The 72089-nt window shown below is 38.5% G+C and overlaps 3 non-coding genes across 3 annotated transcripts; all 3 read left to right on the plus strand.

Annotated features, from left to right (window-relative positions):
* Window positions 1–23438: 23438 nt before the first annotated feature.
* LOC148574446 (small nucleolar RNA R71) lies at window positions 23439–23546 on the plus strand. The gene has a single exon (XR_015905800.1). It is a non-coding gene; the product is annotated as a small nucleolar RNA R71 (small nucleolar RNA).
* Window positions 23547–39728: 16182 nt separating this feature from the next.
* LOC148574447 (small nucleolar RNA R71) lies at window positions 39729–39836 on the plus strand. Its single transcript, XR_015906582.1, has one exon. It is a non-coding gene; the product is annotated as a small nucleolar RNA R71 (small nucleolar RNA).
* Window positions 39837–48741: 8905 nt separating this feature from the next.
* LOC148574448 (small nucleolar RNA R71) lies at window positions 48742–48849 on the plus strand. Its single transcript, XR_015906583.1, has one exon. It is a non-coding gene; the product is annotated as a small nucleolar RNA R71 (small nucleolar RNA).
* The last annotated feature ends 23240 nt before the right edge of the window (window positions 48850–72089 follow it).

Raw genomic sequence — 72089 nt, forward strand, 5'->3', positions numbered from 1 at the left:
AGGAAGTGTGTGATGAATGATTTATTGATGGTAAAGAATTTCACAAATGAAATCTCGTTGCAAGTATAGTTTCTAAACCAACAATAATCCTTTCATACAAAAATTTAGTTGTCACAAGTAACAAACCCCTATAAAAATAACCGAAGTATTCAAACCTCAGGTTGTTTTCCCTAGGAATTGCAATAAAGTGTTCTTGTTATTGGTTATGAAGTATGTTTGGGGTTTTTAAGATAAGAAACAAGAAAAACAAGAATTGTAAATTGCAAAAGAAATAAACTAACAACTAGAAAAGCTCTTGGCAAGGTATAAGAACTAGAAGTCCTATCCTAGTTATCCTTATCAATTGTGATGAGAATTGTTCATTTTTCTCACTTAGTTAACCTCTAACTATGAAGGAAAGTCAAGTGGATGAACTAACTTGATTCCACAAATCCTAGCCTAATCATGATGAAAGACTAGCTTTAGTGGCATTCAAGTTAATTAGCAACTTCTAATTATGAATCAATAAAGGAGTTTGATAACTCAAGAGTCACCAATTACTCTACCTAGGCCAAGAGGAACAAAATCTAACTCATAACTAAAAGAGGCATTCCAACAAACACATAGAAGGCAATAAAAGTAAACAACATGAATTGCAAGAATTAAAGAGAGATCTAACTACAAAGGCAATAGATCCATAATAGAAAATCAAAGCAACATGAAAAGACATGGAAATCATAAATTGCATTGAAAGAGAAATAGAGATCTACATAAGAATTCATAAAGTAAAAGGAAAATTGAAGCAAGAGAAGAAGTAGATCTAGATCTAAGAAATTAACTTAAACCTAATCCTAATTCTAGAGAGAAGAGAGAGCTTCTCTCTCTAGAAACTAACTTTCCCTCCAAAACTAAACTAAAACTAGGCTAATTGGTCTAGATTGTTGATCCCTCTTCATTCCTTGGGTTAAATAGCTTCAGAAATGAGTTGGATCTGGGCTTGGGAAGCCCAGAAATCGCCCCTAGCAGATTCAGTTTAAGTGGGTCACGTGTGAGCACCGACACGTGCGCGTGGGTCACGCGTACGCGTTGCTTGACAAATTGCCATCCACGCGTACGTGTCATGTACGCGTACGTGTCGCCATGCGATGTCACTTTCCATGCGTGCGTGTCTGCTTCACGTGCATGTCGATCTCAGCATCCCAAATCCTTGTTTCTTCATGAGTTCTCCACTTGCATGCTTTTCCTCTCCACCCCCTTTGATCCATTCCTAGCCTTTCCAATCTAAATTCACTAACAAACATATCAAGGTATCTAATGGAATAAAAGGTGAATCAAAATTAGCAATTAAGGGCCTAAAAATTATGTTTTCACACTTAAGCACAAATTAGGAGACAATCATGAAACCATGCTATTTCATTAAATAAATGTGGGTAAAAGGTCATAAAATTACCTAAACTAAGCATAAGATAAACCCTAAAAATCGGATTTATCAACCTCCCCACACTTAAACAATAGCATGTCCTCATGCTAAATCAAGAAGGAAACAAAGTGTATCAACATTTATTCAATGCAAACTAACTAAATGCAACTATCTAAATGAATGCAACTACTTGGTCAAAAAAGATCAATTTCCAAGAGAACATATATAGGCACAAGGGCTAAGGCAATAGCAAATCTAATCCACAATTGAATTGAGTTATTAAATATTTTTATAAACTTGCAAGAAGAGATGATCATAGGTGGAGACATGTATTTGAGCAATCGAACGCTCACCGGAAGTGTTTGCACTCTAGTCACTCAAGTGTTTAGGGTCGATCCACTCAATTCTCTCCTAATCATGCTTTCCAAGATTTGTTTTTCATCTAACAATCAACAATTATTTCATGCATGCATACAATTATCATGTGGTCTTTTCTTAGGTTGTAATGGGGCTAGGGTCAAGGCAGGATGCATATTTGGTCAAGTGGACTTGAAATTTGAATCCTTGATAATCTTAGACTTCCCACCTAACCTATGACATCCTATACAATTTCAAAGCTAACCTAACTACCCATTTTTCACTTTTTTACATACTCATGCATTTTTTCCTTGATCACAACATATATGCATTGATTCTTATTGAACTTTACGTTGGGGCATTTTGTCCCATTTTTATTACTTTCTTTTTCTTTTATTTTTTCTTTCTATTTTTTTCTTTTCTTTCTATTTTTTTTTCTTTTCTTTTGTTTTCATACATATATATTTTCTTTTTCTTTATCATTCATTTTTTTCTCTTTTTTTTTTTCTTTTCAAATTAAAATATATACAAGAGCATCAATGCATATGGTTTTACATTTATTTAACACATGAGTATGTACCCAATTCCCAATATTTTCAATAGAAATACAACACACAACTTTTCTCTCAACCAATGTCCCAAGTTTTCCCACTTGAATGACACACACACACTAGCCTAAGCTAATCAAAGATCTAAATTAAGAACATTTATTGTTTTTTACTTCAAGGCTTGTAATGTGCTAAAATTAAGAACAAAGTGGGTTAATCGTAGGCTCAAATTGGCTAACAATGAATGATAAAAGGTAAGGCTATTTGGGTGAGTGAGCTAATGAATTGATGGCCTCAATAATATAAATGCATGTCTACATAAAATAATGGACATAAAGAATCAAACAAATCAAGGATTACAATCATAGAAAGAGAATAATACACACAAGAAAGGAAAATAAGTGGTTATAAGATGTAACCACGCAATTAAGGCTCAAAACTCACAAACTTGTGTTCTTAGCTCAAAAACATGATCCACAAGATATAAATCAAGCAAGTTCAATGAAAACTTTTTACTCAAATCAATTGGAATGTCAATGCCCTATAGATAATTTTCTCGAAAAATTTCATTATTTTGACTAAGCTTATTATACATATATATGCAAAGTAAGAAAATGCAACAAAAATCCTAAAAGACCTAAAAAAAATGAAATGCAAAAGTGTTGGGATTAGAAACTTGTCACCCAAAAATGCCAACTGGTCGGACGACCTCCCCACACTTAAAAGTTTGCACCGTCCTTGGTGCATCCAAGGATGAGCAAGGGGGTACGATGACTCTCCGGATTGCTACCTTTAGCTGGTAGTTCAACCGGTGTTGTGTGTTCTTTCTTCCACTTCTGTTTTAGCCTATAATGACTCATCCTGAGAATAGAAGACAGGATAGTAAGAAAAGTAAATGCAAAAGCAAGGAAGCATACATTGTTAGAATGAGGTGATAATCACTAGAAAGAAGTGAATGAATTAATGTGACATTGATGGAACAAGTGTGTAAGTTCCAAATTAGGCACCCTTTAGAGCACACACACTATCATGAAGAGCTATGTCACAGTTACACAAAAAACGAAACATGCACTTCACTCATCCTAATGTACTTGAGATGCTCTAAACTTGTGGGTTACAACAACCAAACAAGCAATAAAGAAGCATGAAAGCATTCAAGCCAAAAACATATGGATGCATATGATCATGAAGCACAATGCATTAAGGTAAATGCACAACATCCAATATCAAGAAATTGCTAATCAAAGAAAAGAATTCAAATCACATGGTGGCCAAATCATGCAATTCAAAAATATGAGAAAGCTTGGAGGCAATGTTACTCACTTGGTATTCACAAACATGAAGCATCAAAAACTCAAACCAAGTAACAATTCGTAACCTCAACAATGAAATCCAACAATGACAATTAACAACAATGATGTTAAACTAACATCGCATCAATAATGAGCAGCAAGAGATAGTAAACAAAATTAACAATCCAACACTTATTATGAAAACAAAAATTAAACAAAATGAAACTAACTAAATAACTAACTATCTAAAAAGAATGGTTATAAATGGTGTTTGGTAGTGTTGGATGATGGGTGAGAGAAGAGAAGAAGAGAGAAGAAGGAAAGAAATGGAAAGCAGAGGAGAAAAGAAATGTATGAGAGAAGGGAATCCACGCGTACATGTGCACGACGCGTGCGCGTGGATGGGATGAAATGGTAGAGACGCGTACGCGTGTGTCACGTGTGCGTGTTGATGGCTTATTTGGAGAGTGATGCGTACGCGTCGTGTACGCGTACGCGTGAGTAGCTTTGTGCCAAAGGCACAGTGTTCGCATGATGCAGGCACAACTCTCAGGAGAATGGCTTGGAGGTGGAAAATTGGGATCCACGCGTACGCGTGGGTGACGCGTGCGCGTGGATTGGCGAAAAAACTTGGGTAGGCACGCGTACGCATAGTTGGTGCTCTGTTTTTCAAAATTTTTCTATGTTTTTGCACCAAACCAAGCATTCCGAACCTCCAAACAGCTACCAAAACACCTTAAAACCTTATTTAACATACTAAACTACCAATCAAACTCAACAAACTAATCAAACATTAAACTAATTTTAACAATATGTACAAAAGAGAAAATGAAAAGATTTTACCATGGTGGGGTGTCTCCTACCTAGCATTTTTGTTTATTGTCCTTAAGTTGGATTTATGGAGAGCTCCTCATCAAGGTGGCTTATGCTTGAAGCTATCCTTGAACATCCACCAATGCTTGAGTCTCCAATAAGCTCCATTCTTCAAATTTAATATCTTCAAGCCTTGATGGAATTCCGCACAAGCTATGAGCTCCCAAAGGTGATCGCATGTATTCCCGGATCCCATATCTTGTTTCCACACCCATCCTTGAATTGATCATTGATAAACCACTATTTTATGGTTTATCTTGTGCTTAATTGAGTGAATTTTATCAACTCTTTACCCACTTATTCATATTATTTGCATGGTTTTACTTTTTCCTTCCTGATTTTGTGCTTTGATTGAAAACATGCTTCTTTGGCCTTTATATTGCTAATATTAATCCTCTCTTATCACCATTAGATGCCTTGATATGTGTGTTAAGTGATTTCAGAGTTTATAGGGCAGGAATGACATAGAGGATGGAAAGGAAGCATGCAAAAGTGGAAGGAATACAAGAAGTTGGAGAAATTACTAAGCTGTCCAGCCTGACCTCTTCGCACTCAAACGACTATAACTTTAGCTACAGAGGTCCAAACAACGCGGTTCCAGTTGCGTTGGAAAGCTAACATCCGAGACTTCGATTTGATATATAATATGCCATAGTTTCCTTGACGCTAGGCGATGCGAAAACGTGCTCCACGCGGCCGCGTCGCAGTGGCAAAAAACCAGCGTGGCAGATTTCTTCTCCAGCAATTTCTAGGTTGTTTTCGACCCAGTTTGCGGCCCAGAAAACACAGATTAGAGGCTATAAAGTAGGGGAATATATCCATACACAAAGAAGCACACAATTCACAATTTTAGGAGTAGATGTAGTTTTTTAGACAGAGAGGTTCTCTCCTCTCTTTTAGGATTAGGATTTAGGATTTCTCTTAGGAGTGACTCTCAATCCCAGGTTCAATGTTCTTTTTATTTATTTTCCTAATTTAATTTATGAACTCTTCCATGTTACATTTGATATCTTTATTAGTGCTAATTTAGGTATTTCAGAATTATGATTGCTTTCTTTTATTTATTATATAAATAATTTGAATTTTTCCCTTTTGGCTTTGGTTGAGTCATTGGAGACACTTGAGTTATCAAACTAATTGTTGACTGAAAATTGGAATTCTTCAAAAATTAATTCGAGTTCCAATAACTCTAGCCTTTCCCAAGGAAAGACTAGGACCTGAGGAATAAAGATTAATTCATCCACTTAACTTACCTTCATAGTTAGAGGTTAACAAAGTGGGAGAAAAAACCAATTCTCATCACAATTGATAAGGATAACCAGGATAGGACTTCTAGTTCTTCATACCTTGCCAAGAGATTTTATTGTTGTTAATTTATTTTACTTGTTATTTAAATATACCTGTGCCCATTGCCCAAACTCCAAAACCCCAATTTACAAACTCATAACCAATAATAAGAACATACCTCCCTGCAATTCCTTGAGAAGACGACCCGAGGTTTGAATACTTCGGTTATCAATTTACTTAGGGGTTTGTTACTTGTGACAACCAAAACGTTTGTACGAAGGGATTTCTGTTGGTTTAGAGACTATATCTACAACGCGACTGTTTTTATAAAATTCTTTACCAGCAAAAATCCTAACGTCAATCATTGATAAACCACTATTTTATGGTTTATCATGTGCTCAATTGAGTGGATTTTATCAACTCTTTACCCACTTATTCATACTATTTGCATGGTTTTATAACTCCTTCCTGATTTTGTGCTATGATTGAAAACATGCTTCTTTGATCTTATATTTGCTTATTATTAATCCTCTATTATTACCATTAGATGCCTTGATATGTGTGTTAAGTGCTTTCAGAGATTATAGGACAGGAATGGCTTGGAGGATGGAAAAGAAGCATGCAAAAGTGGAAGGAGTACAAGAAGTTGAAGAAACTGCAAAGCTGTCAGCCTGACCTCTTCGCATTCAAACAGTCATAACTTGAGCTACAGAGGTCCAAACGATGCGGTTCCAGTTGCGTTAGAAAGCTAACGTCCGGGGATTCGATTTGATATATAATATGCCATAGTTTCCCTGACGCTAGGCGACGCGACCGCGTGCTCCATGCGGCCGCATCGCAGTGACGAAAAACCAGCGTGGCAGATTTCTCCTCCAGCGATTTCTGGGTTGTTTCTGACCCAGTTCTCGACCCAGAAAACACAGATTAGAGGCTATAAAGTGGGGGAATGCATCTATTCAGAAGAAAGCTTTCACATTCACAATTTTAGGAGTAGATGTAGTGTTTAGAGAGAGAGGTTCTCTCCTCTCTCTTAGGATTAGGATTTAGGATTTCTCTTAGTTTTAGGAGTGGCTCTCAATCCCAGGTTCTTTATTTTTATTTATTTTCCCAATTTAATTTATGAACTCTTCCATGTTACATATAATTTTCTTAATTAATGTTATTTGAGGTATTTCAGATTTAAGATTGCTTTGCTCTGTTTAAGATTGCTTTCAATTTAATTTAGATATTTCTCTCCCTTTTGGCTTTGGTCAAGTGATTGGTAGTACTTGAGTTATCAAACTCAGCAAGTGATTGAAATTGGCAGATTCTGCTTTAGCTAGGATTGCTCTAACACTAGTCTCTCCACAGGAGTTGACTAGGACTTGAGAATCAAGCTAATCACTCCACTTAACCTTCCTTTGTTTAATAAAGGCTGACCAAGTGGGATTAAAACTCAATTCTCTTCACACTTGATAAGGATAACTAGGATAGGAATTCCAATTCTTATACCTTGCCAAGAGATTTTATTATTATTATTTTATTTTACTTATCATATAACATATTCCCTCCTTACTTCCAAAACCCCAATTTACAAACTCATAACCAATAATAAGAACATACCTCCCTGCAATTCCTTGAGAAGACGACCCGAGGTTTGAATACTCGGTTATCAATTTCAAAGGGGTTTGTTACTTGTGACAACCAAAACGTTTGTACCTCTCGTCAAAATGGCGCCGTTGCCGGGGAATTGCAAACGTGTGCCTTATTATTGGTTATTGTAAATATTTTTTTTTCTTGTTTATTTGTTTTTATTTTTGTTTTCAATTTTGCTTTTTCTTAAGTTAAGAGGTTATTGGTTTTTATTTTAAAATTTTTATTTTATCTTATCTTATTTCAAAATTCAAATTTCAAAATTCAAATTTAAAAATTTTCAAATTTCAAATTTCAAAAATTCAAAATTCAAAAATTTAAAATTCAAAATTTCAAAATTTAATTTTCAAATTCAAAATTTAAATAACCTTTTAATTTAAATTTATTTTTATTTTTTTTAATTTTTATTTACTATTATGAGTTCTCACCCCTCTCGCTTTGAGTTTGGTTCTAAATCTGTTGAAAGGAGTGGAAGCTATAACAGGAATATGCATCAAGGTCTAAGCAATCAAAGATGGATGGAGCCAAGAGTATCTGATCAACCCTTTAGGCAACAACACCCTCCAAGATATCATGGGCAAGGACCACTCTACAATGCATACCAAGCTGATAGATATGGTGGACCCCCTTGTAATTACCAACAAGCCCCACCTTGTGCTTATGAACTACCTCCCCAACATACCTTTAAACCACGAAACTCACAAGCCCCTTTCCACCATTCACCTCCATATGACCTTAACCCACATCCACCATACCAACCACCTTATGAGCCAAATAAACCATACACAGAACCACCACCTTTCCAACACAACTACTCTCATGAACCACTACCTCAATATTCACCATCTCCATATCATTATCAAGATGAACCACCTTCCTATTATGAACCCTCTCTCCCAACCAATGAATCCTCATATCCACCCCAACCTCCAATGGATGACAGACTTCGTGTTATTCTTCAAAGGCAAGAAAGGATGAATGAGAGTGTGCAAAATTTTGCGGCTGCCTTCGGCGAGTTAGTGAATAAAATAGCTTCCCAATATCTGAACACTCAAGGAACTCCCATGGCTACATGTGGAGAATCAAAAGAAGAGCAAAGCATGAAGGAGACACTAGAAACTTCGGTAGACAATGAGGAACATGGCTTTGTATTGGAACAAGTGGAGGAAGCCATAATAGTTGCAGAGGAAGAAGTGGTTGAAGACTTAGGAGATGCTGAACCTCGATGGGAAAGTCAAGACATAGAACCTCCTTCCAAGACGGTTGCATTTGATGTTAAGGAGGGTGTACAACCTCCAGGGCATATCATAGTTGAAGACTTGGAAGAGGTTGGTCAAGAGATGGAGAGTAAAGAAGAAAAAGCACAGCCTCCCATGCCCTTGGTAAGTAATGAAGAAGAGATTGAATTGGAAGAAAGATACCAAGAGGAAGAGGTTGAAATTAAAGAAGCTTACAAAGAGGTGGTAATTATCAGAGAAGAGCACAGGGGAGTGGAGCTTGCAATTTCATTAAAAACACCTCCCCCTAAGTTGCCATCATCCTTCACAACATTCAAGTGGGTAAAATTCATATCCCTTAGCTTTCTAATTCCACTTGAGTATGGGCTACTGGAGATGGATGGTCAACTTAGAACTCTTTGTGGCATTAAGAGTAAGAGGAAAATGGTCAGTGGTAAGAATTGTCCTGCAAGGTTCATTATGGTTGGAAGCTTTAAGTTTAAACGCAACGGTTGGTGTAGAGCTCAATTGAATGGGTCTAGAAAGCTATTTGGTAGCTGCAGTGAGAATTCAAATTACTTATCACCCAGCTGGAAAAATACAGATCCCGACAAAAATGGGTGTAAAAGCAAAGTTTGGGATCCTGGAATCTGTTCTGACATCTGTCACCCCGGGAACCTAAGAATCTGTTTGAAGCTTCTTAAAGGCTTTACATGCCTAGTTTGGGACCCCGGAGGTTACTGGAATCACAAACATTGGTGGAGATTCCTGGATGAGTTCAAACACAAGCCACCATAACAGGAAGCTCATCAAATGTCCAACTTAAGGACTTTAACTAAAAGTGCTAGGTGGGAGACAATCCACCATGGTATGATCGTTTCTTTTTCAATTTTATTTCATGCTTTTTGTTTTTATTTTATTTTAATTTTCATTGAACCTGGAAGTTTTCATAGCATTCACATTAAGCATTGCATTTTGCATATTGCATTAAAAAAAAAAGCACGCACGCGACACGGCAGCGTCGTTGATGCGTCCGCGTCAACAGTACAATGGGAAGAAAAGAAAACGAACAGAAAGTCACGCGAGAGCGTGGCTGGAGGCGTGCCAATGGCACAAATCATCCCACGCGACCGCATCGCTGATGCGACCGTGTCATATGGGAATAATGGCCTCCCACGCGACCGCGTGCCCCACGCGGCCGCGTGACCAAGATTTCGACGTCAAAGTGGTGCACACCCAAAAGTTGTGCGAGAGTGGTGCTGGATTGGTGCTGAACGCATAATCCTTCCCACGCGGCCGCGTGACCCACGCGACCGCGTCATATTCCTTTAAAGCCCACTCACGCGATCGCATTTCCCATGCGATCGCGTCACTTAAAATTTGGCACTAATATAATTTTGAACAGAGAGTTGTGCGAGCACGAGGCTGCCCTAGCGCCAGTAGTATAAACTGTGTCACGCGACCGCGTGACCGACGCGACCGCGTCAATCCTTATAAGTGCAAGTCACGCGACTGCGTGCCCCACGCGTCCGCGTCGATTGCGCCTCATAGCTTATCCTAATTTGCCAAATATCTTATCTTTTCTTCCCCAATCCTAATTTCTTCCATCTTTTCTTCTTTCTTCTTTCTTTCTTACTTTATCTTTTTTTTTAACTTCTCATCTTTTTTCACTTCCATTCTATTTTACCTAATTCATTTACATACTTTCATTCATTGCATTTTAATTTTGTGCATATTTTTTCTTTTCTTTTCTAAAGTTATTATTTTACCATTGGTGTCACTTATTCATATTCAACTGTTGTGTCTTTTCTGGTATTATTTGGTGCTTAGTGACTTGTTTACACTGTCGGGTAATATTATTTAAATCAATGCTAATCTTTTATGATATTTGTATTCCTTTTTGCATTGACATGAGCTTATACTGTCTTTCATTACCCACACTCTCCTCCCCTATGTTTCAAATCTTGCACCACTGGCATGCCATGGCTTCTATTGTTTTCTCACTTGCATGTTGTAGCTACCATGTAATTGAGACCCTCATTATTTGGCATTAACCCACCCATACTTCTTTTATTTTCTTATCTTTACTTCTGGGTATTACTGATCTTCTTTTTCTCTTCTTTCAGGATGGCCACCAGGAAGAGAACCGGAAGACGTTTACATGGGGAGACAAGACAAGTCCATCTGCACAATCCTTGAAGCAGAGCACCAGTTGGAACAGCCCGTCCACCTGCACATCTTAGCATGCACCGAGGACAGTGCAATCTTTAACTGTGGGGAAGTCGATACCGATCTCCATGGGTTAGTACTTTCTTGTCTTAACACTAATGTTTAAAATTTTCTTTGTAGTTAGTTGTTGAATTTACATGTTTGCTTGCATGATTATTTGATTTTTTGCATATTTTACCACTTGGTTAAAGTAATATTTTCTTTTTCAAGAAACCTTTTAGAGCATTTCACTAATTTGAATAAAATTTAATGTTACACTTGTTTGAAGAAATATTATACTGGAACATGGTTTAGAGCTCGAACACACAAAACCTGTGAGATTTTTTAGCCTATTTGAATTGGTTGCATCTTACCAACCAATATTTTATTTTTGGTGTGTGTTTTTCTCTCTAAAATTGTGATCTTTGTCTTGCTTAATTCTATATTTCCATAATTTGATGTATGCATACACTTACATAATTGAGGCCCTTATTTCACTAAGCTTACATACCCATATGGCCTTACCTTTCATTATCCTTTGCAAACCAATGTTGAGCCTTGGTGCACGAAATTGTGATGTCCAGGCTCAAACTATTCCTGGCACGTGAGCAACTTGGTACGCGTAATCGTGATTACACATTCATAATTTGTCACAACTTCGATACAACAAACCAGCAAGTGCACTGGGTCGTCCAAGTAATACCTTACGTGAGTAAGGGTCGAATCCCACGGAGATTGTTGGTATGAAGCAAGCTATGGTCACCTTGCAAATCTCAGTCAGGCGGATATAAAATAATCATGGAGTTTTTGAATAATAAATAATAGAATAGGGATAGAGATACTTATGTAAATCATTGGTAGGAAATTCAGATAAGCGAATGGAGATGCTTTTCGTTCCTCTGAACCTCTGCTTTCCCACTATCTTCATCCAATCAGTCTCACTCCTTTCCATGGCTGGCTTTATGTGATACATCACCACTGTCAATGGCTACTTTCGGTCATCTCTCGGGAAAATGATCCAATGCCCTGTCACGGCACGGCTAATCGTCTGGAGGCATCACCCTTGCCAATGGCTTCATCTTATCCTCTCAGTGAATAATATGCTCACACACCCTGTCACGGCACGGCTATTCATCTGTCGGTTCTCGATCATGCTGGAATAGGATTTACTATCCTTTTGCGTCTGTCACTAACGCCCTGCAATCGCGAGTTTGGAGCTCGTCACAGTCATTCGTTCATCAAATCCTACTCGGAATACCACAGACAAGGTTTAGACTTTCCGGATTCTCTTGAATGCCGCCATCATTCTAGCTTATGCCACGAAGATTCTGGTTAAGAGATCTAAGAGATATTCATTCTAGCTTATTTCATGTAGAACGGAAGTGTTTGTCAGGCACGTGTTCATAGGGGAGATGGTGATGAGCGTCACACATAATCATCACCTTCATCACGTTCTTGGGTGCGAATGGATATCTTAGAAGCGAAATAAGATGAATTGAATAGAAAACAGTAGTACTTGCATTAATCTTTGAGGAACAGCAGAGCTCCACACCTTAATCTATGGAGTGTAGAAACTCTACCGTTAAAAATACATAAGTAAAAGGTCCAGGCATGGCCGAGATGGCCAGCCCCCAAAACGTGATCAAAGGATCATAAGGTAATCCAAAGATGGTTTACACTGATCAAAAGATACCTAATACAATAGTAAAAGGTCCTATTTATAATAAACTAGCTACTAGGGTTTACATGAGTAAGTAATTGATGCATAAATCCACTTCCTGGGCCCACTTGGTGTGTGTTTGGGCTGAGCCTGAGTGTTGCACGTGTAGAGGTCCTTCTTGGAGTTGAACGCCAGCTTTTGTGCCAGTTTGGGCGTTCAACTCTGGTTTTGGCTCCTTTTCTGGCGCTGGACGCCAGATTTGGATAGAAAGCTGGCATTGAACGCCAGTTTATGTCGTCTATTCTTGGCCAAAGTATGGACTATTATATATTGCTAGAAAGCCCTGGATGTCTACTTTCCAACGCAATTAGAAGCGCGCCATTTCGAGTTCTGTAGCTCCAGAAAATCCACTTTGAGTGCAGGGAGGTCAGAATCCAACAGCATCAACAGTCCTTCTTCAACCTCTGAATCTGATTTTTGCTCAAGTCCCTCAATTTCAGCCAGAAAATACCTGAAATCACAGAAAAACACACAAACTCATAGTAAAGTCCAGAAATGTGAATTTAACATAAAAACTAATGAAAACATCCCTAAAAGTAACTAGATCCTACTAAAAACATACTAAAAACAATGCCAAAAAGCGTATAAATTATCCGCTCATCAAGCCTATTATACCCCATTGTTCTTTTTTTAGCACATCATTAACTCTAAGCGAAAGACAATAATGCCCTTAATTTGAATTCTTGGTTAGCTTAGACTAGTGAGAGTGCTCATGAATTAAGTGTGGGGAAATTGGGATTGAAAATATTTGGTTTGAGAATTGAGTATGTTAGAATTTTATGAAAATGTGAAAGAAATGTTTAGGACATGTCCATGCATTCAATAATTTAATCATATGCATTAAAAAAATAAAAGAAAAAAATATACTATAAAAAAAAAGAAGAAGAAAAAAAAGAAAAAGAAGAGAAAAAGAGCAAATAATAAAAAGGGGACAAAATGCCCCAAAGTAAGTGGTGAAAGCAATGCATATGTACTGTACTTGAAATTAGAATGCATGAATATGTGGCAAAACATGGTTAATGGATAGTTAAGTTTTTATTATGATTACATGAATTGTCTAAAGTTAGGTGGAAAGTTTAAGTTAATTAAGGATTCAGATTTTAGTCCACTTGGCCAAATACAATCCTACCTTGACACTAACCCCATTACAACCCTTAAAAGACCTCTTGATATGTGTATCTGTGCATTAAATTTATGTTGATTGTTAGATGAAGAGCAAGCCTTAGAAAGCAAGGTTAGTAGAGAATTGAGAGAATCGAACCTTAAATACTTGAGTGATTAGAGTGTATATACTACCAGTGAGGGTTCGATGCTCAATTCCTTGTTCCCTGCTTTCATGAGCTATTTTCTTCTTGCAAGTCTATTTGTACTTCATTTTCATGATTTGAATTAGTGAAATTTAGTTCATATTTCTTCTTGAAAGATTTGTTTACTTTTAACTAAGTAGGTAGAAACATTTTGCATGTAGTTGCATTCATATAGATAGGCTGCATTTCATACATTCTTACTTTCCCCTTCACCTTTATAGTTTCTCTTGAGCTTAGCATGAGGACATGCTATTGTTTAAGTGTGGGGAGGTTGATAAACCACTATTTTATGGTTTATCTTGTGCTCAATTGAGTGGATGTTATCAATTCTTTACCCACTTATTCATACTATTTGCATGGTTTTACAACTCCTTCCTGATTTTGTGCTATAATTGAAAATATGCTTCTTTGATCTTATATTTGCTTATTATTAATCCTCTCTTATTACCATTAGATGCCTTGATATGTGTGTTAAGTGCTTTCAGAGATTATAGGGCAGGAATGGCTTGGAGGATGGAAAAGAAGCATGCAAAAGTGGAAGGAGTACAAAAAGTTGAAGAAACTGCAAAACTGTCAGCTTGACCTCTTCGCATTCAAACAGTCATAACTTGAGCTACAGAGGTCCAAACGACGCGGTTCTAGTTGTGTTGGAAAGATAACGTCCGGGGCTTCGATTTGATATATAATCTGCCATAATTTCCCTAACGCTAGGCGACGCGACCGCGTGCTCCATGCGGCCGTGTCGTAGTGACAAAAAACCAGCATGGCAGATTTCTCCTCCAGCAATTTCTTGGCTGTTTCTGACCCAGTTCTCGGCCCAGAAAACACAGATTAGTGGCTATAAAGTGGGAGAATGCATCCATTCAGAAGAAAGCTTTCACATTCACAATTTTAGGAGTAGATGTAGTTTTTAGAGAGAGAGGTTCTCTCCTCTCTCTTAGGATTAGGATTTTGGATTTCTCTTAGTTTTAGGAGTGGCTCTCAATCCAGGTTCTTTATTTTTATTTATTTTCCCAATTTAATTTATGAACTCTTCCATGTTACATATAATTTTCTTAATTAATGTTATTTGAGGTATTTTAGATTTAAGATTGCTTTGCTCTGTTTAAGATTGCTTTCAATTTAATTTAGATATTTCTCTCCCTTTTGGCTTTGGTCAAGTGATTGGTAGTACTTGAGTTATCAAACTCAGCAAGTGATTGAAATTGGCAGATTCTGCTTTAGCTAGGATTGCTCTAACACTAGTCTCTCCATAGGAGTTGACTAGGACTTGAGAATCAAGCTAATCAGTCCACTTAACCTTCCTTTGTTTAATAAAGGCTGACCAAGTGGGATTAAAACACAATTCTCTTCACACTTGATAAGGATAACTAGGATAGGAATTCCAATTCTTATACCTTGCCAGGAGATTTTATTATTATTATTTTATTTTACTTATCATATAATATATTCCCTCCTTACTTCCAAAACCCTAATTTACAAACTCATAACCAATAATAAGAACATACCTCTCTGCAATTCCTTGAGAAGACGACCCGAGGTTTGAATACTCGGTTATCAATTTCAAAGGGGTTTGTTACTTGTGACAACCAAAACGTTTGTATGAAAGGACTTTTGAAGGTTTAGAAACTATACTTGCAACGAGGATTTATTCGCAAATTTCTAGACCACGCAAAAGTTCCTCTCATCAATCATCATTAGTCCATCCGGGTGGCAAGTAAGATAAATTCTCTATGAAGTGACCAAACATCCTTCTAGACCCACCTAATTGAGCACTAGTCCATCCTTTGTATTTAACCCTTGAAGTATCAACTGAAATGAGCCTTGATTTGCAATGCCAACCATGAAACATCTTTCTCTTACGCTTCATCCCGTAAAGTGTCCTAAGTTGACCATCCGTTTCAAGCAAGCCATATTCAAGTGGGATAATGAAGCTAATAGAAATGAATTTTACCCACTCAAATGAAGGAGTAGATGGTAACCTAGGCAAAGATGCTTCCAAGGGTCTTAACAAAGCGTATCCAACTTCCGTCCTACTCTTTCTAAGGACTTCTACCTCTTCACAAGTTTTCTCAAATGTAATCCTTTGTTCAACAATTTCATCGAAGCCTTTTCCCTTACTCGAACTATAAATAGGAGGGTGAGAAAAATTTACCTCCACAACGCTTTCAAATCCACCGGGGAAGGTTCTTTATGCTCAAAAGATTCTTCACCACTAAGACTTGATGCTTGATCTTCATCACGAAGGAAACTCAATTCTTGCTTTATCCCGTCCAATTCTTCATAAGGGATATGCCTTGGGGGTTGTGCACATTCCTCCTTAGCATCAAATTCAATCTTCTTGGAGGGGTTTTCTTCAACTCGATGTTCCCATGGAGGTTCCGCATCTCCTAAGTGTTCAATCACTTCTTCCTTTTCTTCAACAATCCTAGCTTCCTCCAATTGTTCCAACACAAAGCAATATTTCTCATCATCAAATCTCTCCTTCATGCTATGCTCTTCCTTGGATTCTTCACATGTAGCCATGGGAGTGTCCAAGCATTGGGATGCTAACCGGTTTACCACCTCGTCTAAGGCGGTCGTGAAATTTTGTACATCCCTTTTCATCTCCATTTGCCCTTGAAGAAGAACACCAAGGATGTCATCTATTGGAGGTTGGGGTGGATGAGAGGGCTCATTGTCTTGGGGGAAGGGTTCATAGTAGAAAAGTGATTCATCGTAATAAGGATGTGGTGGTTCTATGTTCTCCATTTGTTCTTCTTGTTGCTCAACACACTCCAATCCATTGTTCTCAAGTTGAGATTCTACAATCCCCTTCAAACTACCCTCTTCGGTTGCTCTCCCGCAATCATTCGTGGACATGTGGTATGAGTCCCATGCATCTAACTTTTGACGGACGGTTGCTTGAAGCCGATCCATGGTTTCTGGTGCACGAAATTGTGATCTCAATGGCGCCAACAACTTGGTACGCACAATCGTAATCTCAATTCTTTGTCACAACTTCGCACAACTAACCAGCAAGTGCACTGGGTCGTCCAAGTAATAAACCTTACGTGAGTAAGGGTCGATCCCACGGAGATTGTCGGCTTGAAGTAAGCTATGGTCACCTTGTAAATCTCAGTCAGGCGGATTCAAATGGTTATGGTGAATTGATAATAGAAATATAAGTAAAATATAGGATAGAGGTACTTATGTAATTCATTGGTGAGAATTTCAGATAAGCGTATGGAGATGTTTTATTCCTTCTGATTCTCTGCTTTCCTATTGTCTTCATCCAATCCTTCATACTCCTTTCCATGGCAAGCGTTATGTAGGGCATCACCGTTGTCAATGGCTACATCCCATCCTCTCAGTGAAAATGGTCCAAAATGCGCTGTCACAGCACGGCTATTCATCTGTCGGTTCTCGATCATATTGGAATAGGATTCAGTAATCCTTTTGCATCTGTCACTACGCCCAGCACTCGCGAGTTTGAAGCTCGTCACAACCATCCCTTCCCAGATCCTACTCGGAATACCATAGATAAGGTTTAGACTTTTCGGATCTCAAGAATGGCCGCTAAAAATTCTAGCCTATACCACGAAGACTCTGATCTCATGGAATGGAAGGCTCAGTTGTCAGGCAAGGCAACCATGTGTCATGAACCAGGAGGCTAAGAGATACGCACTCAAGCTATCGCAAGTAGAACGGAAGTGGTTGTCAGGCACGCATTCATAGGTGAGAATGATGATGAGTGTCACGGATCATCACCTTCCTCATGTTGAAGAACAAGTGTATATCTTAGATAAGAAATAGGCTTGAATTGAATAGAAAAACAATAGTACTTCGCATTAATTCATGAGGAACAGCAGAGCTCCACACCTTAATCTATGGGGTGTAGAAACTCTACCATTGAAAATACGTAAGTGATAATGGTCTAGGCATGGCCGAATGGCCAGCCCCCATAAAGGTCTAAGATAGCATAAAACTGATCAAAGATGTCTAATACAATAGTAAAAGATCCTATTTATATCAGACTAGTTACTAGGGTTTACAGAAATGAGTAAATGATGCAGAAATCCACTTCCGGGGCCCACTTGGTGTGTGCTTGGGCTGAGCATTGAGCTTTACACGTGTAGAGGCTTCTCTTGGAGTTGAACGCCAGTTTGTAACCTGTTTTTGGCGTTTAACTCCACTTTGCAACCTGTTTCTGGCGTTTAACTCCAGAATAGGGCAGGAAGATGGCGTTGAATGCCAGTTTGCGTCGTCTAAACTTGGGAAAGGTATAGACTATTATATATTGTTGGAAATCCCTGGATGTCTACTTTCCAACGCAATTGAGAGCGCGCCATTTGGAGTTCTGTAGCTCCAGAAAATCCACTTTGAGTGCAGGGAGGTCAGAATCCAACAGCATCTGCAGTCCTTCTTCAACCTCTGAATCTGATTTTTGCTCAAGTCCCTCAATTTCAGCCAGAAAATACATGAAATCATAGAAAAACACACAAACTCATAGTGAAGTCCAGAAATGTGATTTTTATTTAAAAAATAATAAAAATATATTAAAAACTAACTAAATTATACTAAAAACTATGTAAAAACAATGCCAAAAAGCATATACATTATCCGCTCATCACAACACCAAACTTAAATTGTTGCTTGTCCCCAAGCAACTGAAAATCAAATAGGATAAAAAGAAGAGAATATACTATAAATTCCAAAATATCAATGAAACTTAGCTCCAATCAGATGAGCGGGACTTGCAGCTTTTTGCCTCTTGAATAGTTTTGGCATCTCACTTTATCCATTGAAGTTCAGAATGATTGGCATCTATAGGAAGCTACAATTTAGATAGTGTTATTGATTCTCCTAGTTCAGTATGTTGATTCTTGAACACAGCTACTTTATGAGTCTTGGCCGTAGCCCTAAGCACTTTATTTTTCAGTATTACCACCGGATACATAAATGCCACAGACACATAACTGGGTGAACCTTTTCAGATTGTGACTCAGCTTTGCTAAAGTCCCCAATTAGAGGTGTCCAGGGTTCTTAAGCACACTCTTTTTTTACTTTGGACCTTGACTTTAACCGCTCAGTCTCAAGTTTTCACTTGACACCTTCACGCCACAAGCACATGGTTAGGGACAGCTTGGTTTAGCCGCTTAGACCAGGATTTTATTCCTTTAGGCCCTCCTATCCACTGATGCTCAAAGCCTTGGATCCTTTTTATTACCCTTGCCTTTTGGTTTTAAGGGCTATTGGCTTTTTGCTCTTGCCTTTTGGTTTTAAGAGTTTTTGGCTTTTTTTTTTCTGCTTGCTTTTTCTTTTTCTTTCTTTTTTTTTTTCGCCACTTTTTTTTCTCCTTTTTTTTTTCACAAGCTCTTCTCTATTCACTGCTTTTTCTTGCTTCAAGAATCAATTTTTATGATTTTTCAGATTATCAATAACATTTCTCCTTTTCATCATTCTTTCAAGAGCCAACATATTTAACATTCATAAACCACAATTTCAAAAGACATATGCACTGTTCAAGCATTCATTCAGAAAACAAAAAGTATTGTCACCACATCAAAATAATTAAACTAGTTTCAAGGATGAATTTGAAACCCTGTACTTCTTGTTCTTTTGTTTTTAGAACAGTTTTTAATTAAGAGAGGTGATGGATTCATAGGACATTCATAGCTTTAAGACATAGACACTTAGACACTAATGATCATATAGTAAAGACACAAACATAAATAAAACATAAAGCATAATAAACGAAAAACAGGAAATTAAGAACAAGGAGATTAAGGAACGGGTCCACCTTAGTGAGGGTGACGTCTTCCTCTTCTTGAAGAACCAATGGTGCTCTTGAGCTCCTCTATGTCTCTTCCTTGTCTTTGTTGCTCCTCCCTCATAGCTCTTTGATCTTCTCTAATCTCATGGAGGATGATGGAATGCTCTTGGTGTTCCATCCTTAGTTGTCCCATGTTGGAACTTAGTTCTCCTAGGGAGGTGTTGATTTGCTCCCAATAGTTTTGTAGAGGAAAGTGCATCCCTTGAGGTATCTCAGGGATTTCATGGTGAGGAATTTCCTCATGCTCTTGTTGAGGTCTATGATCTCTTGTTTGATCCATCCTTTTCTTAGTGATGGGCTTGTCCTCTTCAATGAGGATGTCTCCCTCTATGTCAATTCCAGCCGAATTGCAGAGGTGGCAAATAAGGTGAGGAAAGGATAACCTTGCCAAAGTAGAGGACTTGTCAGCCACCTTGTAGAGTTCTTGAGGTATAATCTCATGAACTTCCACTTCCTCCCCAATCATGATACTATGGATCATGATGGCCCGGTCTATAGTAACTTCAGACCGGTTGCTAGTGGAAATGATTGAGCGTTGAATAAACTCCAACCATCCTCTAGCTACAGGCTTAAGGTCCAGTCTTCTCAATTGAACCGGCTTGCCTCTTGAGTCAACTTTCCATTGAACTCCTTCCACACATATGTCCATGAGGACTTGGTCCAACCTTTGATCAAAGTTGACCCTTCTAGTGTAGGGGCGTGCATTTTCTTCCATCATTGGCAAGTTGAACGCCAGCCTTATATTTTTCGGACTAAAATCTAAGTATTTTCCCCGAACCATGGTAAGCCAGTGCTTTGGATTCGGGTTCACACTTTGATCATAGTTCCTAGTGATCCACGCGTTTGCATAGAACTCTTGAACCATTAAGATCCCAACTTGTTGAATGGGGTTGGTGAGAACTTTCCAACCTCTTCTTCGGATCTCATGTCGGATCTCCGGATACTCATTCTTTTTGAGCTTGAAAGGAACCTCAGGGATCACTTTCTTCTTGGCCACAACTTCATAGAAGTGGTCTTGATGGACATTTGAGATGAATCTCTCCATCTCCCATGACTCAGAGGTGGAAGCAATTGCCTTCCCTTTCCTCTTTCTTGAGGTTTCTCTGGCCTTAGGTGCCATTAATGGTTATGGAAAAACAAAAAGATATGCTTTTACCACACCAAACTTAAAATGTTTGCTCGTCCCCGAGCAAAAGAAGAAAGAAAGAAGGAGAAGAAGAAGAAAAATGGAGGAGAGGGAGAGAGGTGTGTGTTCGGCCAAGGGGAAGAAGAAAGGGTTGTGTTGTGTGAAAATGAAGAAGGAAAGAGGGGTTTATATAGGAGTGAGGGAAAGTTTAGGGTTCGGTCATTAGGGTTAGGTTTGGGAGGGAAAAGAATTTGAATTTTGGAGGTAGGTGGGGTTTTTGGGGAAGAGAGGATGGATGTGAATGGTGAAGAGGTGATGGGGAAGAGTGATTGAGGTGATTGGTGAGGGGTATTCGTGGAAGAGAGTTATGAAAAGGTGTGAAAAGGAGAGAAGAAAATGTGGGGATCCTGTGGGGTCCACAAATCCTGAGGGGATCCTGTGGGGTCCACAGATCCTGTGAGGTCAAAGACTTAACATCCCTGCTCCAAATAGGCGTGTAAAACACCCTTAGCATGCATGTCTGGCGTTAAACGCCAGCTTGCTACTTGTTTTTGGCATTAAACGCCCAAATGTAGCCTGTTTCTGGCGTTTAACGCCACTCCCATGCTCTGTTCTGACATTAAACACCAGTCTGGTGCTTGTTTCTGGCGTTTAACGTCAGGTAGATGCTTGTTTCTGGCGTTAAACGCCAACTTGGTGCTTGTTTCTGGCGTTAAACGCCAGAAAGATGCTTGTTTCTGGCGTTCAAACGCCAAAATGCTCCTCCTCCAGGGTGTGCTATTTTTTTATGCTATTTTTCATTTTATTTTTGATTTTTTTGTAGTTTTTGTGACTCCACATGATCATCAACCTAATAAAATACGAAATAGAAATAAAAAAAAATAGATATAATTAAATAACATTGGGTTGCCTCCCAACAAGCGCTTATTTAATGTCAATAGCTTGACAGTGAGCTCTTATGGAGCCTCACAGATGTTCAGAGCAATGTTGGGACCTCCCAACACCAAACTTAGAGTTTGAATGTGGGGGTTCAATACCAAACTTAGAGTTTGGTTGTGGCCTTCCAACACCAAACTTAGAGTTTGACTGTGGGGGCTTTAGTTGACTCTGCAGTGAGAGAAACTTTCCATGCTTCCTCTCCATGGTTACAGAAGGAGATCTTTGAGTTTTAAACACAAGGTTGTCCTCATTCAGTTGAAGGACCAATTCTCCTCTGTCCACATCAATCACAGCTCTTGCTGTAGCTAGAAAGGGTCTTCCAAGGATGATGGATTCATCCTCATCCTTCCCAGTGTCTAGGATTATAAAATCAGCAGGGATGTAAAGGCCTTCAACCTTTACTAGCATGTCCTCTACTTGTCCATAAGCCTGTTTTCTTGAGTTGTCTGCCATCTCTAATGAAATTTTGGCAGCTTGCACCTCAAAGATCCCAAGTTTCTCCATTACAGAGAGTGGCATTAAGTTTATTCCTGACCCAGGTCACACAGAGCCTTCTCAAAGGTCATGGTGCCTATGTTACAGGGAATTAGGAATTTACCAGGATCCTGTTTCTTTTGAGGTAATTTCTGCCTATCCAATGCATTTAGTTCATTGGTGAGCAAGGGAGGTTCATCTTCCCAAGTCTCATTACCAAATTATTTGGCATTCAGCTTCATGATTGCACCAAGGTACTTAGCAACTTGCTCTTCAGTAATGTCTTCATTCTCTTCAGAAGAAGAATACTCATCAGAGCTCATGAAGGGCAGAAGGAGGTTCAATGGAATCTCTATGGTCTCTAGATGAGTCTCAGATTCCTTTGGTTCCTCAAAGGAAAACTCCTTATTGGTCACTGAGCGTCCCAGGAGGTTTTTCTCACTAGGATTCACATCCTCCTCCTCCTCTTTGGGTTCGGCCACACCAAATAAGGTAATGGCCTTGCACTCTCTTTTTGGATTCTCTTCTGAATTGCTTGGGAGAGTACTAGGAGGAATTTCAGTGACTCTTTTACTCAGTTGGCCCACTTGTGCCTCCAAATTTCTAATGGAGGACCTTGTTTTATTCATGAAACTTAAAGTGGCCTTAGATAGATCAGAGACTATATTTGCTAAGCTAGATGGATTCTGCTTAGAATTCTCTGTCTGTTGCTGAGTGGATGATGGAAAAGGCTTGCTATTGCTAAACCTGTTTCTTCCATAATTATTAAAGCCTTGTTGAGGCTTTTGTTGATCCTTCCATGAGAAATTTGGGTAATTTCTCCATGAGGGATTATAGGTGTTTCCATAGGGTTCCCCCATGTAATTCACCTCTGCTATTGCAGGGTTCTCAGGATCATAAGCTTCTTCTTCAGAAGATGCCTCTTGAGTACTGTTGGATGCAGCTTGCATTCCATTCAGACTCTGAGAAATCATATTGACTTGCTGAGTCAATATTTTGTTCTGAGCCAATATTGCATTCAGAGCATCAATTTCAAGAACTCCCTTCCTCTGAGGCGTCCCATTACTCACAGGATTCCTTTCAGAAGTGTACATGAACTGGTTATTAGCAACCATGTCAATGAGTTCCTGAGCTTCTGCAGGCGTTTTCTTTAGGTGAATAGATCCACCTGCAGAATGGTCCAATGACATCTTTGATAACTCAGACAGACCATCATAGAGTATATCTAGGATAGTCCATTCTGAAAGCATGTCAGAAGGACACTTTTTGGTCAGTTGCTTATATCTCTCCCAAGCTTCATAGAGGGATTCACCGTCCTTCTGTCTAAAGGTTTGAACATCCACTCTAAGCTTACTAAGCTTTTGAGGAGGAAAGAACTTGGCTAAGAAAGCCGTGACTAGCTTATCCCAAGAGTTTAGGCTATCTTTAGGTTGAGAGTGCAACCATATTCTAGCTCTGTCTCTTACAGCAAACGGGAAAATCATGAGCCTGTAGACTTCAGAGTCAACCCCATTGGTCTTAATAGTATCACAGATCTGCAAGAATTCAGTTAAGAACTGAAAAGGATCTTCTGATGGAAGTCCAGAAAACTTGCAATTCTGTTCCATCAGAGAAACTCATTGAGGTTTAAGCTCAAAATTGTTTGCTCCAATGGCAGGGATTGAGATGCTTCTTCCATGTAAGTTGGAATTTGGTGCAGTAAAGTCACCAAGCATCTTCCTTGCATTGTTATTATTTTCGGCCATGTCTCTTTCTTTTTCGAAAATTTCAGTAAAGTCCTCTTCAGAGTGTTGTGTTTTATCTTCTCTTAGCTTCCTCTTCAGAGTCCTTTCAGGTTCCGGATTAGCTTCAACAAGAATGTTCTTATCCTTGCTCCTGCTCATGTGAAAAAGAAGAGAACACAAAAGAAAATATGGAATCCTCTATGTCACAGTATAGAGATTCCTTATGTAAGTATAAGAAGAGAAGAGTAGCAAAAAGAAAAAGATAAGAATCCAAACACAGGGGAGAGGAATGGGTTCAAATTCTTGAGTGAAAGAGGGGTGTTAGTAGATGAATAAATAAACAGAAGGGGATGAGAGATGAGAGAATTCGAAAATTAAACAAAATAAAAATAAAAATAAAAATTTTTGTTTTTAATTTAAAAATTAAAGTTAAAATTTGAAAATTTTAAAATAAAATAAAATTAAATTAAAATTTAAAACAATTAGTTAATTAAAAAGGAATTTTGAAAAAAATGGAGGTGATTTTCGAAAATTAGAGAGAGAATTAGTTAGGTAGTTTTGAAAAAGATATGATTGAAATAGTAAATTTTTAAAATCAAACAAAAGTTAAGTAGTTGATTGAAAAAGATTTGAAAATCAATTTTTGAAAAGATAAGGAGTTAGAAAAGAAGTTAGAAAAGATTTTGAAATTGATTTTGAAAAAGAAATTTAAAAAGATTTGATTTTGAAAATTAAAGTTGATTACTTGACTAACAAGAAACTAAAAAGATATGATTTAAAATTTAAAGAATGAACCTTTCTTAATAGGCAAGTAACAAACTTGAAATTTTTGAATCAATCACATTAATTGTTAGCATTAATTTCAAAAATATGAAATAGAAATAAGAAAAAGATTTTGAAAATTTCGAAATTATGAAAGAAAAAATGAAAAAGATTTGATTTTTGAAAAAGATTTGAAAAAGATTTGAAAAAGATAGATCATATGGTGGAGGTTGTTGCCATGAAGATTGATCATATGCATGTGGCTCCTCCCACCTTTGATTGTTCCATCCTTGATACACATCCTCATTGTAGCCCTCATTTCCTACAACATAATTAGACCCAAACTCATAGTCAAAGTGAGAATTCATAACGAAAAGAGAAAATAGAAACAAAAGCTAGTAAGAATTAATGAAACAAAGTCCTAAAGCTAGCAAAAACTAACAAGCAATCCAAGAATAAAGCTATTCACAATAGTCACATATATACAATAACCAATAACATAACACCATTGCAACTCCCCGGCAACGGCGCCATTTTGATGAATGATTTATTGATGGTAAAGAATTTCATAAATGAAATCTCGTTGCAAGTATAGTTTCTAAACCAACAATAATCCTTTCATACAAAAATTTGGTTGTCACAAGTAACAAACCCCTATAAAAATAACCGAAGTATTCAAACCTCGGGTCGTACTCCCTAGGAATTGCAATAAAGTATTCTTGTTATTGGTTATGAAGTATGTTTGGGGTTTTTAAGATGAGAAACAAGAAAAACAAGAATTGTAAGTTGCAAAAGAAATAATCTAACAACTAGAAAAGCTCTTGGCAAGGTATGAGAACTAGAAGTCCTATCCTAGCTATCCTTATCAATTGTGATGAAAATTATTCATTGCTCCCACTTAGTTAACCTCTAACTATGAAGGAAAGTCAAGTGGATAAATTAACTTGATCCCACAAGTCCTAGCCTAATCATGATGAAAGACTAGCTTTAGTGGCATTCAAGTTAATTAGCAACTTCTAATTATCAATCAACAAAGGAGTTTGATAATTCAAGAGTCACCAATTACTCTACCTAGGCCAAGAGGAACAAAATCTAACTCATAACTAAAAGAGGCATTCCAACAAACACATAGAAAGCAATAAAAGTAAACAACATGAATTGCAAGAATTAAAGAGAGATCTAACTACAAAGGCAATAGATCCATAATAGAAAATCAAAGCAACATGAAAAGACATGGAAATCATAAATTGCATTGAAAGAGAAATAGAGATCTACATAAGAATTAATAAAGCAAAAGGAAAATTGAAGCAAGAGAAGAAGTAGATCTAAATCTAAGAAATTAACCTAAACCTAATCCTAATTCTAGACAGAAGAGAGAGCTTCTCTCTCTAGAAACTAACTTTTCCTCCAAAACTAAACTAAAACTAAACTAATTGGTCTAGATTGTTGAATAGCATCAGAAATGAGTTGGATCTGGGCCTGGGAATCCCAGAAATCGCCCCCAGCAGATTCAGTATAAGTGGGTCACGTGCGAGCACCGACGCGTGCGCGTGGGTCACGCGTACGCGTCGCCATGAAACGTCACTTTCCATGCGTGCGCTGATAAAGCCCGTCTTTAGGGTTTATCATGTATAGAATGTAAGGATTTTATCAATGATCTTCCACACTTATTTATATAAAACTGCATGATCTTGTGTTCCCTTCCCAACTTTGCTTCATAGATGAAAATATGCTTCTTTGCATCAAAATTGATATATTGTAATCCTCCTCTATTACCATTCGATGCCTTGATCCGTTCGTTAAGTGGTTTCAGAAGTTATAGGACAAAAATGGCTGAGAGGAGTGAAGGAAGCATGCATGAATGGAAGGAGCATGGAATAAAGCAAGTTTTGGAACTTGGGCATGTGCGCGCACGTGAACCATACGCGTACGCACGGATGTGTACCCCCAGAGCCGGCTGGGTGGAGCCGAGATGAGAAGCCGGCGCACTTATATGGCTGGGCTATATTTCCTATGATGCTCGCGCACATTATGCGCCTGCGCGCGGATCACAGAAGACCCCAGGTGCGCGTACGCACCGATGTGCGCACGTGATTTTTTAAAAGGAAAACGTGTCCAGCGATTTCAGGGAGTCCCAGGACTAGTTTTGGAGCAGAATTTTGGAGGGAAAAGCTTAAGAAGACCAAGGATTAGGAGTGTTAGGACAATTAGTCATAATTCTAGATATTTTAAGGAGTTAGTTATATTTTGTTTTTAGAGAGAGAAACTCCAAATTCTCTCTAGGATTTCACTTCCTCCATTACAAGTTTTCTTTGATTTCTTGGTGAGATCTATTGCTAATTCACTTTTGTTTTGATACAAGTTGTAGATCCACTCTTCTTCTACTCTTAGTTGATGTTCTTTTGATTCAATCTCTTAGATCTAGATTGGTTTAACTTTGTTAATTTGAATTTGGATTAATGAATTGTGAAATTTCATTCAATTGCTTGATTGTTGATGATTATTTGGATTAGATAGCTTTAATTCAATTTTCTTCTCTCAATTACATCATGTCTTCTATGATTTCCTACCAATTGTTTGTGATAATGACAACCCTAGCTATGGAGTAGATTTCTCTTACTTGGCTTAGGGGTTGAGTTATTGGAGACACTTGAATAGTGGATATCAATTATAGATTATGAATTGAGAATTGCTAATTGACTTGGAGTGCACTAAAGCTAGACTTTCCTAGGGTGAGACTAGGACTTGTGACTCAAGTTAGTTACTCTCAATTGACTTTTCTCTATTGTTAGGGGGTTAACTAAGTGAAGCAACAATCAATTCTTATCATAATTGAAGGAAGCTATAATGATGAAACTTCCAATACTTACCCTTGGCCAAGGCCTTTATTTCAATTAATTGTTGTTTGCTCTTGTTAGCTTGAATTCTTGCACCAACTCTCAAAACCACAAAAGATTTCCTAATCAATGATGTGCATTCTAAGGCAATTCCTAGGGAGAACGACCCGGGATCAACACTCTCGGTCATAGATTTTAGAATTGTTTGATGCGATATTTGCGTGTTGGTTAGACTATACTCACGCTTGAATTCATTATTAATTTCTAACTGGCATAAGAATATTTCGGTTCATCAAAATGGCGCTGTTGTCGGGAAATTACTTTGGTGTGCCATTCTATTGGTTAGTGTGAATATGTTAATATGTGGATACTTGCATTTCTCTCTTGATTATTTGTTTGTTTGATTGTTAGTTAGAATTAGTCTTTGCTTAGATACCAATTGATGTCATGAGCTTCTTATCTCCTTCATTGTATGACGCGTTCACTACCAAATCCGAGCTTAGCATCATTTGATTCGGAAATTGAAAGAACTTTGCTTCATATTAGGCAAGCTCAGAGGCGGTTAGCCTTTGAGGAAGGTGAAAAGGTTCTTACCAATTCACCAACCATATTACCGTCATCCAACGAAGGCACTAATTACTCTTTCATTGATACTACTAATAGTTCTTCATAAATTGAGTTTAGAGCTTGATTATGTATCTATCTTTGGAAATTCTACTTATATACTTGTCTCTTTGGTTTGGTTTTTTGTATAAGCCTTCTATCTAATCGCTTTTCGAGTGTGACGGGTGTTCGACCTTGTTTTGTTCATCTTTCCTTCTAAGGCTCCTAGTTAAACTATTCTTCAAATATATATATATATATATATATATATATATATATATATATATATATATATATATATATATATATATATATTTGTTTTAGAGGTCGTAGCGCCTCACCACTTTTGATTTACGTCCTAGGCATAAATTAAAGCTCTATGTGGTAGGGTGTTACACTGGGGACTACCATCCTTACTGTTGCCTACAAAAACTGTACCACTGGGAAAAATCTGTTTAACTACTGAGGGCTGACCAGAAGTTGTGGCGGAAGTCCCAATAGGTTCTATGGTGAAAGGATCAGAGGAAAGAGTAGAAAAAGACTCTATCGACATATCCAAACCTATTGGAGGAGACTCAGGGATGTAGTCATCGACGATAGGGGTAGGCTCAGGCACTGCCTGACCATCCTGCTATGTTGGAATAGGACCTCCATGCATGTGATCAAAAGGATGATGGACAGAATCGGGATATAACCAAGATAGCGGAAAAACATACGATGCATCAGGATCAAAGAAAGGTAGAGCTAGCAGGTGCTAAAAGGGATGATCTCTAACTACGTACTTACAGACTCAAGGCTCCGCATCCACCATATAGAAGCTGTGAAGGATAGGATTGTCATACACATAAGGCTGCTCGAGCTCATAGAAGATGATACCTGTCTCCATCTGAATCGGGTAGGAAGATAGTAAGTAAGAACTAGGAAGTTCTTAGTAGGGTCAAGGTGAAACAAGTTAATTTACTTTTTATATAACGACTGTATGTCCCAGATCAATTAGCCCATAACAAAAGAACAAAATCAAACAGTAACATAACATACAACTACAAGAACCAAATTAACACACACAAGTGATATGCGCAACTAAGTATGATATATGTCTAGCCCTAGTGTAGGTAATGAGCTCTGATACGTGAAAATTAAATTTCACACGTATGAACTAACCGACAAGTATACCGGGTCGCATCAAGTAATATAACTCACTGAGAGTGAGGTCGATCCTACGAGGATTGATGGATCAGGCAACTTTAGTGAGGTGATTAGTCTAGTTAAGAGAATATTGATGAATTAAGTGAAATTTGATTGACAGAATGTAAATTGCAAGAAATCTAAAGTGCTGAATGTAAATTGCTTGAAGCTTAGATGGCAAGAAATTTAAATGACTGAAACTTAAAGAGCAAGAGAGTAAAAGAGCTGAATCTTAAATTGCAAGAAATGTAAATGGCTGGAATCTTGGAATGCAAGAAAGTAAAAGTGTAGAATCTAAATTGCAATGAAACTTAAATTGCATGAATTGTAAAGGGAGTTAGGTACTGGGAATTAAGAGCAGTGAACAATTGCAAATTAAATTGAAATCAGAGAGATCTAAACTGGAGAAATTCAAGGAAAATAATTCATCATGGATTGGAGATACTGTAATCCATCATGAATCAAATGGGTCTCAACTCCTTTCTCAATCATATGAGTAGATCTATTGCGGATTGAAATTAATTGAATCCCAATTCCTTGGCAATCCAATCTCTCTAATCACAATCAATCTTGCCAATTCCTTAATCTAATTGTCATGAGAAGAGTTAGAGCATATTCTCTCATCCATAAGCCTCACAAACTCTCAAAACCTCAATTCCTCCCGAATGGTGTTAGTTAAAAGAATTGTGAAGGATAGAGCTCCAATTCTAATGCAAGTGATTCCCCTTCCGAGGCTCACACAAGCATTCAGTAGAATTAAACCCCCTTCCTGAGTGAATAATCCACAATCAAAACAGAAATTACTCTATAGCTACCCAAATGAATTGAGAAGAAGAAGAATTTTCATTAATTTATTATGATCACAATAGAGCTCCTCCCAATAATGAAAATGGGATTTAGTGACTCATAGCTCTAAGTCTCAACAGAAATCTCAAACTGGAAATTAAATTGAGCATTGAAAAGGAAGAGAAAATGGAATTGAAAAGCCAAAATGAAACTGGAAAATTAGAATTTAAAACTGGAAAATAAAACTGTCAACAGAAAGTAGAGTCTCAGCAGAAAGTAAAATTCAAAAGTGCAAAGTACAAAAGAGATATAAAAGAAAAAGAATCTCCCCAAAACTAGATCCCCCAAGCCCGCTAACGATCCAAAATACCCTATATTTATACTAGTGTACTTGCTTCTTCAGGTGTACTTGGAAACTCTTTAAAAATGGGCTTTTTTGTTGGTACTCGGATCCTGCTCCAAAAGAACGTAGCGCTTTCAGGAAAACGGAGCGCTCAGGCATCGACGCGTACGCGTCCCACATGCATGCCCGTCGTTCTTCATTTTGGAACTAGCGACGCGTACGCGTCACCTACGCGTGCGCGTCACCTACGCGTGCGCGTCACCTACGCGTGCGCGTCACCTACGCGTGCGCGTCACCTACGCGTTCGCGTCACCTACGCGTGCGCGTCACCTACGTGTGTGCGTCGTTTCTCTCTACAGACCTTGTCACACGTACGCATTCTCCTACGCATACGCGTCTCTTGTAGCGCTCTCCTTGAGAGCATAGCGCTCTTGCTAACAACGCTCACCCACACGTATGCGTGGCCTTCAAAAGTGCCATTTCTACGATGCCGCTCAGCCCACGCGTTTGCGTGGATCTTCACAAATATCACTTCCACATGCACGCGTCTCCCACGCGTACACGTGGATGGTGATTCTTCAATCCTCATTTTAAAAGTGTCGCAGGAACTGTTGGGTGGAGAGCATAGCGCTCGTGGCTGAAGAACGCTCCTCATATCCACGCGTACGCGTCACCCACGCGTATGCGTCGCTAGCAAAACTTCCTTGGTGAAGAACGCAGCGCTATTTGAAAGAGAACGTAGCGCCAAGGGTTATGTTGCAGGGGAGCATAGCGTTCTTCATCTTGAGTGAGCGTAGCGCTAAGGTATTGTGCTCTTCACTCATGTCAAAGCAAAATAATAATACATCAAAGCTCTGCCTTTCCCTTGCTTCTTTTCCACCAAATATCAATCAAACAATTGCATTAAAGTTTGCTATAATCATAAGGTTTTTTCCACCATTCATATCATCAAGTAAAATTTGCATAAAATCTTATGAAGAAGCACATAAACAACCATGTTTAATTGAATCAGGGGATGCATGGAATTCCAATCCAATTACTTACTTATTGCCTAAGAAATGCATGAAAACTAAGTAATAATAAATGAAAAAGGCTTGTGAAACTAGCCTAAGATGACTTGTCATCACAATACCAAACTTAAATCTTGCTTTTCCCCAATCAAGTACTAAAGCATAAGGAAAATGAATGAAATCAGAGAGAGGTATAATCCCTTTATTGGAAGACATTCAATACTGGTTAATGGGATTTTCATGCATGGTGTCTTAGTGATTTTTATTCTGTGGCTAAGGTATTAACATTCCTTTGGATCCTTACTTGTATTACACAAAAAATGAGACTTGGTGTTGCTTGGTCCTTAGTTATTCTTGCTCTCTTTCTTTTGATTGAGATTTATTGTTTAGCTGAGGCTTAATGCTATGTGTTAAGGCAGCTCTTTAGAGTAAGCTTTCAGCCAGCATTCCCGCCCTAGTTGGTTCAAGATGCTAGGTGTTGAGACACCCCTAAGGGCTTACTTGCTCGAGCCTCTCCTTAGCACACACACATCACAGACATCTAGCTTGTTTTGTTCTTTGGAAATTGATGCCCAGCACCTCTTTGGGTCACTAGATGCTTTGTCTCAAAGTAGCTCTTGATGATGGACTTTCGGTTGGCAATCTTGGGTTAGTTAATCCAAGTTTCCAGGTGATGAAGCACCCCTTAGAACCTAGTTATCCAAGCTTATCTTTGTACAAGATCATCACAGGCATATATCCAAATCTCAAGCTATTGGTGCCCAGCCTTGTTTATTTCTTTTTGTTTCTTTCTTTTGCACTTTTTTTCCTTTTAGTATGGACCTTTTTCATTTGTCAAATCTCATGGAATGTAACTCAAGTTCATATCTCAAAGTCATGCCAATCTTTATCCTTATTCATAAATCAGCTAATGAACCAGCACATACTACCACATAACCTTATTCTGTCTCCTATCAAAATAGACCTTTACTCTTTCTTTGTTTCATATCAATTTTTCTTTTATTCAAGCATGGGAAATAAAGCATACAACTTAAGCAAGATGGCATTATCTAAGCATTTTAAACTAGCAAGCCATACAGCATAAAAACAAACAAACATGCAGGCAACAAATGACTCATAACTATCAGGACACAAATCAACAGGTGTACAATTGTACTTCCAATCTAAAACATTTTAGACTAGAAACAGTTAAGCAACAATACAACTTCTTGGTGTCTTCTCGTTTTCTCCTTGTTACCATCATCTGCAGCTTTTGTATACTTCTTTGTCTCCTTGGATGATGATGCATCTTTCCCTCCAAGAGATTGATTGACTTTCCTGCAAAGTTATTGGAAGTTGCTTGTTCCCGAAGAACTTGCAAATTGGTTAGTATGCATGTATGTTTGTAGGCTTCTGAACTTAGATTGGTGTGTGAACACCAAACTTAGTTCATTGCCTTATGCAGCAAATTGTGTACATGCAGAAAGCCTCGTGTGATTTTATTAAGAAAACAAACTATAAACTAGAAAACATAATATGAACTAGAAAATAGACTATGACTAGAAAACAAACTATGAACTAGAAACTAAGTAATTGTTAAGTAGTTTCTCTGATTGTTTGGAGCTGACACTTAGTCATGCTGAGGGTGTAATGTGTTCTTAGTGAAATCTTTGGTGGAACATCAAACTTAGTATCCAACATTTACCCCTGAATTACTTTGGTGTGCAACACCAAACTTAGCTCCTTGCAATTGGTGCACGAAATTGTGATCTCTGGTAATAGCTCCAAAAATTTGGTCCTCTAATCTCAATTCATAATTTGTCACAACTTCGATACAACTAACCAGCAAGTGCACTGGGTCGTCCAAGTAATAAACCTTACGTGAGTAAGGGTCGATCCCACGGAGATTGTTGGTATGAAGCAAGCTATGGTCACCTTGTAAATCTCAGTCAGGCGGATATAAAATAGTTATGGAGTTTTCAAAAATAAATAATAAACTAAGGATAGAAACACTTATGTAATTCATTGGTGAGAATTTCAGATAAGCGTGTAGAGATGCTTTCGTTCCTCTGAATCTCTGCTTTTCCGCTGTCTTCATCCAATCAGTCTTACTCCTTTCCATGGCTGGCTTTATGCAAGGGTATCACCGTTGTCAATGGTTACATCCCCTCCTCTTGTGAAAATGGTCCAAATGCTCTGTCACAGCACGGCTAATCATCTGAGGTTCCCGATCATGCTGGAATATGATTCACCCTCCTTTTGCGTCTGTCACTACGCCCAGCAATCGCGAGTTTGAAGCTCGTCACAGTCATTCAATCCCAGAATCCTACTCAGAATACCACAGACAAGGTTTAGACTTTCCGGATTCTCATGAATGCCGCCATAAATCTGGCTTACACCACGAAGATTTTGATTAAGAGATCCAAGAGATAATCATTCAATCGAAGGTAGAACGGAAGTGGTTGTCAGGCACGCATTCATAGGGAATGATGATGATTGTCACATTCATCACATTCAGGTTGAAGTGCGAATGAATATCTTAGAAGCGGAATAAGTTGAATTGAATAGAAAAACAATAGTACTTTGCATTAATCTTTGAGGAACAGCAGAGCTCCACAACTTAATCTATGGAGTGTAGAAACTCTACCGTTGAAAATACATAAGTGATAATGGAGTTCATTGGTCTCGGCCCCAGAGGGGAACCGGAGTAACCAAGACTTGATCCGAAGATGAAAATACAATAGTAAAAAGTTCTATTTATACTAAACTAGTTACTAGGGTTTACAGAAATAAGTAATTGATGCATAAATCCACTTCCGGGGCCCACTTGGTGTGTGCTTGGACTGAGCTTGAATGTTACACGTGGAGAGGTCATTCTTGGAGTTGAACGCCAGCTTTTGTGCCATTTTGGGCGTTGAACTCTACTTTGCAACTTGTTGTTGGCGCTGGACGCCAGAATTGGGCAGAGAGCTGGCGTTGAACGCCAGTTTGTGTCGTATGAACTTGGGAAAAGTATGGACTATTATATATTTCTGGAAATCCTTGGATGTCTACTTTCCAACGCAATTGGAAGCACACCATTTTGAGTTCTGTAGCTCCAGGAAATCCATTTTGAGTGCAGGGAGGTCAGAATCCAACAGCATCAGCAGTCCTTCTTCAACCTCTGAATCTGATTTTTGCTCAAGTCCCTCAATTTCAGCCAGAAAATACCTGAAATCACAGAAAAACACACAAACTCATAGTAAAGTCCAGAAATGTGAATTTAACATAAAAACTAATGAAAACATCCCTAAAAGTAACTAGATTCTACTAAAAACATACTAAAAACAATGCCAAAAAGCGTATAAATTATCCGCTCATCACAACACCAAACTTAAATTGTTGCTTGTCCCCAAGCAACTGAAAATCAAATAGGATAAAAAGAATAGAATATACTATAAATTCCAAACTATCAATGAAACATAGCTCCAATCAGATGAGCGGGACTTGTAGCTTTTTGCCTCTTGAATAGTTTTGGCATCTCACTTCATCCATTGAAGTTCAGAATGATTGGCTTCTATAGGAACTCAGAGTTCAGATAGTGTTATTGATTCTCCTAGTTCAGTATGATGATTCTTGAACACAGCTATTTTATGAGTCTTGGCCGTGGCCCTAAGCACCTTGTTTTCCAGTATTACCACCGGATACATAAATGCCACAGACACATAATTGGGTGAATCTTTTCAGATTGTGACTCAGCTTTGCTAAAGTCCCCAATTAGAGGTGTCTAGGGTTCTTAAGCACACTCTTTTTTTTCTTGCTTTGGACCTTGACTTTAACCGCTCAGTCTCAAGTTTTCACTTGACACCTTCACGCCACAAGCACATGGTTAGGGACAGCTTGGTTTAGCCGCTTAGGCCAGGATTTTATTCCTTTAGGCCCTCCTATCCACTGATGCTCAAAGCCTTGGGATCCTTTTTATTTGCCCTTGCCTTTTGGTTTTAAGGGTTATTGGCTTTTTGCTCTTGCCTTTTGGTTTTAAGAGCTTTGGCTTTTTCTGCTTGCTTTTTCTTTTTTCTTTCTATTTTTTTCTACAAGCTTTGTTCTTTGCTGCTTTTTCTTGCTTCAAGAATCATTTTTATGATTTTTCAGATTATCAAATAACATGTCTCCTTGTCATCATTCTTTCAAGAGCCAACATATTTAACATTCTTAAACAACAACTGCAAAAGACATATGCACTGTTCAAGCATTCATTCAGAAAACAAGAAGCATTGTCACCACATCAATATAATTAAACTAAGTTCAAGGATAAATTCGAAACTCATGTACTTCTTGTTCTTTTGAATTAAAACAGTTTTCATTTAAGAGAGGTGATGGATTCATAGGACATTCATAACTTTAAGACAAAGTTACTAATTACTAATGATCATGTAATGAAGACACAAACATGGATAAGCACTTAACATAGAGAAAACGAAAAACAGAGAATGTAAGAACAAGGAATGAGTCCACTTTAGTGATGGTGGCGTTTCCTTCTTGAGGAACCTATGATGTCCTTGAGCTCTTCTATGTCTCTTCCTTGTCTTTGTTGCTCCTCCCTCATTGCTTTTTGATCTTCTCTTATTTCATGAAGGATGATGGAGTGCTCTTGATGTTCCACCCTTAGTTGTCCCATGTTGGAACTTAATTCTCCTAGGGAGGTGTTGATTTTCTCCCAATAATTTTGTGGAGGAAAATGCATTGGAGGCATCTCCGGGATCTCATGGTGATGAGCTTCATGCTCCTCTTGAGCTCCATGAATGGGCTCTCTTGCTTGCTCCATCCTTTTCTTAGTGATGGGCTTCTCTTCCTCAATGGGAATGTCTCCTTATATGGAAGCTCCAGCTGAGTAACAGAGATGGCAAATAAGATGAGGAAAAGCTAGCCTTTCCATGGGGAGGACTTTTCGGCTATTTTATAGAGTTCAAGGGAGATGACTTCATGAACTTCTACTTCCTCTCCAATCATGATGCTATGAATCATGATGGCCCGATCCACAGTAACTTTGGATCGGTTGCTGGTGGGGATGATGGAGCGTTGTATGAACTCTAACCATCCTCTAGCTACAGGCTTGAGGTCTAGTCTTCTTAGTTGAACCGGCTTGCCTTTGGAGTCAATCTTCCATTGAGCTCCTTCCACACATATGTCCCTGAGGACTTGGTCCAACCTTTGATTAAAGTTGACCTTTCTAGTGTAGGGGCGTGCATCTCCTTGCATCATAGGCAAGTTAAACGCCAACCTCACATTTTCCGGACTAAAATCTAAGTATTTCCCCCGAACCATTGTAATATAATTCTTTGGGTTTGGGTTCTTACTTTGATCATGGTTCCTAGTGATCCATGCATTGGCATAGAACTCTTGAACCATTAGGATGCCGACTTGTTGGATAGGGTTTGTTAGAACTTCCCAACCTCTTCTTTGGATTTCAAGTCGGATCTCCGGATACTCATACTTCTTGAGCTTGAAAGGGACTTCGGGGATCACCTTCTTCTTGGCCACAACATCATAGAAGTGGTCTTGATGAGCTTTGGAGATGAATCTTTCCTTCTTCTATGACTCGGAGGTGGAAGCTTTTGTCTTCCCTTTCCCTTTTCTAGAGGATTCTCCGGTCTTGGGTACCATCAATGGTAATGGAAAAACAAAAAGCTTATGCTTTTACCACACCAAACATAAAATATTGCTCGCCCTCGAGCAAGAGAAGAAAGAATAGATGAAGAAGAAGAAGAAAATATGGAGGAGAGGAGGGAGATGTGTTTCGGCTAAGAAGGGAAAAAGAGGGTTATTTTATGTGAAAATGAAGAAGAATGGAGGGCTTTATATAGAGAAGGGAGGGGGGGTAAGGTTTGGCCATATAGGGTGGGTTTAGGTGGGAAATTGATTTTGAATTTTGAAGGTAGGTGGGATTTATGAGGTAGGTTTATGGGGAAGAGTGGATGGATGTGAGTGGTGAAGTGGTGATAGGGAAGAGAGATTGAGGTGATTGGTGAAGAGTTTTGGGAAAGAGTGTTTATGGGATTATGTGAAAGAGGGGTGAGAAAAAGTGAGTGGAGGTAGGTGGGGATCCTATGGGGTCCACAGATCCTGAGGTGTTCAAGGATTTACAATCTTGCACCAAATTAGGCATGCAAAATGCCCTTGCACACAACTCTGGGCGTTCAGCGCCAGATTGGTGCTTGTTCTGGGCGTTGAACGCCCATTTGTGGCCCATTTCTGGCGTTGAACGCCAGAACCATGCTTGTTCTGCGCGTTCAGCGCCAGCTTTTCTCCAGGGTGCATTTCTGGCGTTCAAACGCCCAGATGCTGCCCATTTCTGGTGTTCAGCGCCAGAACCATGCTCTGTTCTGGCGTTGAACGCCCAAAAGATGCTTCTTACTGGCGTTTAAATGCCAGTAAGGTCTTCCTCCAAGGTGTGATTTTTCTTCTGCTATTTTTGATTCCATTTTCAATTTTTATATTTATTTTGTGACTCCACATGATCATGAACCTAATAAAACATGAAAGAACAATAAAATTAGATAAATAAAAATTGGGTTACCTCCCAACAAGCGCTTCTTTAATGTCAATAGCTTGACAGTGGGCTCTCATGGAGCCTCACAGATGTTCAGAGCATTGTTGAGATCTCCCAACACCAAACTTAGAGTTTGGATATGGAAGTTCAACACCAAACTTAGAGTTTGGTTGTGGCCTCCCAACACCAAACTTAGAGTTTGACTGTGGGGGCTCTGGTTGACTCTGTTTTGAGAAAAGCTTTTTATGCTTCCTCTCCATGTTTACAGAAAGATGACCTCGAGTTTTAAACACAAGGGAGTCCTCATTCAATTGAAGGACTAATTCTCCTCTGTCAACATCAATCACAGCTCTTACTGTGGCTAGGAAGGGTCTTCCAAGGATGATGGATTCATCCTCATCCTTCCCAGTATCTAGGACTATGAAATCAGCAGGGATGTAAAGGCCTTCAACCTTTACTAACACGTCCTCTACTTGTCCATAAGCCTGTTTTCTCGAATTGTCTGCCATCTCTAATGAGATTTTAGCAGCTTGCACCCCATAGATTCCGAGTTTCTCTATTACAGAGAGGGACATGAGGTTTATCCCTGAACCAAGGTCACACAGAGCCTTTTCAAAGATCATGTTGCCTATGGTACAAGGTATTACGAACTTTTCAGGATCCTGTTTCTTCTGAGGCAATCTCAGTTGATCCAGATCACTTAGTTTATTGGTGAACAAGGGAGGTTCATCTTTCCAAGTCTCAATACCAAATAATTTGGCATTCAGCTTCATGATTGCACTAAGAAACTTGGCAGCTTGCTCTTCAGTAACATCCTCATTCTCTTCAGAAGAGGAATACTCATCAGAGCTCATGAATGGCATAAGAAGGTTCAATGGAATCTCTATGGTCTCTAGATGAGTCTCAGATTCCTTTGGTTCCTCAGAGGGAAACTCCTTATTGATCACTGGACGTCCCAGGAGGTCTTCTTCCTTGGGATTCACGTCCTCTCCCTCCCTTACAGGTTCGGCCATGGTAATTAACTCAATGGCCTTGCACTCTCCTTTTGGATTCTCTTCTGTATTGCTTGGGAGAGTACTATGAGGGATTTCAGTGATCCTTTTACTCAGCTGGCCCACTTGTGCCTCCAAATTTCTAATGGAAGACCTTGTTTCATTCATGAAACTTACAGTGGCCTTGGACAGATCAGAGACTAAGTTTGCTAAATTAGAGGTATTTTGTTCAGAGTTCTCTGTCTGTTGCTGAGTGGATGATGGAAAAGGTTTACTATTGTTAAACCTATTTCTTCCACCATTATTAAAGCCTTGTTGAGGCTTTTGTTGATCCTTCCATGAGAGATTTGGGTGATTTCTCCATGACGGATTATATGTGTTTCCATATGGTTCACCCATATAATTTACCTCTGCTATTGCAGGGTTCTCAGGATCATAAGCTTCTTCTTCAGAAGATGCCTCTTGAGTACTGTTGGATGTAGCTTGCATTCCATTCAGACTCTGAGAAATCATATTGACTTGCTGAGTCAATATTTTATTCTGAGCCAATATGGCATTCAGAGTATCAATTTCAAGAACTCCCTTCTTCATAGGCGTCCCATTACTTACAGGATTCCTCTCAGAAGTGTACATGAACTGGTTATTAGCAACCATGTCAATGAGTTCTTGAGCTTCTGCAGGTGTTTTCTTTAGGTGAATGGATCCACCTGCAGAGGCCCTCCAATGATATTTTAGCTAATTCAGACAGACCATCATAGAATATGTCCAGGATGGTCCATTCTAAAAGCATGTCAGAAGGACACTTTTTGGTCAGTCCTTTGTATCTCTCCCAAGCTTCATAGAGGGATTCACCTTCTTTCTGTCTAAAGGTCTGAACATCCACTCTAAGCTTACTCAGCTTTTGAGGAGGAAAGAACTTGGCTAAGAAATCCTTGAGCAGCTTATCCCAAGAGTTCAGGCTATCCTTAGGTTGAGAGTCCAACCATACTCTAGCTCTGTCTCTTACAGCAAAAGGGAAAAGCATGAGCCTGTAGACTTCAGGATCTACTCCATTAGTCTTAACAGTATCATATATCTGCAAGAATTTAGTTAAGAACTGAAAAGGATCTTCAGATGGAAGTCCATGAAACTTGCAGTTCTGCTGCATCAGAAAAACTAATTGAGGTTTCAGCTCAAAATTGTTTGCTCTAATGGCATGAATGGAGATGCTTCTTCTATGTAAATTGGAATTAGGTACAGTAAAGTCACCAAGCATCCTCCTTGCATTATTATTATTTTCGGCTGCCATCTCCTCTTCTTGTTCGAAAATTTCTAAAAGGTGCTTGCTGGATTGTTGTAATTTAGCTTCTCTTAGTTTCTTCTTCAGAGTCCTTTCAGGTTCTGGATCTGCTTCAACAAGAATGTTCTTGTCCTTGCTCCTGCTCATATGAAAAAGAGGGACAGAAAAATAATAATATAGGGGTCCTTTTTACCACAGTATAGAGGTCCCTGTGTGAGTAGAAGAAAAGAAGAAGAAAAGAGAGAAAGAGAATTTTCAAAAATAATTTTTGAAAAAGAGTTAGTGATTTTCGAAAATAGTTTTTGAAAAAGGTTAATAATTTTTTCAAAAATTAAAATCAAAAATTAAAATAATTAGTTAATTAAAAAGAAATTTTGAAAAAGAGGGAAGATATTTTTGAAAATTAGAGAGAGAGAGTTAGTTAGGTAGTTTTGAAAAAGATAAGAAAAAAACAAAAAGTTAGTTAGTTAGTTGAAACAAATTTGAGAATCAATTTTGAAAAGATAAGAAGATAGGAAGTTAGAAAAGATATTTTAAAATCAAATTTTTGAAAAAGATAAGATTTTGAAAAAGATAAGATAGAAAGATATTTTTGAAAAGATATGATTGAAATTAGTTTTGAAAAAGATTTGATTTTTAAAATCACAATTAATGACTTGATTCACAAGAAATCACAAGATATGATTCTAGAACTCAAAGTTTGAATCTTTCTTAACAAGCAAGTAACAAACTTGAAATTTTTGAATCAAAACATTAATTGATGAGGATATTTTCGAAAATTATGAGATAAAAGTAAGAAAAAGATTTTTGAAAAATATTTTTATAATTTTCAAAAATAAAAAAAGAAAAATGAAAAAGATTTGATTTTTGAAAAAGATTTTGAAAAAGATTTTGAAAAAGATAAGATTTTTAAATTGAAAATTTGATTTGACTCATAAAAACAACTAGATTTTAAAAAGTTTTGAAAAAGTCAACTCAAATTTTCGAAATTTATGAGTGAAAAAGGGAAAGATATTTTTCTGATTTTTGAATTTTTTATGATGAGAGAGAAAACAACAAAATGATGCAATGCATGAAAATTTTTTAGATCAAAACAATGAATGCATGCAAGAATGCTATGAATGTCAAGATGAACACCAAGAACACTTTGAATGTCAAGATGAACACCAAGAACATATTTTTGAAAATTTTTATATGCAAAGAAAACATTCAAGACACCAAACTTAGAAATCTTTCATGTTTAGACTCTATGGATGCAAGAATGCATATGAAAAACAAGAAAAGATGCAAAACAAGAAAACATCAAGATCAAACAAGAAGACTTACCAAGAACAACTTAAAGATCATGAAGAACACCATGAATGCATGAATTTTTCGAAAAATGCAAGATGAACATGCAATTGACACCAAACTTTAAATCTGACTCAAGACTCAAACAAGAAATACAAAATATTTTTGATTTTTATGATTTTCTAATTTTTTTGGTATTTTTTGAAAATTAATTTGAAAAAGAAAAATAAGGATTCCAAAATTTTTAATATGAATTCCACGAATCTTGTACTCTTAGCCTAAAGCTCCAATCTGAGGGTTAGGCATGGCTTACTAGCCAGCCAAGCTTTAGAAGATGTTTATACTTTTCATATATAGAGCAACTAAGTGTGTGAGAATCAACAAGCTCTTGTGATGATAAGTTGAAACCTCAGTCCAAAAGATTAGATATGGCTTACAGCCAGCCAGGATTCAACAAATCATCATGAAACACTAGAATTCATTCTTAAAAATTCTGAAAAAAAATATATTTTTGAAAACATTGATTTTAAAAAAAAAAAATTTTTTAAAAAACAAAGGAGAAATTTTTGAAAGATTTTTGAAAAATTTTTTTGAAAATAAAACAAAAAGAAAATTACCCAATCTGAGCAACATGATGAACCGTCAGTTGTCCAAACTCGAACAATCCTCGGCAACGGTGCCAAAAACTTGGTGCACGAAATTGTGATCTCTGGTAATGGCTCCAAAAACTTGGTGCTCTAATCTCAATTCATAATTTGTCACAACTTCGATACAACTAATCAGCAAGTGCACTGGGTCGTCCAAGTAATAAACCTTACGTGAGTAAGGGTCGATCCCACGGAGATTGTTGGTATGAAGCAAGCTATGGTCACCTTGTAAATCTCAGTCATGCGGATATAAAATAGTTATGGAGTTTTCAAAAATAAATAATAAACTAAGGATAGAAACACTTATTAATTCATTGGTGAGAATTTCAGATAAGCGTGTAGAGATGATTTCGTTCCTCTGAATCTCTGCTTTCCCGCTGTCTTCATCCAATCAGTCTTACTCCTTTCCATGGCTGGCTTTATGCAAGGGCATCACCGTTGTCAATGGTTACATCCCCTCCTCTTGTGAAAATGGTCCAAATGCTCTGTCACAGCACGGCTAATCATCTGAGGTTCCCGATCATACTGGAATAGGATTCATCCTCCTTTTGCGTCTGTCACTTCGCCCAGCAATCGCGAGTTTGAAGCTCGTCACAGTCATTCAATCCCAGAATCCTACTCGGAATACCACAGACAAGGTTTAGACTTTCCAAATTCTCATGAATGCCGCCATCAATCTAGCTTACACCACGAAGATTCTGATTAAGAGATCCAAGAGATAATCATTCAATCGAAGGTAGAACGGAAGTGATTGTCAGGCACGCGTTCATAGGGAATGATGATGATTGTCACATTCATCACATTCAGGTTGAAGTGCGAATGAATATCTTAGAAGCGGAATAAGTTGAATTGAATAGAAAAACAGTAGTACTTTGCATTAATCTTTGAGGAACAGCAGAGCTCCACACCTTAATCTATGGAGTGTAGAAACTCTACTGTTGAAAATACATAAGTGATAATGGAGTTCATTGGTCTCGGCCCCAGAGGGGAACCGGAGTAACCAAGACTTGATCCGAAGATGAAAATACAATAGTAAAAAGTTCTATTTATACTAAACTAGTTACTAGGGTTTACAGAAATAAGTAATTGATGCATAAATCCACTTCCGGGGCCCACTTGGTGTGTGCTTGGACTGAGCTTGAATGTTACACGTGGAGAGGTCATTCTTGGAGTTGAACGCCAGCTTTTGTGCCATTTTGGGCGTTGAACTCTACTTTGCAACTTGTTTTTGGCGCTGGACGCCAGAATTGGGCAGAGAGCTGGCGTTGAACGCCAGTTTGTGTCGTATGAACTTGGGCAAAGTATGGACTATTATATATTTCTGGAAATCCCTGGATGTCTACTTTCCAATGCAATTGGAATCGTGCCATTTTGAGTTCTGTAGCTCCAGGAAATCCATTTTGAGTGCAGGGAGGTCAGAATCCAACAGCATCAGCAGTCCTTCTTCAACCTCTGAATTTGATTTTTGCTCAAGTCCCTCAATTTCAGCCAGAAAATACCTGAAATCACAGAAAAACACACAAACTCATAGTAAAGTCCAGAAATGTGAATTTAACATAAAAACTAATGAAAACATCCCTAAAAGTAACTAGATTCTACTAAAAACATACTAAAAACAATGCCAAAAAGCGTATAAATTATCCGCTCATCACAACACCAAACTTAAATTGTTGCTTGTCCCCAAGCAACTGAAAATCAAATAGGATAAAAAGAATAGAATATACTATAAATTCCAAACTATCAATGAAACATAGCTCCAATCAGATGAGCGGGACTTGTAGCTTTTTGCCTCTTGAATAGTTTTGGCTTCTCACTTCATCCATTGAAGTTCAAAATGATTGGCTTCTATAGGAACTCAGAGTTCAGATAGTGTTATTGATTCTCCTAGTTCAGTATGATGATTCTTGAACACAGCTACTTTATGAGTCTTGGCCGTGGCCCTAAGCACCTTGTTTTCCAGTATTACCACCAGATACATAAATGCCACAGACACATAATTGGGTGAACCTTTTCAGATTGTGACTCAGCTTTGCTAAAGTCCCCAATTAGAGGTGTCCAGGGTTCTTAAGCACACTCTTTTTTTTCTTGCTTTGGACCTTGACTTTAACCGCTCATTCTCAAGTTTTCACTTGACACCTTCACGCCACAAGCACATGGTTAGGGACAGCTTGGTTTAGCCGCTTAGGCCAGGATTTTATTCCTTTAGGCCCTCCTATCCACTGATGCTCAAAGCCTTGGGATCCTTTTTATTTGCCCTTGCCTTTTGGTTTTAAGGGTTATTGGCTTTTTGCTCTTGCCTTTTGGTTTTAAGAGCTTTGGCTTTTTCTGCTTGCTTTTTCTTTTTTCTTTCTATTTTTTTCTGCAAGCTTTGTTCTTTGCTACTTTTTCTTGCTTCAAGAATCATTTTTATGATTTTTCAGATTATCAAATAACATGTCTCCTTGTCATCATTCTTTCAAGAGCCAACATATTTAACATTCTTAAACAACAACTGCAAAAGACATATGCATTGTTCAAGCATTCATTCAGAAAACAAGAAGCATTGTCAACACATCAATATAATTAAACTAAGTTCAAGGATAAATTCGAAACTCATGTACTTCTTGTTCTTTTGAATTAAAACAGTTTTCATTTAAGAGAGGTGATGGATTCATAGGACATTCATAACTTTAAGACAAAGTTACTAATTACTAATGATCATGTAATGAAGACACAAACATGGATAAGCACTTAACATAGAGAAAACGAAAAACAGAGAATGTAAGAACAAGGAATGAGTCCACTTTAGTGATGGTGGCGTTTCCTTCTTGAGGAACCTATGATGTCCTTGAGCTCTTCTATGTCTCTTCCTTGTCTTTGTTGCTCCTCCCTCATTGCTTTTTGATCTTCTCTTATTTCATGAAGGATGATGAAGTGCTCTTGATGTTCCACCCTTAGTTGTCCCATGTTGGAACTTAATTCTCCTAGGGAGGTGTTGATTTGCTCCCAATAATTTTGTGGAGGAAAATGCATTGGAGGCATCTCCGGGATCTCATGGTGATGAGCTTCATACGCCTCTTGAGCTCCATGAATGGGCTCTCTTGCTTGCTCCATCCTTTTCTTAGTGATGGGCTTCTCTTCCTCAATGGGAATGTCTCCTTATATGGAAGCTCCAGCCGAGTAACAGAGATGGCAAATAAGATGAGGAAAAGCTAGCCTTGCCATGGGGGAGGACTTTTCGGCTATTTTATAGAGTTCAAAGGAGATGACTTCATGAACTTCTACTTCCTCTCCAATCATGATGCTATGAATCATGATGGCCCGATCCACAGTAACTTCGGATCAGTTGCTGGTGGGGATGATGGAGCGTTGTATGAACTCTAACCATCCTCTAGCTACAGGCTTGAGGTCCAGTCTTCTTAGTTGAACCGGCTTGCCTTTGGAGTCAATCTTCCGTTGAGCTCCTTCCACACATATGTCCCTGAGGACTTGGTCCAACCTTTGATTAAAGTTGACCTTTCTAGTGTAGGGGCATGCATCTCCTTGCATCATAGGCAAGTTAAACACCAACCTCACATTTTCTGGACTAAAATCTAAGTATTTCCCCTGAACCATTGTAATATAATTCTTTGGGTTTGGGTTCTTACTTTGATCATGGTTCCTAGTGATCCATGCATTGGCATAGAACTCTTGAACCATTAGGATGCCGACTTGTTGGATGGGGTTTGTTAGAACTTCCCAACCTCTCCTTTGGATTTCAAGTCGGATCTCCGGATACTCATTCTTCTTGAGGTTGAAAGGGACTTCGGGGATCACCTTCTTCTTGGCCATAACATCATAGAAGTGGTCTTGATGAGCTTTGGAGATGAATCTTTCCTTCTTCCATGACTCGGAGGTGGAAGCTTTTGTCTTCCCTTTCCCTTTTCTAGAGGATTCTCCGGTCTTGGGTACCATCAATGGTAATGGAAAAACAAAAAGCTTATGCTTTTACCACACCAAACTTAGAATATTGCTCGCCGTCGAGCAAGAGAAGAAAGAATAGATGAAGAAGAAGAAGAAAATATGGAGGAGAGGAGGGAGATGTGTTTCGGCTAAGAAGGGAAAAAGAGGGTTATTTTATGTGAAAATGAAGAAGAATGGAGGGCTTTATATAGAGAAGGGAGGGGGGTAAGGTTCGGCCATATAGGGTGGGTTTAGGTGGGAAATTGATTTTGAATTTTGAAGGTAGGTGGGATTTATGAGGTAGGTTTATGGGGAAGAGTGGATGGATGTGAGTGGTGAAGTGGTGATAGGGAAGAGAGATTGAGGTGATTGGTGAAGAGTTTTGGGGAAGAGTGTTTATGGGATTATGTGAAAGAGGGGTGAGAAGAAGTGAGTGGAGGTAGGTGGGGATCCTGTGGGGTCCACAGATCCTGAGATGATCCTGTGGGGTCCACAGATCCTGAGGTGTTCAAGGATTTACAATCTTGCACCAAATTAGGCATGCAAAATGCCCTTGCACACAACTCTGGGCATTCAGCGCCAGATTGGTGCTTGTTCTGGGCGTTGAACGCCCATTTGTGGCCCATTTCTGGCGTTGAACGCCAGAACCATGCTTGTTCTGGGCGTTCAGCGCCAGCTCTTCTCCATGGTGCATTTCTGGCGTTCAAACGCCCAGATGCTGCCCATTTCTGGCGTTCAGCGCCAGAACCATGCTCTGTTCTGGCGTTGAACGCCCAAAAGAAGCTTCTTACTGGCGTTTAAATGCCAGTAAGGTCTTCCTCCAAGGTGTGATTTTTCTTCTGCTATTTTTGATTCCATTTTCAATTTTTATATTTATTTTGTGACTCCACATGATCATGAACCTAATAAAACATGAAAGAACAATAAAATTAGAAAAATAAAAATTGGGTTGCCTCCCAACAAGCGCTTCTTTAATGTCAATAGCTTGACAGTGGGCTCTCATGGAGCCTCACAGATGTTCAGAGCATTGTTGAGATCTCCCAACACCAAACTTAGAGTTTGGATATGGGAGTTCAACACCAAACTTAGAGTTTTGTTGTGGCCTCCCAACACCAAACTTAGAGTTTGACTGTGGGGGCTCTGGTTGACTCTGTTTTGAGAAAAGCTTTTTATGCTTCCTCTCCATGTTTACAGAAGGATGACCTCGAGTTTTAAACACAAGGGAGTCCTCATTCAATTGAAGGACTAATTCTCCTCTGTCAACATCAATCACAGCTCTTGCTGTGGCTAGGAAGGGTCTTCCAAGGATGATGGATTCATCATCATCCTTCCCAGTATCTAGGACTATGAAATCAGCAGGGATGTAAAGGCCTTCAACCTTTACTAACACGTCCTCTACTTGTCCATAAGCCTGTTTTCTCGAATTGTCTGCCATCTCTAATGAGATTTTAGCAGCTTACACCCCATAGATTCCCAGTTTCTCTATTACAGAGAGGGGCATGAGGTTTATCCCTGAACCAAGGTCACACAGAGCCTTTTCAAAGATCATGTTGCCTATGGTACAAGGTATTACGAACTTTCTAGGATCCTGTTTCTTCTGAGGCAATCTCAGTTGATCCAGATCACTTAGTTTATTGGTGAACAAGGGAGGTTCATCTTCCCAAGTCTCAATACCAAATAATTTGGCATTCAGTAACATCCCCATACTCTTCAGAAGAGGAATACTCATCAGAGCTCATGAATGGCATAAGAAGGTTCAATGGAATCTCTATGGTCTCTAGATGAGTCTCAGATTCCTTTGGTTCCTCAGAGGGAAACTCCTTATTGATCACTGGACGTCCCAGGAGGTCTTCCTCCTTGGGATTCACATCCTCTCCCTCCCTTACAGGTTCGGCCATGGTAATTAATTCAATGGCCTTGCACTCTCCTTTTGGATTCTCTTCTGTATTGCTTGGGAGAGTACTCTGAGAGATTTCAGTGATCCTTTTACTCAGCTGGCCCACTTGTGCCTCCAAATTTCTAATGGAAGACCTTGTTTCATTCATGAAACTTACAGTGGCCTTGGACAGATCAGAGACTAAGTTTGCTAAATTAGAGGTATTTTGTTCAGAGTTCTCTGTCTGTTGCTGAGTGGATGATGGAAAAGGTTTACTATTGTTAAACCTATTTCTTCCACCATTATTAAAGCCTTATTGAGGCTTTTGTTGATCCTTCCATGAGAGATTTGGGTGATTTCTTCATGACGGATTATATGTGTTTCCATATGGTTCACCCATATAATTTACCTCTGCTATTGCAGGGTTCTCAGGATCATAAGCTTCTTCTTCAGAAGATGCCTCTTGAGTACTGTTGGATGCAGCTTGCATTCCATTCAGACTCTGAGAAATCATATTGACTTGCTAAGTCAATATTTTATTCTGAGCCAATATGGCATTCAGAGTATCAATTTCAAGAACTCCCTTCTTCATAGGCGTCCCATTACTTACAGGATTCCTCTTAGAAGTGTACATGAACTGGTTATTAACAACCATGTCAATGAGTTCTTGAGCTTCTGCAGGTGTTTTCTTTAGGTGAATGGATCCACCTGCAAAGGTATCCAATGATATTTTAGCTAATTCAGACAGACCATCATAGAATATGTCCAGGATGGTCCATTCTGAAAGCATGTCAGAAGGACACTTTTTGGTCAGTCCTTTGTATCTCTCCCAAGCTTCATAGAGGGATTCACCTTCTTTCTGTCTAAAGGTCTGAACATCCACTCTAAGCTTACTCAGCTTTTGAGGAGGAAAGAACTTGGCTAAGAAATCCTTGACCAGCTTATCCCAAGAGTTCAGGCTATCCTTAGGTTGAGAGTCCAACCATACTCTAGCTCTGTCTCTTACAGCAAAAGGGAAAAGCATGAGCCTGTAGACTTCAGGATCTACTCCATTAGTCTTAACAGTATCACATATCTGCAAGAATTCAGTTAAGAACTGAAAAGGATCTTCAGATGGAAGTCCATGAAACTTGCAGTTCTGCTGCATCAGAGAAACTAATTGAGGTTTCAGCTCAAAATTGTTTGCTCTAATGGCATGAATGGAGATGCTTCTTCTATGTAAATTGGAATTAGGTGCAGTAAAGTCACCAAGCATCCTCCTTCCATTATTATTATTTTCGGCTGCCATCTCCTCTTCCTGTTCAAAAATTTCTGAAAGGTGCCTGCTGGATTGTTGTAATTTAGCTTCTCTTAGTTTCTTCTTCAGAGTCCTTTCAGGTTCTGGATCTGCTTCAACAAGAATGTTCTTGTCCTTGCTCCTGCTCATATGAAAAAGAGGGACAGAAAAATAATAATAATAGGGGTCCTTTTTACCACAGTATAGAGGTCCCTGTGTGAGTAGAAAAACAGAAGAAGAAAAGAGAGAAAGAGAATTTTCAAAAATAATTTTTGAAAAAGAGTTAGTGATTTTCGAAAATAGTTTTTGAAAAAGGTTAATAATTTTTTCGAAAATTAAAATAAAAAATAAAAATAATTAGTTAATTAAAAAGAAATTTTGAAAAAGAGGGAAGATATTTTTGAAAATTAGAGAGAGAGAGTTAGTTAGGTAGTTTTGAAAAAGATAAGAAAAAAACAAAAAGTTAGTTAGTTAGTTGAAACAAATTTGAAAATTAATTTTGAAAAGATAAGAAGATAGGAAGTTAGAAAAGATATTTTAAAATCAAATTTTTGAAAAAGATAAGATTTTGAAAAAGATAAGATAGAAAGATATTTTTGAAAAGATATGATTGAAATTAGTTTTGAAAAAGATTTGATTTTTAAAATCACAATTAATGACTTGATTCACAAGAAATCACAAGATATGATTCTAGAACTCAAAGTTTGAATCTTTCTTAACAAGCAAGTAACAAACTTGAAATTTTTGAATCAAAACATTAATTGATGAGGATATTTTCGAAAATTATGAGATAAAAGTAAGAAAAAGATTTTTGAAAAATATTTTTATAATTTTCAAAAATAAAAAAAGAAAAATGAAAAAGATTTGATTTTTGAAAAAGATTTTGAAAAAGATAAGATTTTTAAATTGAAAATTTGATTTGACTCATAAAAACAACTAGATTTTAAAAAGTTTTGAAAAAGTCAACTCAAATTTTCGAAATTTATGAGTGAAAAAGGGAAAGATATTTTTTTGATTTTTGAATTTTTTATGATGAGAGAGAAAAACAACAAAATGATGCAACGCATGAAAATTTTTTAGATCAAAACAATGAATGCATGCAAGAATGCTATGAATGTCAAGATGAACACCAAGAACACTTTGAATGTCAAGATGAACACCAAGAACATATTTTTGAAAATTTTTATATGCAAAGAAAACATGCAAGACACCAAACTTAGAAATCTTTCATGTTTAGACTCTATGGATGCAAGAATGCATATGAAAAACAAGAAAAGATGCAAAACAAGAAAACATCAAGATCAAACAAGAAGACTTACCAAGAACAACTTGAAGATCATGAAGAACACCATGAATGCATGAATTTTTCGAAAAATGCAAGATGAACATGCAATCGACACCAAACTTTAAATCTGACTCAAGACTCAAACAAGAAATACAAAATATTTTTGATTTTTATGATTTTCTAATTTTTTTGGTATTTTTCGAAAATTAATTTGAAAAAGAAAAATAAGGATTCCAAAAATTTTAATATGAATTCCAGGAATCTTGTACTCTTAGTCTAAAGCTCCAATCTGAGGGTTAGGCATGGCTTACTAGCCAGCCAAGCTTTAGAAGATATTTATACTTTTCATATATAGAGCAACTAAGTGTGTGAGAATCAACAAGCTCTTGTGATGATAAGTTGAAACCCCAGTCCAAAAGATTAGATATGGCTTACAGCCAGCCAGGATTCAACAAATCATCATGAAACACTAGAATTCATTCTTAAAAATTCTGAAGAAAAATATATTTTTGAAAACATTGATTTAAAAAAAAATTTTTTTTTTTCGAAAACAAAGGAGAAATTTTTGAAAGATTTTTGAAAAATTTTTTTGAAAATAAAACAAAAAGAAAATTACCCAATCTGAGCAACATGATGAACCGTCAGTTGTCCAAACTCGAACAATCCTCGGCAACGGTGCCAAAAACTTGGTGCACGAAATTGTGATCTCTGGTAATGGCTCCAAAAACTTGGTGCTCTAATCTCAATTCATAATTTGTCACAACTTCGATACAACTAACCAGCAAGTGCACTGGGTCGTCCAAGTAATAAACCTTACGTGAGTAAGGGTCGATCCCACGGAGATTGTTGGTATGAAGCAAGCTATGGTCACCTTGTAAATCTCAGTCAGGCGGATATAAAATAGTTATGGAGTTTTCAAAAATAAATAATAAACTAAGGATAGAAACACTTATGTAATTCATTGGTGAGAATTTCAGATAAGCGTGTAGAGATGCTTTCGTTCCTCTGAATCTCTGCTTTCCCGCTGTCTTCATCCAATCAGTCTTACTCCTTTCCATGGTTGGCTTTATGCAAGGGCATCACCGTTGTCAATGGTTACATCCCCTCCTCTTGTGAAAATGGTCCAAATGCTCTGTCACAGCACGGCTAATCATCTGAGGTTCCCGATCATGCTGGAATAGGATTCATCCTCCTTTTGCGTCTGTCACTACGCCCAGCAATCGCGAGTTTGAAGCTCGTCACAGTCATTCAATCCCAGAATCCTACTCGGAATACCACAGACAAGGTTTAGACTTTCCAGATTCTCATGAATGCCGCCATCAATCTAGCTTACACCACGAAGATTCTGATTAAGAGATCCAAGAGATAATCATTCAATCGAAGGTAGAACGGAAGTGGTTGTCAGGCACGCGTTCATAGGGAATGATGATGATTGTCACATTCATCACATTCAGGTTGAAGTGCGAATGAATATCTTAGAAGCGGAATAAGTTGAATTGAATAGAAAAATAGTAGTACTTTGCATTAATCTTTGAGGAACAGCAGAGCTCCACACCTTAATCTATGGAATGTAGAAACTCTACTGTTGAAAATACATAAGTGATAATGGAGTTCATTGGTCTCGGCCCCAGAGGGGAACCGAAGTAACCAAGACTTGATCCGAAGATGAAAATACAATAGTAAAAAGTTCTATTTATACTAAACTAGTTACTAGGGTTTACAGAAATAAGTAATTGATGCATAAATCCACTTCCGGGGCCCACTTGGTGTGTGCTTGGACTGAGCTTGAATGTTACATGTGGAGAGGTCATTCTTGGAGTTGAACGCCAGCTTTTGTGCCATTTTGGGCGTTGAACTCTACTTTGCAACTTGTTTTTGGCGCTGGACGCTAGAATTAGGCAGAGAGCTGGCGTTGAATGCCAGTTTGTGTCGTCTGAACTTGGGCAAAGTATGAATTATTATATATTTCTGGAAAGCCCTGGATGTCTACTTTTCAACGCAATTGGAAGCGTGCCATTTTGAGTTCTGTAGCTCCAGGAAATCCATTTTGAGTGCAGGGAGGTCAGAATCCAACAGCATCAGCAGTCCTTCTTCAACCTCTGAATCTGATTTTTGCTCAAGTCCCTCAATTTCAGCCAGAAAATACCTGAAATCACAGAAAAACACACAAACTCATTGTAAAGTCCAGAAATGTGAATTTAACATAAAAACTAATGAAAACATCCCTAAAAGTAACTAGATTCTACTAAAAACATACTAAAAACAATGCCAAAAAGTGTATAAATTATCCACTCATCAGCAATACAGATAAATCTACTTGACTTTCTTATTGAAACAGTAAAGGAAAAGAGAGTTACCTCTGGTTGGGTTGCCTCCCAACAAGCACTCTTTTATCATCACTAGCTTGACAGTTGTCCCTCATTAGGGAGGATGATGAACATAATGCCTCAACCCTTCCCCTCTCACTGTAAGCTTTCCTCTAATATCATTCTTGATGATTTCCACATGTTCAAGTGAGAAGATCTTATTCACTGTGTAGTATCCAGAGAAATGTGGGGATGTTTCCATTGGTTGGTAAGCTAGCATCACTTTATCCCCTGGTGTGAAGCCTTCAGTGGGAATTTTTTTTGTTTCTCCACCTTCTTGGTACTTTCTTCTTGGGGTTATTTTCTTTTTCAGGAGGTGGTTCATGTTTTGGAGTCTCAATTTTTGGAAGGTTCTTGTTGAGGATCTCATATGGAGGCTTTGGTTGTAATTCCTTCTCAATTCCTTGAGCTTATTGCAGCACTTCTACCTCTTCCCTTCCTTCCCAGCATGAGCTTAAGTGCATTGGGAGTGACTCATCAGGTGCCTTTTTTAAGGTTGGATCCCTTAAGTCAACCTTCATACACTCTTCTTCTTAATTGGGATCTTGCAGACTCTTGAAAACATGAAACACTATAGGCTCTTCATGCACTCTCAGCATCAATTCTCCTTTTTCAACATCTATTAATGCTCTGCCCGTAGCTAGGAAAGGTCTCCCTAGAATGATGGGAGTGTTATGATCTTCCTCTATGTTTAGAATGACAAAGTCAGCTGGGAGGAAAAATTTCCCCACCTTTACCAATACATTCTCTACAACTCCAAGTGCTTGCTTGATGGATTTGTCTGCTATTTGGAGAGCTATTTGTGTGGGTTTTAATTCATGAATTTAAAGCTTCTTCATCAAGGATAAAGGCATCAGATTGATGCTTGCGCCAAGGTCACAAAATGCTCTCTCAATTATCATGTTGCCTATGGTGCAGGGAATATGAAAGCTCCTTGGGTCCTTCCTCTTCCTTGGCAATTCTCTCTGGATGATGGCACTACACTCCCTTGTCATCACAACTATTTGTCATTCTTTCAATGATCTTTTCTTTGTCAACAACTCCTTCATGAACTTAGCATATAGTGACATCTGTTCAAGTGCTTCTATGAAAGGGATGTTGATGTGTAGTGTCTTGAATATATCTAAGAATTTAGAGTATTGTTTCTCTTTATTTTCTCCCTTGAACCTTTGAGGATATAGCAGCATTGGTTGGTATGCTTTTACTGCCTCCTTTTTGGTTGACTTAGCATTCTGAGTAGAAGTTTCTTGCTCTTGTTTTTTCTCTTTCCCTTCTTCTTTTGAGCCTTCTTTGATATGTTTTTCTTGAGTGATGGCCTCTTTCTCCACCTTCTTTCCACTTCTCAAAGTGATTGCTTTGTACTCCTCCCATTTTATGGCTTTTCTTGTGTCTCTTGGATTGTTTTCAGTGTCACTAGGGAAGGCATTTGCTCTCTTTTCCCCTATTTCTGAAATTTGTGTAGCCATTTGTCCCATGTGTCTTTCAAGGTTTCTGATTGAGGCCTCTTAATTTTTGAATGCCAAGGCTTGATCTTTCCTTGCAGCTTCCTGATCTTGTCTTGCCATCTCTTGATTTTTCATAAGTTTCTCCATCATTATCTCTAGACTAGAGATTCTCTGAGAGTCTGGATTTGGTTGTGGTTGTGTGAAGTGAGATGGTTGTAGCTGGAAGTTGTTTGAATTATTTGCAGGGTATTTTGTGGGTAGAATGTGGGTGTAGAGAAGTTATTCTGGTGGTTTTGTGAGTTGTTGTAGGGTTGGTGATATGTGTTTTGTGGGTTCCTGAATTAGTTAGCATTATTGGATGAATGACTTTGGTTGTTTGTGTTGCGAGAGTTGTTGGAATTGTGCTTCCTCTGCCATAAATTTTGATTATCACACCACCTCAAGTTGGGATGGTTCCTCCAGGATGAATTGTAAGTGTCACCATGGAAGTCATTCTGAGAAGAGCCTGAGGAGTTATGCATGTACTGGACTTGCTCTGGTTGTTGCTCATAGTTGCATTCCTCAAAAACTTCTTCACCTTGGCCCCATCCACTTGAAGGTTGACTTGCTGTGTTTACTGTAGCCACTTGAAGTCCATCTATTCTCTTTGCCATCATCTCCATTTGTTGTTGGATTTATTGGTGCATCAATTTGTTTTGTGCCAATATGGTGTCTGCACCTTCAAGCTCTAATACACCTTTCTTTGGAACTGGTTGGCGTTGCCTTTGATGAGCATAAAAGTATTGATTGTTGGTCACAGTGTCTATGAGATTCTGAGCTTCTTCAGTTATCTTCATTAGCTGTACTGAACCCCTTGCAGAGTAATCCAAGGCCTCTTGAGCTTTTAGAGTCAACCCTCATAGAAATTCTGAAGTATGTCCCATTAACTAAACATTTCAGGTGGACATTTCTTAATCAAGGCTTTGTATCTCTCCCATGCCTCATAAAGTGATTCTCCATCCATTTGAGTGAAGTTCTGCACCTTTGTCTTCAACCTAATGATTCTCTGGGGTGGATAGAACTTAGCCAAGAATTTGCTCACTAAATCATCCCACGTATTGATGCTTTCTTTGGGAAATGTCTCCAGCCATTGAGATGCCTTATCCCTCAAAGAGAATGGAAATAACAGCAACTTATAGATATCTAGATGCACACCATTTTTCTTGACTGTTTTACATATCCTCAGGAAGACAGATAAGTGTTGATTTGGGTCTTCAAGAGGACCCCCTCCAAAAGAACAATTATTTTGCACCAAAGCGATAAGTTGAGGCTTCAACTCAAAGTTATTGGCATGAACATTTGGAGTGAGTATACTGCTCCCACAGTTTCTTGGGTTGGGGAAGGTGTAAGAGGCTAGAACTCTCTTTGGAGGTTGGCCATTATTGTTGGCCACCTCTTTTGGTGGATTAGGGAGATTATCCTCCATCTCTTGATCTCCTTCTTCTTCTGACTCTTCTTCTCCAATCACTCCCTTCCCTCTTGATTCTCTTCTCAATCTCGAGAGGGTTCTCTCTGGTTCAGAATCAAAAGAAGTGGATGCACCTCTTCTTCCTCCTAGCATACAACACAAACAATCCAAAAAAAAAAAGAAAAACAAAAGCAAAACACTCTAGCAACAAAATCACAAACAGTTAGTGGGCTTACTAAGAAAATAAAAGTTCTTAATCTAGATTATCACCTACTTAATCATTATTAATCTAAATCAATCCCCGGCAACGGCGCCAAAAACTTAATACGTCAAAATTAAATTTCACACGTATGAACTAACCGGCAAGTGTACCGGGTCGCATCAAGTAATATAACTCACTGAGAGTGAGGTCGATCCCACGAGGATTGATGGATCAAGCAACTTTAGTGAGGTGATTAGTCTAGTTAAGTGAATATTGATGAATTGAGTGAAATTCGATTAACAAAATGTAAATTGCAAGAAATCTAAAGTGCTGATGTAAATTGCTTGAAGCTTAGATGGCAAGAAATTTAAATGACTAAAACTTAAAGAGCAAGAAAGTAAAAGAGATGAATCTTAAATTGCAAGAAATGTAAATGGCTGGAATCTTAGATTGCAAGAAAGTAAAAGTGCAGAATCTAAATTACAATGAAACTTAAATTGCAAGAATTGTAAAGGGAGTTGGGTACTAAGAATTAAGAGCAGTGAACAATTGCAAATTAAATTGAAGTCAGAGAGATCTAAACTGGAGAAATTCAAAGAAAATGATTCATCAGGGATTGGAGATACTGTAATCCATCATGAATCAAATGGGTCTCAACTCTTTTCTCAATCATATGAGTAGATCTATGGTGGATTTAAAATAATTGAATCCCAATTCCTTGGTAATCCAATCTCTCTAATCACAATCAATCTTGCCAATTCCTTGATCTAATTGTCATGAGAAGAGTTAGAGCATATTCTCTCATCCATAAGCCACACAAACTCTTAAAACCTCAATTCCTCCCGAATGGTGTTGGTTAAGAGAATTGTGAAGGATAGAGCTCCAATTCTAATGCAAGTGATTCCCCTTCCGAGGCTCACACAAGTATTCAGTAGAATTAAACCCCTTCCGGAGTGAATAATCCACAATCAAAACAGAAATTACTCTATAGCTACCCAAATAAATTGAGAAGAAGAAGAATTTTCATTAATTTATTATGATCACAATAGAGCTCCTCCCAATAATGAAAATGGGGTTTAATGACTCATAGCTCTAAGTCTCAACAGAAATCTCAAACTGGAAATTAAACTGAGCATTGAAAAGGAAGAGAAAATGGAATTGAAAAGTTGAAATGATACTGGAAAATTAGAATTTAAAACTGGAAAATAAAACTGTCAACAGAAAGTAGAGTCTCAGCAAAATACAAAAGAGATCTAAAAGAAAAAGAAGCTCCCCAAAAGTAGATCCCCCAAGCCCCCTAATGATCCAAAATACCCTCTATTTATACTAGTGTACTTGCTTCTTCAGGCGTACTTGGAAACTCTTTAAAAATGGGCTTTTCTGTTGGTACTCGGATCCTGCTCCAGTAGAACGTAGCGCTTTTAGGAAAACGGAGCGCTCAGGCATCGACGCGTACGCGTCCCCACGCGTGCGCATCGTTCTTCATTTTGGAACTAGCGACGCGTACTGATGAGAAGACTTTTGTGTGGTCTAGAATTCACAATTGAAATCTCGTTGTAAGTATAGTTTCTAAACCAACAATAGTCCTTTCATACAAAAGATTGTTTGTCACAAGTAACAAACCCCTAAATTTATAAACCGAAGTATTTAACCTCGGGTCGTTCTCCCTAAGAATTACAATGAAGTGTCTTGTTATTGGTTATGAGTTATGTTTGGGGTTTTTGATAAGAAAAATGAAAAGTAAATGACAATGAAAATAAACTAACAACTAGAAAGCTCTTGGCAAGGTTGTGAGAATTAGAAGTCCTATCTTAGTTATCCTCCTCAATTGTGACCACAATTATCCATTGCTACCACTTAGTTAACCTCTAACTATGAAGGAAAGTCAAGCGGATGAATCAACTTGATTCCACAAGTTCTAGCCAACTCCCAAGGGAAAGACTAGCTTTAGTGGTATCCAAATCAATTAGCAACTTCTAATTATCAATTAACAAGTGAATTAGATAACTCAAGCATTACTAATTACTCTACCATATCCAAGAGGAACAAAATTTACACTAAAATCCAACCAAGCATTTTATCAAACACTTGGAAGGCATAAAAGTAAAGCAAAGTAAATTGATAACAACAATGAAATCTAACAACTACTTATTGCAAGGAATTAATAACAACAATCAAAGAAAACAAGATCTACATGAATTACCTCAAATTGCATTAAAAGAAAATAGAATGAACAAGAGTAGATCTACAAACAAAATGGAAGAAAGAAATAACAATAATAGAAGAATGATGAATGTAACAACATAGAATTGAAAGGTAGAAGAAGAGGAAAGCATGAATTGAAACCTAGATCTAAATTATTGAACTAGACCTAATCCTAATTCTAATCCTAGAGAGAAGTGAGAGCTTCTTTCTCTAAAACTAAAGAACTAAACTAGCCTAATGTGTGTTGTGTTAGATCATCCCCCTCCCCCTTCATTCCTTGGTCTTTTTAGTCTCTTTCCCGCCAAAAGCCCAGCTCCAAATGGGGCTGGAAACCCTCCAAAATCGCCAGGCATGTTTTCCTCTTTAAAAATCATGTGTAGTCATCGGCGCGTGCGTGCACCCCTGGAGAATTTCACAATCTGCGCGTGAGCACATAGTGCGCGTGCACACCCATGGGGTTTTCCAAACTTTTGGCTTTTCATGATTTCTCCATTTTGTATGCTTTTCTTTCACTCCTTTGATCTCTTCCTAGCCCTTTTCAACCTGAAATCACTAGCAAACACATCAAGGCATCTAGTGGAATCAAAGGCAAATCAAAATTATCAAATTAAAGGTCTAAAAAGCATATTTTCACATCTAAGCACAAGTGTGGAGACAATCACAAAACCATGCTATTTCATTGGATAAATATGAGGAAAGGTTATCAAAATTCTCTAAATGCAACACAAGATAAACCCCCTTTGTAGGGGTTTATCAACCTCCCCACACTTAAACCAAGCATGTCCTCATGCTTAACCAAGAATGAAGCAAATGGTATGACATTTATTCAATAAAATTAAACTACCTATATGCAATGATCCAAATGAATGCAACTAATTATATGAATGCTAATGCTTGGTCAAAACAAATCAAATTCCAAAAGAATACATGTAAGCACTAAGGGCTCAAACAATGGAAGTTGAATCCAACCTACAATTGTATTGAATTACCATAGGAATTTACAAACTTGTATGAACATAGATGATAGTGGTGAATACATGTAATATGAGCAGTCGAACCCTCACCGGATGTGTATCCGCTCTATTCACTCAAGTGTTTAGGGGTTGATTTACTCAATTCTCCCCTAATCATGTTTTCCAAAGTTTGTTCTTCATCTAACAGTCAACAATCATTCAATGTATGCTTTCATTCATCATGAGGTCTTTCTCATAGGTTGTAATGGGGTTAGGGTAAAGGTAGGATCATATATGATTAAGTGGGCTAGAGATTTGAATCTTTGATTAACCTAGACCTTCCCACCTAATCTATACAATGACCTATACAAATTCTAATCTAACCTAACTACCCATTTTTCTCACTTTTTCACATATTCATATATTCCTTTTCATTTCACAACACTTATGCATTAATTTTATTGAGCTTTACTTTGTTTTTGGGGAATTTTGTCCCCTTTTTATTTCTTTCTTTTTATTTGTTTCTTTCTTTCTTTATTTTTCTATTCCCTTTTTTTTCTATTCTTTTTTTTTTCAAACTATATACAAGACATCAATGCATAAAGTCTATACATTTTATTAATACATGAGCATGTACCCAATTTCAAACAATTTCAATAAAAATACAAAACTACTCTTTTATTCCCACCCATGTTCCTAATCTTCCCAAACTTGAATATAAGACACTCTCACTAGCCTCAGCCAATCAAAGATCCAAACAAGGGACTTTATTGTTTTTCGCTTTAGGCTTGTAATGTGCTAAAATAAAAACAATTGGGTTAAGTGATAAACCCATATTTTATGATATATTTTGTGCTCAATTTAAGTGATTTGCTCAACCCTTCACCCATTTATTCATGTGAAATTGCATGGTTTTACTTTCCCTTCCTTATTATGGGATGTATGTGAAAAACATGTTTCCTATGCTTTAAAAATAATTATTTTAATTACCTTTATTACCATTTGATGCCGTGATTTGTGTGTTGAGTATTTTCAGATCCCCTAAGGCAGGAATGATTTAAATGATGAAAAGGAAACATACAAAAATGGAAGGAAAGCACAAAATGGAGTTTTTGAAGGAACTGGCAGCGACGCGTACACTTGGACGACGCGGCCGCATGCCCAGCGCGAAAAGGCAGCGACGCGAACACGTTAGCAACGTGGACGCGCGCCTTGAGCAGAGTACAGATGTCGCGTATGCGTGACCAAAGCGAATGCGTGATAAGGAAAACTCCCAGATGACGCGACCGCGTGACCCACGCAGACGCGCGACAGACGCCACGCACCAGAAACTGCAGAAAACGCCCCCAGCAATTTCTAAAACCTTTTTTAGCCCAGATCCAAGTACAGAATGCACAGATTAGAGGTTATAAAGTGGGGGAATGCATCCATTCAAGAGGAGGCCTTCAACTATTCACTTTTCATAGTTTAGATGTTGTTTTTAGAGGGAGAGGTTCTCTCCTCTCTCTTAGGTTTTAGGATTAGGATACCTCTTAAAGGATTTAGGACTTTTATTACTTCAACTTACAATTTCTGCTCAATTACCAGGTTCAATATTCCTTTTATTTATTTTCCTAATTTAATTTATGAACTCTTCCATGTTACATTTGATATCTTTATTAGTGCAACTTGAGGTATTTCAGAATTATGATTGCTTTCCTTTATTTATATAAATAATTTAGATTTTTCCCTTTTGGCTTTAATTGATCAATTGGAGACTCTTGAGTTATCACACTCATCGTGATTGATAATTGTTATTTTTGCTAATTGAATTGGATTCCAATAACTCTAGTCCTTTCTTAGGAACTGGCTAGGACCTGAGGATCAAACTAATTAGTCCACTTGACCTTCCTTTGCTTTAGTAAAGGTTAACTAAGTGGGATTAAAACCCAATTATCATCACCATTGATAAGGGTAACTAGGATAGGAATTCCAGTTTTCATACCTTGCCAAGAGCTTATTTCACAGTTATTTATTTATTTTACTTGTCATTTAAATTACTTGTTCTTTACTTTCAAAACCCCCAATTTACAAAACTCATAACCAATAATAAGAACATACCTCCCTGCAGTTCCTTGAGAAGACGACCTGAGGTTTGAATACTTCGGTTATTAATTTTAAGGGGTTTGTTACTTGTGACAACCAAAACGTTTGTACGAAAGGATTTTCTGTTGGTTTAGAAGCTATACTTACAACGCAATCCTATTTTTATATTTCTTTACCGATAGAAAAATCGTTCGTCAAAATGGCACCGATTCCGGGGAATTGCAAACGTGTGCCTTATTATTGGTTATTGTAAATATTTTTCTTTTATTTATTTATTTGTTTTTATTTTTCCCTTTTTAATTCTATTAGCCACTATGAATTCTCACCCCTCTCGCTTTGAGTTTGGTTCTAAATCTGTTGAAAGGAGTGGAAGTTATAATAGGAATATGCATCAAGGTCTAAGCAGTCAAAGATGGATGGAGCCAAGAGGATCTGATCGACCCTTTTGGCAACAACACCCTCCAAGATATCATGGGCAAGGACCATTCTACAATGCATACCAAGCTGATAGGTATGGTAGACCATCCTCTCAACATAACTTTGAACCACCACACTCACAAGCTCATTTTCACCATTCATCACCGTATGATCCTTATCTACCCCAATTCCAATCCAATTACTCCTAAACACCACCACTTCCCTATGTATCATGTCCATATCCATCACCTCAAGAATCACAGGCTCGCCTCAAGGAAACAGTAGATCAACTTCATACAACCCTTCATCAGCTGGAGCAAGCAATAAATCAATTATCTTCCAGACGTTTAGACACTCAAGGAACTCCAATAGCTTCATGTGGAGATTCTAATGACAAACGTAGCATGAAGGAGACACTAGAAACCCCAGTGGGCAGTAAGGAGCATAACTTTGTTCTGGAACAATTGGAGGAAGCTCAATTTATCCAAGAAGAAGAAGTACTGATTGAAGATTTAGGAGATGCTGAACCTCCACGGGAATCTAGAGTTGTGGAAAATTCCATCAAGGACGTTACAATTGATGCTAAGGAGGATAATGCACAACCCCAAAAGCAGGTATTTTATGAAGAACTAGACGGAATAACCCAAGACGCAAGTTTCCTTAATGATGATAATCACAAGTCCAATTTTCTTAGTAATGAACTTGCATCTGCAAGTGAATTCTTTGAGCTAGAAGAATCTTCCCCGAATGAATACGAAGATGATGTTGAGCTAGATTTCTTTGATCAGGACGCAGTTGCAGTTGAAGAATTCTGCAAAGAAGTGGAGGAATTCACAGAAGAATACAAGGGAGTAGAGCTTACAGAACCACTGGAAACATCTATCCCGAGGCCATTACCACCTAATACAAGCTTCAAGTGGGTACAATCCTTAACCTTTATCTTTACTTTTCCAATTGAATATGGTTTGCTTGAAATAGATGGCCAACTTAGAGCTCTCTGCGGCTTTAAGAGTAAGCGGAAAATGGCTCGTACTCAGAGCTGGTGTACAAGGTTAAATAAGGTTCCACGCTTCAATTCGAAGTGCACGGATTGGTACAAAGTTCAATTGAATGGGTCTCAGAAGCCGTTTGTTCATCTTGGTGAGAAGACAATTTCTAAACCACCGGGATGGAAGAATGTAGATCAAGAAAAAGGCGGATTTAAAAGCAAAGTTTGGGATCCTGGAATCTATTCTGACATTCGTCACCCCGAGAGCCTGAGAACCTATCTGAAGCTGCTCAAAAGCTTTACATGCCTAGTTTGGGGCCCCAGAGGCTGTTGGCATTCCAAACATTGGTGGAAATTTCTGGATGAATTTAAGCATAAGCCACCATAACAGGAAGCTCATCCAATGTCCAACTTAAGGACATTAACTAAAAGTGCTAGGTGGGAGACAACCCACCATGGTATGGTCGTTTCTTTTTTAGTTTTATTTCGTTTTGTTTATTTTTATATTATATTATTTTTATTGAACCTGAATATTATTCATAAGCATTGCATACTGCATAATTGCATAATTGCATAAAAAAAAGGGGGCGCGACGCGACCGCGTTGCTAACGCGTTCGCGTCAGTTGCGAAAAACACCTCCCACGCGTCCGCGTCACTCACGCGAATGCATGATTTGGAAATCGGCGTAAAGATCCAACGCCCAGAAATCTGGGCTGGAATCGTGCGGCTGTTGTGCGTTTAGCACAAAACGGCTCATGCGTTCGTGTCCATCATGCGAACGCGTCACTTGCAAAACACCCATCCCACGCGAAGGCATGGGCGACGCGTCTGCGTCGCGTGGATAGCATAACACCCTAAATGGAGACAGAGAGTTGCACTGAAACGACGCTGAATTGTGCGTTTAGCACAATTTTCAGTGACGCGGTTATGTACCTCACGCATCCGCGTCATTCATCTTTTAATCCATTTCATGCGATCGCGTCAACCACGCGACCGTGTCAACCCCATTTCGCCCAAATCACGCGAACGCGTGCCCCACGCGTTCTCGTGGATTCAAATCCATTAACCCCCAATGATGCGAAACCCTACCCCCATCGCGCCCCATTCTCTTCCCCCCAAACCCCCCCACTGCTCCCTCTCTGCTCCCCACCACCCACAACCACCACCACTACCCCCAACCACCACCGACCGCCACACCACCCCCAACCACCCAGACCCACCGCGACGACTACCCCCTCCTTCCTCCTTCTCCCCTCCCTTCTTTCCCCTCCACCACCGCGGCCAGCCACCACCACTGCGCCATCACCGCCGCGCCTCCCACCATCACCACCCTCACCCCCATTCTTCTTAAACCACCCCCTCCACCGTTAACCCTAACCAAACCCCCTGCCACCGTGACAGCCGCCCACCACCGCGACAACCTCCCTGTTCCACCACCGCACCGCCGTGCCACTCTCCCAGCACCGCCACTTCACCACTGCCATCTCTCTGATCCCTACCTTAGTTCATACGCATACCAGGTTCCACCATACACCACTTTTCTTTCATTCATAGTTAGTTGCATATTTTTCAATTTATGTTTAAAATTAGGCTAGTTAGAGATGCATGTTTGTAGTGGATTCTAGGTGGTTAGGTAGCTAGGATGTGGTTAGTGGATTTAGGCCTGATAATTGCGCTGTTCGTGCTTCTTGTTTTATCAATTTCGCAATTCTGATGTTGCTGTGATGTTAATACTGTTCATATGCTGTTCTTCACTATTTCATGCTGCTCTTACACTGCTCTTTCATGTTCATATTACTTGTGTCTTTTTGTAGCTTTATTTTAATTTATCTGAACTATTTTGCTTGCTATTTATTACCCGGGAACATCCAATTTTAGCCGGAGTACTGCCCAATTTTCTGTAAATTGTTTCCTTCTCATTCATGTATTGGTTTTGGCAATTTTGAATTTTGCATTACTTGGCTTTTACCAAACCAATTCATGAATGCACGGGCCAGCATTCTTATTCTTTTCGATTTCCTGGTTAATGAATTGCATTATTGATGATTAGATTTCAATTTTTGCTATTTCTATATCTTTATGAATCATCAACAACCTGATTTCCTTGCTTGAATATGAGTTAACTGTTGTTTAAAATTGTGAATTTATTGTTACTTAGGAACCATTTTTCATGCCACTTACTTTAACTTTCTTTCTCCTAACTCACTGCTTTCCACTTTCTAACCTCTTTCTCACTTTTAATCACTTTTAAGTTTCTAACTTCTCCCTTTGCTTTTTAACTAACTCTTTCAACTTTTTAACTCATGGCATGATTATTGTTTCTCCTAATTAACTGGTATTCTACTTATAATATATTTTGGTTTGTGACTTCTCATCTCAGATTTTTAACTCCGAAACAATCCAAAATATACATTTATCTAACTCATTTTATTATCCTACTGCTCTTTTGCCACTATGTGCTTATATTGCTATTTGCCTACTTATTTTCCTGCTTTGTTCTTTATTCATATCCTGGAATTTCTGCTTTTCAGGATGTCTGACCCTCAACAGAAAGGAAAAGGCAAGGCAACCACTGGTAAAAGGAAAAGAGGTGAATCCTCTATGTCTATCTTGGACATTATGCATGATGACTCCTGGCGGGAAAAGCACTTTACCGTGCAGGAGAAGGCTGACCAGCTCCTCACTGCCAATGATCCGGTAAAATTTGCAAACCGATACTGTGAGCTGAAGTATCCAGTGTTTGCCACCTCCAGAAATCTGTACCTGGAGCAAACTCTGAAAATTCCAGAAGAACTACAGCAGTACACCTCCGATCAGATCAAACAGAGAGGCTGGTTCTTCTTGGAGAGAAACTTGACAGAGGTCAATGCTTCCTGGGTAAGGGAGTTTTACTGCAACTGTTTCAAGACTTCCCTGGATGCAGTGCACCTCAGAGGGAAATAGATACTGGTCACTAAGGAAGCCATTAAGGATATTCTGCGCCTTCAGCCTAAGTCAGATCAGCCTGATGGTTACCAAAAGGCTGAAAAGGACATGCGCTTTATGCGATTTGATTGGGGTGCTGTCAAGCAGAGGATAGCCCTTGATCCTACTGTCCCCTGGGTCATGGGAAAGAACACAACAATGCCTAAGGGAATCAAGCTGATGTATCTGAATGAGGAAGCTCGGCTCTGGCACCAGATCCTGAGCAACTTTGTTATGCCATGTACTCATGAGACGGAGCTGCCTACTACCATGATCACCCTCCTCTGGTGTGTGATGGAGGGTAAGGACCTGTACCTCCCACGTTTCATCCGGTACTACATGGCCAGGGTCCATGTCAGAGGCACTCTCCCCTTCCCTTATCTGGTCACCCAGCTAGGCCGTCGAGCTGACGTGCCTTGGGAGCTTGCTGATGAGAAGCCACCTGCTGCAGACTGCAAGAAGATCATTCCTCACAGCAGGAAGTTTATGGCTTTAGGCCACAGACCTCCATTCCTTACCGCTTATGGTGTGGCAGCTACATCTTCAGCTGCCCCTTCTTCTTTCACTGCTGCACCACCCCCACCCACTGCACCTCCACCTGCCTCAGAGCCCGTTTACCACCTCGTGCACCGCTTATTTCAGCAGTTAGACCAGATGGAGCGCCACAACCGACGGTGATATGAGAGATCTGAGCATCGCAACAAGCGACGCTATGAGCACCTCAAGTTGATGATCTGATCTGGCGGCGACATCCCCTCCGAGCCTGACACACCATCAGAGCCTTCTGAGGAGGAGACGGACGAGCATGAGGCTGAGACACATGCACAGAGAGAGGCTGAGCAGGCAGGACCAGAGCAGGCTGCACCATAGCAGGAGGAGCCACATCAGATTTAGGCCACAGACCCTGAGATCCCTCTCCAGTCAGCACCTCCACTACAGCAGACAGATCCTCCTACTCTCATCCAGTCTGCAGACCCTCAGGCCACCACCGAGACTCCAGCAGCCCATCCTTCCAGTGATGACACTCCTTCACACCCGGCTTGAGTGAGCATCGAGGACGATGCTTTACTTTAAGTGTGGGGAGGTCGCCATCCCTGGCGTATTTTTTTGGTGAACCACTACAGACTCTTTTTGTCTTATTTTGTTATTTTTCTGTATTTTTATATTTATTTTTATTTTTCAGTACTTATACATTGTTTTTTTGCTATATTTTTACTTTATTTTTGCATTTTGAATTTTAGTTCATATTTTAGCCATTCAGTTTAGTTTGCAATTCTAAACTTATTAGTTATAGAATATGTGGATTCATTAGTATAGTTTACCCTTTTAGCATATGATAGTTTGGTTTAAATTGAAAATAAAAAGGAAGTAAACTAGAAACTTTAGTAAATTAAAACAATCCACACACCTTGTATATATAGCATTACATGTTATTTACTTAACAACATTTCATCAAGGAACAACACTAAGATTTTAAGGGCCACCCTAAGAATTACATTGAGAATAATGGAAACTCTTAATTTTTACTTGCATGACATGTATAACTGATATATGATTGTTGAGCTGAAGAACACACAGCCTGTGAGTTTTGAGCTTAACTGTATGGTTACATTCAAACCATAAATTTCATTCCTGTGTGGTTTGCCCTTCTTTTTTTATTCTGATGTCCTTTACTTTGTTTTAATCTATCTGTCCAATTATAGAGTATAGATACATACCAAGAGATGATTGTGGCCATCATTTGAATTTTTCCTCACTTATCCCAAATTAGCCTACCTTTTTACATCACCCTTGTTAGCCCCCTTGAGCTTTTTAAATCCCCTTCTATTATATAACCACATTACTAGCCTTAAGCAGAAAAATAAAATAAAAATCCCAAGTTGAATCTTTGGTTAGCTTAAGATAGAAATTGTATAAAATTTAAGAATAGGGAACTTTATGGGAGCATGGGATGATAGAAACAAAGTAGGAAACTAAAAAAGAATAAGATGTTTCAAAATAAAAATTTGGGAAGCATGCTCATGTGAAATCAAAACAATTGAATTACCATGTGCATTGATATATATATATATATATATATATATATATATATATATATATATATATATATATTTCCAGTATTTAATAAAGGGATACAAAAAAATTCCCCAAATGCAAAATAAAAAGAATCAATGCACATGGGATAAACTTAAATACATGAGTTTGCAATACAGAGAAGGAAAATTTGGGCAAATAGGTTAAAGAAACTTTGATTTATAAAGTATGTATGTTAGGTGAGATCTTAGACTGATCAAGGATTCACTTATTAGCTCACTTAGCCTTATACATATACCCTTACCTTTACCTTGGCCCCATTACAACCTTGAATAAGACCTCATGATTTTTGTATGTCTGTATTCTATAATTGTTGATTGGTTGGATGAAGAACAAAGTTATGGAAAGTAAGGATAGAAAAAGAATAGAGTGATTAACCCAATAAACACTGAGTGACTAGAGAGTAAACACAAAATCCAGTGAGGGTTCAATAGCTCATCACCATATATCTTTGCTTAAATTGTTAATTGTCTTGCAAGTTTGTGAAATATTTTTTTCCCATTTCAATTGTAAAAGTGCTTTAACATTATCTAAGGTTTGGCTATGCATATTTGATTCCTTGAGGATATGAATTAATTTAACTACATGCAAACTTTATATACAAGTAAATAACAATTAGAATTGCATGATTCATTTAGGTAGTTGCATTTAGAATAGATTGCATTGCATGAGATTCCACCACTTTAACCTTACCTTACTCTTTATCTTGGATTTAGCATGATGACATGCTATTGTTTAAGTGTGGGGAGGTTGACAAACCCATATTTTATGATATATTTTGTGCTCAATTTAAGTGATTTACTCAACCCTTCACCCATTTATTCATGTGAAATTGCATGGTTTTACTTTCCCTTCCTTATTATGGGATGTAAGTGAAAAACATGTTTCCTATGCTTTAAAAATAATTATTTTAATTACCTTTATTACCATTCGATGTCGTGATTTGTGTGTTGAGTATTTTCAGATCCCCTAAGGCAGGAATGATTTAAAGGATGGAAAGAAAACATACAAAAATGGAAGGAAAGCACAAAATGGAGTTTTTGAAGGAACTAGCAGCGACGCAAACGCATGGACGACGCGGCCGCATGCCCAGCGCGAAAAGGCAGCGACGCGAACGCGTTAGCAACACGGATGCGCGCCTTGAGCAGAGTACAGATGACGCGTATGCGTGACCGAAGCAAACACGTGATAAGGAAAACTCCCAAATGACGCGACCGCGTGACCCACGCAGACACGCGACAGACGCCACGCACCAGAAACTGTAGAAAATGCTCCCAGCAATTTCTGAAACCTTTTTTGGCCCAGATCCAAGTACAAAAAGCACAGATTAGAGGTTATAAAGTGGGGGAATGCATCCATTCAAGAGGAGGCCTTCAACTATTCACTTTTCATAGTTTAGATGTAGTTTTTAGAGGGAGAGGTTCTCTCCTCTCTCTTAGGTTTTGGGATTAGGATTCCTCTTAAAGGATTTAGGACTTTTATTATTTCAACTTACAATTTCTGCTCAATTACCAGGTTCAATGTTCCTTTTATTTATTTTCCTAATTTAATTTATGAAGTCTTCCATGTTACATTTGATATCTTTATTAGTGCAACTTGAGGTATTTCAGAATTATGATTGCTTTCTTTTATTTATATAAATAATTTATATTTTTCCCTTTTGGCTTTAATTGATCAATTGGAAACTCATGAGTTATCACACACATCGTGATTGATACTTGTTATTTTTGCTAATTGAATTGGATTCCAATAACTCTAGTCCTTTCTTAGGAATTGGCTAGGACCTGAGGATCAAACTAATTAGTCCACTTGACCTTCCTTTGCTTTAGTAAAGGTTAACTAAGTGGGATTAAAACCCAATTATCATCACCATTGATAAGGGTAACTAGGATAGGAATTCCAGTTTTTATACCTTGCCAAGAGCTTATTTCACAGTTATTTATTTATTTTACTTGTCATTTAAATTACTTGTTCTTTACTTTCAAAACCCCCCAATTTACAAAACTCATAACCAATAATAAGAACATACCTCCCTGCAGTTCCTTGAGAAGACGACCCGATGTTTGAATACTTCGGTTATTAATTTTAAGGGGTTTGTTACTTGTGACAACCAAAACGTTTGTACAGAAGGATTTTCTGTTGGTTTAGAAGCTATACTTACAACGCAATCCTATTTTATATTTCTTTACCGATAGAAAAATCGTTCGTCATTAAGCGTAGGCTCAAAATTGGTTAAAAATGGAGGATAGAAGGTAGGCTATTTGGGTAAGTGAGCTAATTGAAATAATGGCCTCAATCATATAAATGCATGAATACAAGGAATAAATGGACATATAGAATCAAGCAAACCAAGGATCACAATCATAGGAAGAGATAATCACAGACAAGAATGGAAAATGGGTGGTTATAAAATGTAACCACATCAATAGGCTCAAATCTCACGTGCTTGTGTTATTGGCTCACTACATGCTTCACAAAGTATGAATTCAAGCAAGTTACAAAAATTTTCAATCAATTGGGGGTGTGCTCTATAGATAGATTCTTTTGAAAATTTCATCATTTTGACTAAGCTTATTAATGTAATGTTGTGATTGAGAGTTTATAAAAATTCCTTAGTTCACCCTTTTCTTTTCAATCAAAACAAGTTTCATATGAAAAGGGTTAACTAGGTCTTAATAATTCTAAAACAATTTCTAATCACAACCATAAGATAAAAGATAACTATATAAGAAAAATCCAACTAAAGTATGAAATCTAGCATCCAAAATGACAAAGTATGCAACAACTAAGGCAAAAGTATCCAAAGTAATCCAAAACAACCAATATATACAACAGTGTGCAAAACAAGATAACTAGGAGAATATAACTAGGAAATATGCCAAAATGTTCACCGATCCACTGCCAACGGCAACCTCCCCACACTTAAGATCATGCATCATCCCCAATGCTAATCCTCAGGCTCAGGGAGAGGTACGCCGGTCGGCTCTGGCTGGGGCTGTGGCTGAGGTGTCTCTTGAGTAGCCTGGGTCTGGGATGGTGCCTCCACATAAACCGGCTCCTCCTCATGAGTATCCTCATCATGTAAATCCGCATGCTCCTCCTCGTGGGTCTCCTTATCTGAACCGGAGGACTCTGGGAGAGGGGGCAGCTCAAGGCCCTAGGCCACAAACATCTGATCAATCCGATCCAGGCGACGCATGATCTGACGCTGGCTGCGCTCCATGAACCAGAAAAGACGCTGAACCAGTAAGTAGGTTGGCTGAGGTGCTGGTGGTGGTACTGTTGCTGGTGCTGTAGAAGAAGATGGTCCTGTTGCTGCTGTGGAAGATGAGGGTCTAGCTGCCTCGACTACTGCTCGAGCTCGAGAGCGGTGCCTGGAAGGGGGCTTCTCGTGCACCCACCCGCCCCATGGGATAGTAACTTCCTTTTTATCCTCGTCTGGGGGCGGTAGAATCGCATCATCATCCCCCCATGGGGCACCAGCTAACTCAATCATCCCTCCATGACACATGCTTCTCCTGATCATCCGGGGAAATATACCTCCTTCCCTTCCATGACACAGCCAATCGGAAGAAGCATATCCATCGGGATCTCAGAAAAGTGTGTAGTAGGCAGGACATAGTGCGCGAATACCTGCTGCCAGGTCCTAGCCTCCTTAGTTAGATAGGTGAAGAGCATCCCCTTGGGCCTGGTGTTGGTGGACTCCATGATCCAAGAGGCGTCCGGTGTGGCAATGACGCTCTTCAGCACTTCATAATCAAAAGTCATAGTGTTTATGGCAGTCTCTGCCTCCTGATATGCGCAAATATCACCAGTTCGAGGTAGGCATTGTAAAACACTCTCAATGTCTGCCTCAAGGATCGAAATCTGCCCACCCCGCAGGTGCACTGAATCTAGAGTCTCTCGAAAGAAGTTACAATAAAACTCCTTGACCCAGGAAGTGTTGATCCATCCCAACTCCCTATCAATAAAACCAAGGCCCAATCCCTGAATACGGGCCTCAATGGGTTCCTTCAGGTCGTCGGGTAAGGCCAATTTCTTCTCAATATTCAGGCCTGTCTTTCGATAGGCGGAAAAACGGAGCTCACAGTAGAGATTTGGGAACATGCATGTATCGGTGGGTGGTTTTAGCTGATTCTCCTTATCCACCTTATTAATCGAATTCTTGGCATAATTGACATAAGGGGAAAGGGTAAGAGCTTGAGATTTCTTTCTCTTTTTGGAGGTAGTGGACTTTTTTTTTCCTCTATCGGCCATCCTGAAAATCAAATATGATATATATAAGCACTTAACCAAGTAAAGAGATAGCAAGCAAGCAATGGGATAGTCATGAAGTGAGTATATTAGGCGCATTCACCATCATAACTCAAAAGAATGGTTAAACAGTTAAGTAAAATAAAAATT

The sequence above is a fragment of the Arachis ipaensis genome, chromosome B2 (genome assembly GCF_059453495.1).
Source record: "Arachis ipaensis isolate K30076 ecotype BB chromosome B2, ASM5945349v1, whole genome shotgun sequence".
Taxonomy (NCBI): Eukaryota; Viridiplantae; Streptophyta; class Magnoliopsida; order Fabales; family Fabaceae; genus Arachis; species Arachis ipaensis.